Source organism: Lepidochelys kempii, chromosome 18 (assembly GCF_965140285.1).
Source record: "Lepidochelys kempii isolate rLepKem1 chromosome 18, rLepKem1.hap1, whole genome shotgun sequence".
Classification (NCBI taxonomy): Eukaryota; Metazoa; Chordata; order Testudines; family Cheloniidae; genus Lepidochelys; species Lepidochelys kempii.
In genome coordinates, this window is record NC_136397.1 from 11651137 (window position 1) to 11723225 (window position 72089).

Sequence of the window (72089 nt, forward strand, 5' to 3'; positions counted from 1 at the left end):
AGGGACAGAAAGTAGCAAAACCCATTCCTCCATCCTTGTAGCAGGCAAGGAAATCCTGGATGTAGGAAGGGAGGCAGAAAACTCCTTCTCCCTTCCAGCAGAGAGGTGAGTAGAGTTTCAAATTTAACTCCTGCTAGCCAGAGACTGATTCAGAAATGAAGTCCTGATCAATGTTCAGGGACAGCACCCTGTCGGAAATCCCAGGACCTTTCCCAGAAGTTGGGTGGCAGAGTAGCTCACCAAGGCATTTCCTTGCTCATCACTGATGCCCTTCCCCCCTTTAGATTTTGTAGTTACTTCAGGCTGGGTGTCTGGTAAATTCAAAGACTGTACAGAATATACACAGACAAGTATTTTCAAAATAAACATTCTTGATTATGAGCTATCCTTTTTATAAGCTCACGAAAGCTTATGCTCAAATAAATTGGTTAGTCTCTAAGGTGCCACAAGTACTCCTTTTCTTTTCGCAAATATAGACTAACACGGCTGTTACTCTGAAACCTTTTTATAAGTTAGACCCTATAAAGCTCTTGGGACAAGATAAGCTAAATTCGGATTTGTAATGGCAAGATTCTTCAGAACCAGACATTCAAATCCCAGCAGGGTCTTCAGCCCTTCTCTCAAGGCAGATAAACTCAGTTTCCTTGTAGTCCGCAAGGGACAGTCTTGATAACGAAGGCCCTTTCTCCCTCATGGACATTAAAGCTCCTTTGTTGAGATTTTAAAGTCAGTGCAAAGGATTTTTTTTTTCTATCGTGGAAGATATATGGCTAACTCCTTTGTACTGCTTTGAAAACCTCAGCCTCCATGACTCATTTTTGTAAGAGTAGGAGCATGCTCCAGTGTCCTGGCCAAAATTTTTCCTCCATTATTATGGTGATCCCTACCTCGCTTATACCCAGAGGTGGATGCATTTCTGTGGATTTATATGTTCATAGTGTGTTAAGCTTTCTTTCTTGTGGAAAGAAAGGGGCTCTGTTTAAATGTAAATGTATTACTATACTTGTTTCTCTCCTCTTTTTTTTTTAGAAGGTCGATCAGCCACTTTTCACACCTGGAATACTCAAGATTTGTCTGCATTAGAAAATGTGCACCAGTGTAACAAAACCAATTTAAAACTAATCTAGTTACACCAGCAGCAAACCATCAACATAGACATGCTTAAACTGTTCTAGCTTACTATAGTACACTAAATTGGTTTAAGCATAAATGAAAAATCTTAAAGTGCATCTATATTAAGGGTTTACACTGGTACTACTAATCAATTTAATTCCACCGATGCAAGTTTTCTAATAGAAACCAAGCCTCAATGCTAATGAGAAACTGGAGACTTGTTATGTTAGAAGGGATGAAGGCAAATGGGGAAGGGAGGGAACATGGCTGGCACACACAAATCCTCCCACCCACAAAAAAGTTAATTTAGAATTAAGGTTTCTTTAAGTAATTACTAATTATCCTCATGCAAAATACAACATATTACCTTTATATATTATACTTACCCATATGAAAGTAGATTTTCATTCATGTTTAAAAATATATGCTGCCCTAACAGCAGAATTCCTCACTCCATTTTCACTCCTCTCTCACTCCTTATATCCCAGATGCTGGCATTTTATGTTCTGGTCTAATTTAGATTATGAACTCCATGGGATAGGGGATCTTGACTATTTATTCACCTCTAAAGCACCATGCACAACTATAGCACTAAATGCAAAATAATATTTTTTCCATAAGACTTTAAACCCTGTTAGTTTTGTTACAATGCGTATTATCTATGGATCTGTGTTTACTCACCCATTTGTGAGAAGAGAAGGAGAAAACTTTTTTTCATATATTGGAATTGATTCAACCTTCCTTCCTTTTTAAGGGAGGAACCACCCCCATAGAAGCCTGATTTAAAGACCTAGCTTGTAGCTGATTGGAGGATACTTGACTAAAAGTCATCATGGGAAATGTAGTCCTAAACTGGAATCTAAAGCTTGGGATATTGGTATAAGGAAACAGGTGAGTGGGAATTCTGGGAAATTGTCTCCCTATAAAAAAGCAAGAGAGCCATACACACTTTTTAAAATAAAATGTAGGCTTAGTTTATGTATTGGAGAAGCAGCAGGTTTTGTTGGGTAGTTTGTTATATTATAGAACTGTTTGGGGTATTTTGTGCTTCTTTTTTTTTTTTCATTGAAATTAGCTTTATGCTTGCATCTAAAGCAATGACCTACAGTCATTTTTCTTTTTACCCATTTAGGTATTTAATATTAGACGTGCTATGAAACTCTGTTTAGATACATTCATGTGCACGAATATATATCTTAATTCCAAATCACTAGTAGCATTGCTTCTGAAGAAGAAAATACAGCTTTGTTTTAACACAAAGTCAACTTTATTAAAGTGTTCGTCTTTACAAAAATAAATATTTCTTATGCTATTTAAGAAACAAGAATAGAACACTGAAGTAGGCAGCAGAGATCACATGAATAGAAAAAACTCAAATACAATAATAGTTCCCTCCAAAGCTCTTAAGATGGTTTGTTGATAATAGATAGGATTTCATTAGCTGTCAGGGAAATAGACAGAGGTATGAGTTAGTGTTTTCAGGACCCAGGAACTGTCAAACTATAATTCTTTCTTTGGCTTGGGAAAATCATTTGACCTCTCTGCTAGTTTCCCTCTCTAAAATGAGAGGATGTTAGGTAGGCTACCTCCCAAGTTTGTTTTGAAGATTAATTAGTTCATGTTTGTAAAGTACTTTGAAGATATAAAGCACTAGATATCATTAGCCTTTGAATACATATGCAGAACTGCAATAATCATTAATTGGGGTTACATGCACATTTTCAAGGGGAAGAAAAAAAGGATCTTTCCGTATAAAACTTTCTTCATCAGAAGCTGTCACTACATCAGCACTTTAGATAATTAATACCTCTAGCATGTTAGCAATGGGATGACTGATATAGTCTTACTCTTCCAATTAAACATTACTAAGAGGTTGGTATCATTGTGTGGTCTGCTTCTTGACGGTAGATGCACCAATGTACTGGTAGGCTGTCTGCAGTCCATCTGTTCTCTTTCACAAGTGGGCATATATTCTCATCTAAGCCTAATGTTTTCAGTTGTTCATTTGAAAGGCTTCACAGTCCTTTCAAAAAGTGAGAGATAGAGTATTAGCCAAATTATTTCTAAACTAAAATCTTTATTTAAAGTGAGTTTGGGGATCACAATGAAATGTAATAAAACATAATCTGTGCAGTTTCTAAACTACAGCAAGGAAAACAACATGATTTTAAAATGACCAATGCTGTTTGTAGCCACATAACTTACTTTTTAAAACCAGAGATGGACTAAAGCTGCAGAATTTGGATCCAGATTTTAAAGAGTCCAAGGTTCTGTATTCAGCTCTAGGTTTTTGTTGACTGATCCATTCTATATACAGAAGTCATTTGCAAAACTTCGATCCGAGTTCAGATTTTGATCAAATCCAAAGATCAGTGGATTTGGATCCAGGCTTTTGGTTTTGCCCTTTTTTAGTATTATTTAAATTTTAATTACATTAAAATTAAAAAAAATTAATTGAGATATTTAATGCATTTTACAAAGAATGAGCCCTTAACAGAAGCAATGGTGAGCATTAGAAAAAGGTATTCATTTCTGTCACTCACAAATTGAAAGTTCATCTGTGACCATTGGTTTTTATTACAGTTTTTAGAAGATACTGTATGTTTTATTGCTGAAATCGTCATATTGCTGATTGGGTCATATGGATGGGCCAGTCTGAGCCTTTAGGCAGGGGCCATACGTAACTGCTTGGCTTAAGGACTGAATTATGTCACAGTTCCTTGATTACCTTCCCTCTTGCTCCAGGGTTGGTGGGGCAGAAAGTTCTTCTACCTGGCCAGCTACTGTAGCCAATGAGTAAGGTGAGGGAGGGGTAAAGCCAAGGTCCCGTCCTCTCACAGTCTATTTGCTCACATCAGGGAATATTAGGAGAGCAGGAATTGTGCTCTGAATGAGGTATTCAGGTCCAAGATCTTGGTGAACTGAATAGGGTGGGATCCCTTACTCTGTGCTCAGCCAAGTAAGAAAAGGAGACAGACTATCCCAGTACCAAAACCAAATGAACTGAACTCACCTCTTTTATCTGTGTAAATATTCACCTATTATTTTTTGAATTATTCAGCCAGTTGTATTCCTTAATGTATAGTGTCAGCACTTAGATATCCTAGTAACAGGCAATTTTAGAAATACCTGAGACAGATAAACGGTGCTTTGTCAATATTATGTGTGTCAGATCATAGGGATTCCACCACTTTCCTTGGGAAAAGGAAATCTTTAGTGACCTCACTGTTACACAACTTTTCAGCTTGTATTTACCTTTTCCTTGTTTTATCCCATTACTCCTACTTACAGCTCACTAGACCCAAAACAGTTCTACTCCTCCTTGGTGTTCATATCCTTAAAAGCTAATGAAAGACTACAAGAACTTTTTATTTGTATTTGATTTAATCAGGCTATAAATATTTAGGTCTGGGGACAGTAGAGAAATTTGCACGGGTATAAATACCTCACTGGTGCAAATTTTCAAAAACGTTCCTAACGTAAATTTAATCTTTCCTTGTAAATTAGATCAGCCCCTTCATGTTTTTGTTGCTGTTTTCTGACTTTCCTCCAGATTGCCTAAATCTTTCTAGTATTTCTTACCATTTGCTGCTTTAATTCAGTAAACTGTAAATATAGTAAATGTAGAAAATGAGGGATATATTCGCTTGTTACTGGCTGGCATTTAAAACAGTTTTTTATTTAAACAATTATGATGACCACATAAAATACATGGTAGGCTGCATGAAAACGTCCTGAAAACCAAAGGTCTGATGCGGTTGCAATAACTGGTGCTTTTCTCAGGTAGAATACTAGCTCTTGAGTCTGTGTTTACCTTGAAGGGGAAGAAATATCACCCAAGAAAAAACTTTGATGAGACTCAACTCCTCTTGCTGTCAAAGTCTTATTAGCATACGAAAGGGGGCTTCTGCAAACTCTGCAGTGGACAGTACATTTTCAAAGTTATAGACTCCAACACAAGAGAGAACCTTCATCAGAATTCAAAAGCCACATTTGTCTCTGGAAATAACGGGTTAATTTCATAACTGCAATAACAAAGGTATTGACACTGGGTAAATTGGAGTTCCTTCTGTGAACCAAGGCATTTGCAATCCAGAAGTGACATTACAGATTTACTTACAGAAGACAAAAAATAGTAGAGGCCATACTTTCATCTTTATGCACGACAATTTAATATCATCAGCCAGGTGCTTCTACTTACTTGAAACCTATGTTTACTATGAGCTACTAAAATATGTATAAGTGAAGTACAGTTCCATCGTGCATTATCAGGGCCCTCAAGCTGCAATCATTTAAATGAGCAATATGAGATAATAAATGTCTTGTCAAAACAAATCATAAAATCCTTTCTCACAAGAGTGAGGAACTTTAAAAAAAGTTTTAAAAAAAAAAAAGACTTCAGACTCAACCTGAACTGAGTGAGTCTCATGCTGAATGTGTGAAAGTTAGCAGGTCTGCAGCATTAAGGAAAAAACAACAACAAAAACAAACCGAAAACAGACAGTAAACATGACACCTTATTAACTCTGTTATTACAGCTTAAAACAGAAGAGTTTCCAGTAGCAACCTCACTGTCTCATGCAACACTTAACTCAGGATCTCTTCCCTCTGTGGTATTTTAATACAAGACTCAGTCTTTTGTATTTCATGGTCCATCAATGATTCAGCTCTCAGTGTTCTTTCTCCGTGGTTGATCATTCAGCCATTTTGAACCTAACTGGGCTGCTTAACTTTGGCATAGAATATGTCAGACTGGATGCCTTTAGGCTCTGTTGCCTGCCAGCCTGTTTGGCTTCATTGGTTGGTTTTCTTGGGATAGCCACATGTTTGCTTCTACTTGAAGTCATTTTCATGAATCTGGCCACTCACATATAAGAAATGCTTTCTTCTTTTTTCCTGCATTTACTGTTTATGAAAATAAGCACCATCTGGTGGCAATCATGCAGACATACAATTCAATTTCCATTTTATTTCAAACAGTAAAGTCCTCAGACCTTTACCTGATTACGGGCACAGACTAGGAGTGATGTCAAACATGCAAGCCATATTTATGTGTTTCATGATTTTAGGATTGTCAACCCCAAGCCTTCCAAAATCATGAGTCAGGCCACCAAAAATCATGGGATTGGCTTAAAAGTCATGGCATTTTACAAAATAATAAATGTCAGTTTCGTTTCATTTTCCTTCTGGTCTTGCCCTTAGAGTTCCTGTTCTCATTCTGCAACCATGAGGGCTAGAAACTTATTTTTTACTTTAAATGAAAGCTGAGCATCTCATGTAATCACCTGTGTCTCTCAGAGCTTGGGCTTTAAGAAAAATATCAAATATTGTAAGCCTTGTGATAAAATTGTGAGAGTTAGCAAATCTGTCATTTAATCCAACGAGCCACATAGATAGGCTCGTTTGTTTAAAGTATACTCTTAGTGGGTTTTTTTTCCACTTGAAAACCTTTGTGCATTTTGCTTGAGAAAGGAAAAATAAACATAATACGGCTCTGTTATCTCTACACTGAGCCGTCATGGCTGGCTGCTCGCAAAAGTGGGTCAGTAGGTATGCACGTCAAGGCGGGCAACCAGAAAAAGGCAATTCCAAAACATTCTGAGGATGTTAGAGGGGACAGACTCCCAGTATCTGTGACCCCTGGGTACTGGAGTTCAAAATTGTGATCAGAGCAGTCACTGTCGTGAGGACAGGGCATTGTGCGACTCTTGCTGGAGGCCTGTCAGAGGTGACACAGGTAAAGCAGTATCCACCCTGGCGTTTTGTCAGTGGAAGTATGTAAGCTTTGGACTTAAGTCTTTCGAGGAGATGATGTAATGAAGGGGCCTACATCTGTGGGAGACATATTTAGCTGTAGACGCATGCAAAACTGTCAACAAAAAGTTGAGTTATGTCAAAAAGCCTTGTGATATAGCTATAGAACAAACATTAGTCTCCTCTCCCAAAGAACAACTTGAATGAACCACACAGAGCACACACATTCTTGTTGCCTGTAGTTAAAATAACCCTATATTTAGCCCCAAGTTTCTGATTTCCGCACCTCTTTTTATCAGCTCAATGAAAACTAGCAATGCCTCCTGTCAGAATGAGCCTCTTGTCGCTTTCAAAATTTGTTTAACATGTGATTATATTGAAACAAGTGACTTAGATAGCATTGCAGGGTTCATTGTTTACTGGCTTACAAATAAAGAGGTTGTTTTGGTAAATGACCGCCCAGCACACTCATCCTGGGATTTGAAAGTCAAACTGGATCCTTTCTGTACGTCAGCACCGTACGAAAAATTCTGCATTCAGAACTTAGTTAACTATCATGTATATGTTGCACAAACAAGAACAGAATTCAACTTGCTCTCTCTTAAAGGGAGAAAATGTGGTTCCCTCTCTGTTTTATCCATGCATGCACACGTATATTATATTCAGTGCAAACAGGAATACATTTTTTTTTTCTCAGAAGAGTCAGCAGATCTGACTCTGAATAAATGCAGGGAGAAGATGTGATGACTGAAAAGGTGACTTGTTTACATAATCACTTTTCTAACCATAATCACACTTTAAGGATCCTTCTCTCCTACCCCATGTGTGTTACAGAACCTTAATATGAACAGTAACTAATAAAACTGCAGGCAAATGAAATATGGAACACTAGGAAGGAATCTATGAGCTATACAGTCTGAAGTAGCCTTGAAAATAACTTGACCTGTGGTACGTTGGTATGTGTTTTTCTTTTGCTAATTGGAACAAGGTCTGTATTATCAAACTTCTCTGTGCCACTCCAGCTTGTTTTGGTAAACATAGGAGACAGTGTGCTGGGTGTTGTTATTATGGCTAATGCTAGCAATTTCTCCTGGTAATAGCAATAAAGACACAAATTAACTGCTTGTTTGGCAAAAAGCATTGGGAAATTTATTTTTCAAACTAGGCCTGAATTCTAAATATTGTCTGCTTTTCAAATAGAATTTTTCTGAATGCCAGTGAGGTGAAAGAATTCTCTAAACAGTTTAGATTGCTAGCGTCCACTTCAAATGCTCTGAAGTGTACCCAATGGACTCTGTTAAGACTGCTGATGAAAACTGAGCTACATCAAGCATGAGAGAGCTGAAGAAGTACCCATCCTGCCTTTACCTGCTTCCGGGGAAGGTTCCACTTTTTAATTCAGCCAGCTTCAAAGGTCCTACGCACCAGCCAGGCTAGGAGTGTTGTCTGTCTCAAAAGAGCCTAAATATTAAACTTGATTGGGTCCATCAAAGGAAACACTCTCAGTTCTGAGCAGCAATCAGGAAGTTTGTTCAAACCGAAAGACATTGTCTAAACTTACAATCACCACAAGGTCTTACCCCTATGGGGAAAGATACCGTAACCAGCACAAGCTTTGAATAGAGGTTTCAACAAAGACTCTACTAAGTATAACATCCAGAAGGCAGAGGTGGGGTTCTGAGTTTTAACAGCAAAGTGGATATTGACTGAACCACATTTTATTATCAATTAAATGAGTCTTTCTATTCAGCCAGAAAGATCCAGGTAGAATGGGATTTAGGTGTTTTGTTACCTGGCAGTTCATACCTTTTCTTTACAGAAGGAAACGGAGACTATCAAAGTAAAGATTGAATTTACATAAATATAAATGTATGCATAGGAATAAGCAAATAACTCTTATGTGATTATTTTAAGCATTGTCCTTCCTTTTTTATTTTATTTATTTCCTGTCTTTTTATTCATCCATTTTAATAACCCTCCACATGGAGACACATCATAGCATTGTATGAATGAGTGGGAGGAAATGTGATGTAGGACTACAGCCTACTATGGGTGAGTTGAGTTTGTCTAGTGAGTTAAGTAGAGGTTGGAGAGTTTGGACACAGGATTCTATTCCTGGCTCTTCCACTGACTCATTTAGAGACTTTAATCAAGTCACTTCACCTCTCTGTACATCATTTATATCATCTGTGATATGGGGATAAAGATTAGGGCTAGGTGAAATCGGTGTAAATTGTTTTTTGGCAGAAATGTTCACCTATTTGTTTTGCTAAGATTTCAAGTCCCTCAAATTATTTTGCATGTTGGCTTGTAAAATCCACTCCCAGCTTGAACTGTCGAGCTTTCAAAACTTCTGATGACTGGCTGTGCCATGGCTGTTATCTCTGGCAGCTTTGAGTTGTGGAGAGAAGACTAGAGAAATAGGCATCAGGGGCACACACATTTGTAATATATTATATGAAGTTACATAGACAAACTTATCAGGCCAGGCTGGGACAGTAGCAGCTGAGGAGTATATTTAGATTGTAAATTCTTTTGGGCAGGGACTCTTACTATATGTACAGTAGTTAAAACAATGGGGCCCTAAACTCAGTTGTGGCCTCCAAGTGCTACCATAGTACAAATAACTTGACATTGAGATCTGCACTGGATCCTGACTCACTCTGTTGACCAGTCAGGGTGAAAGGCTAAGCTAAACCATCAGCAGCCAAAAGGTGTGGCAGCAGGTGCCAAGTCTTTCCACTGAGTGATATCAGGTGGTGACCCATATAAGAGCAATCTCCCAGGGCTTTGCGACTGCCTTCTCCTAAAACCGACTAGGCACTGTGGGAGTTGGAGCAGGCACCAGAGGACTGTGAGCTCATCACTAGTGAGGTGACTGAGTCTGAATCAACGCTCTACAATTAATTGCCTTACCCATTCCCAGCTTCACCTCTCAAAGGAAGGGAGAACGTTATAAAAATATTAAAGCAACCTCTCTAGGCCTTAAACTCTTGGTATGAGCTAATAATGTTGGGTAATGACAGGTCTGGATCTGAGCAGATTAAATAGCACAATGAATGGGAAAAAACACATGAGTTTCTTCCAGTGTTACCACATGTTGGGCTGCACCTATGCAGAATTATGATTCCAAAACAACTAGTATAGACAAGACCTTTGAGGCCACTTCATAGCCTTGGTTTTATTTAAAATATTCTATATGTTTAAAAGGATGGAAGATAGGAAGTTTTCTTGTGACAAACATATTCCCTACTTTTCTTGTAAATAATAATGTCTCCATTAATTCTTGCCACTAGCTGGTGCTAGGATACAATTTACTAAGCATGCAATTATAATGAAACATCTGCATTATTGGCCTGCAATAGGGAATTCTTCCCTCTTAATATTCTGCCTGTGTGTCACTGTTAGTCACTCTCCATAGTCTGATTTATTGGTGTTTAAGGCATTTTTGTGGTTTCTACCCTGTTCCTGTTGTGAAGCACACCTGGTCTGGTTGGTATTTCAGACAATTTACACACACTGGTGTTTTAACAAAGCATTCCCTCCTTTCCCCTTTCTCACACATACACTCTGTTATTGCTTTCTACAAGGCTGCTTCCAAGATATTCCCTGGGAAAGCAAGGTATTATGATGTTAATCGTTACATCATTAACAAGAAGAATCCCCCCTGAAAATCCGTTTTTAAAAGACTAAACTGCAATGGGTGGGTTAAATATTTCCCAGAGCCAACACATCTAGGTCCTAATGAACAGATGGTATTTTTAATCTCCTCATGCATCACGGTTAATAGCACTGAATGTTTTCGTGATCTCATTAACGTTTTAGGGCCTACGAACAGCCATGTCCTAGTGCCAAGGATAGTTTCAATTGGGTGAATCTAGCTCTGGACCAGCTAGACAGTCTTGTGCTGCTGCCTGAACTAAATGGTTTTCACTAGTAAACAAGTGCTATGGAATGGCAAAAAGCTGTATGGTAGAAGGGGTTTTTTGTTTCTTCATGTTTCTCAACCAAAATAACACAAATATCCCATCAAGTTCTAAGGGTTTGTTGAGGCTAGCAGAGGAGGCTGAGATTAGGTGTTAAACTAAATGAAGGTGACCTGCATCTACATACCTTAGAAAAACAGTTGTATTCTCTCACCTCAAACTAATATCAACCTCTTTTGCTCATCTAGATAAACCTAAAGAAGAGCTAAAATCTAGCAACCTGTAGCAGTAGAGCCTGAGACTCAAACCTAGTTTTCTCCCACAGTAGCACAGAACATATAGGCCATCTCTGATTCGGCAAATGATACTAATCCCACCTCCACGACACTGTAATTAAAGCAGCACTGCAGTTTCCATGACCAGGCTATTCCTACTGTTCAAGGGGTTATCAACTGATAATGGTGGTGTTGTTTTTTCAGCAGCAATCTTCATGCCCAAAGGTAGAGGCCCCCTTGTAAAGATTTTGTATTCCGATAAGAGCATCTGCAGAATCCTGTGGAAATGTGCATTACAACACACTGACTCTGACCCTGTCCTGAAGAACTTGCAAAAGCTTGTAAGCATTTTTAGTACACATTGTAAAATAGTTCTCGTGTCTTCTGTCCTCCACTCTTGTGCACCTGCCCAGGGTCAGTGGCAATCTCTGCACCGAGTGTGCATGTGTGCCTCTGCTGGATGAAATGTTTGGCCTATGCATGCAAGAGAGAGAGAGACTTCTTTTGTTTGATTGTCAGGGCTATTTGGTATTTTGGTGACAGCAGGTCTTGAGTTCTATTCCTGTTGTGTACTGTGAAGTCTTGTTCAGGTAATGCATTGCTGTTCCTTTGCCAAGCTGAAGAAGTAGATTTCAGGGCCTTGCGAGTCAGATTCCCATTTGGAGCAGGAATTGATGGCACAGAGTCAGGTATTTTCTTAGTATACGTTGTTTATTTACAAAATGTGCACAAGTCGTCTTGCTTCAAAGAAGACTAGCAACAAACTCCAAGCAAGTAACCTCAGGAAAGGCCACATTACCACTGCCCTGTCCCAAGAAGGAGCTGCCTTGAGCATCTGTTTGTCTCCGGGCTTCACAAAAAATATTGTGTGCCCCCTTTCCTCCCTCATTTCCTGAACTCTACACCTGGGAACCCCCAATCCAAAGTTCCACTTGGACCAGATGGTTTGGATACAGTGGCTCTGTTATTAACCGCCCCCCCCCTTCCCTTTTGTGCTACTGCTTTGCAGACTCACAAAAAAGCTTAGAAAGGTCCAACAGCCCAGATGTAGGAGAGTGCCTTAATTCGCACAATACCGTTAACACCTTGCTGAAGGCAGTGTCTGCCTGGTGTCTTTAATCCTTTCTATGAAGAGTTTCATCCTGGGTGCTTATGAATCAGTGGCCCCAAATGGGCAACTCATTAGCACCTCTTGCCAGAGCATTGTATAGATTAGCCTAGGTGCCCACAGAATCAGTGCAGTGTGCATCCTGGCTGAGGAAAGACTGGAAATGAATCTTTGAGAAGATTCACATACTGCCTCTTGTGACTGTGATGATCAGGGTCCAGACACCCCAGAGGGAGGACAGGGGGCCTGAACCCCAAAGAATAAGCAATTGAATCAACTGATTGTATGCAGTATTACAAAAGTGTGCCAAGCAAGGTCTTTTACGAAAGCCAGTGACATGCTGGTGATTAATAGCCTGACTCTGGTGACAAAACAATGACTTTGGGAAAATATAAGTAGAAGCAAAATTCCATTTTGGCATCCCTCACTGATGGGACATAGGTACAGCTGCCTCCGAGCCTGTGAAAGTTAGATCCCGTATTCTGGAGGGTTAGGGATGCTGGTAACCTGATGTAAGAAACAATCTTTACCTAAGCAGTTTTCTAACTTGCTTATGTTAAGTTTTAGTCACTAGAAAGCGTGTTTTGTTTTGTTTTGTTTATAACCAAACCTCTCTCTCTTTCTCTTGCTTAGTATCACTTAAATCTCTGTTCTTTGTTAGTAGTTTTGTAATGAAACAAGAATAAATTTATCTGTGTGCTGTGTAGTAAAGTGAAGTGTGAGTTTTCAGTTAACCTGACAGGCTGGTGTGTGCTTTGTCTCTTTGAAGACAGTGAACTTAATAACTTCTGTGAGCGTCCAGTGAGATGGACTGCAGGGAGATATCCAACATCTCAGGAGATGGGGTTCATTGACTGTTACCTACAAGGCAAGGTTTTGACTGGCAGAGTCCTAAAGAATTTTCTGGCAGCGCAGAGAGGCTAGTGTGTCAGGAAGCAGACACACAGTTTAGCATCGGCAAAGCTCTCACACTTGCTAAGGCAGAGGGGTAACAGTGGGTCACAGTTCTGGGCATCGGGACCAGAGGATCACAGTGACCCCTTTGGTATTAATGAGAATTCTGATACAGGTGGGGGCAGCATATTCCTCCAAGAAGAAAGCTAGTGTTCATTTTTAGAATAAATTTTTAGTCTGCACGTGGAACCTCTTCACATTCCTGTCTCCTGATGTACTCAGTACAGAATGGCAGACAGGAAACAAGGAAGAGCTCGCAGTCCCATCTTTTTCTCCCAGGAGTGTACCTGGCAGGATTGCCAGTTCTTCCCGTTTCCTGCATGACATTATGTTTCGGGGCAGGAATGTGAAAAATATCCTCAGGCATTCAAAAAGAAAAAGTGTTATTTGAGAACAGCACAAGTGCTGATAGCAGGAAACTGAGTTGTTTCCTAGTTTGAGTGAGGCATAAGTCGCAAAAGGTTTCCCGGGAATAATATGTATGCATTAATACATTAGAAAATGTCTAGGGTAGGGACTGGATGATTCAGGGGACTGGCAATGGGGATTTGCAGTATGTCTGTGCTGCAGAGAAAAACCCGCAGAACTGAGTCTCAGAGCTCAGGTTAACTGACTCTGGTGTGGGGCTAAAAATAGCAGCGTAGATATTCCCTCTTGGACTGGAGCCAAGTTCTGAGAACCCACACCCTCTACTGGGTTTCAATTAACCACTGGTACAACTTATCAAGGATGTGATGGCTTATCCATACCTTGAAATCTTTACATCAAGACGGGAAGATTTTTTTAAAAGATATGTTCTAATTCAAGCAGAAATTATGATCTTGATGCAGGAATCCCTGTGTAAAAATCCCTGGAATGAGTTATGCTTGAGGTTAAACTTGACTTAGATGGTCATAATGGTCTCTTGGGCCTAAATATCTATGAATTTGTGTGTATGTGTACATGTACGAACGCCCAGATTTAACCTTCAAGGTCTCAGTGTAGAGATGAAGGTGATATGACAGTCAATATTTTAAGAATTTGTGATTTTCTTTTTCCAACTGATAGTCCTTTAACTAAAACTTCATAAGTGTCTTTTAATGTGTGAATCTGAGCAAGAGTTTCCAAGAGTTTTACCTGTCACAGTGTATCCTCCTTCCTCTTTTGAAGATGGTGCCCCTTCTAAAAGGTTTTAAGGGGAAAAAGGCAGTTCTCTCCACATGACTGAACTGCTGAGTGAAAATTAAGGCTCAATGTTTGATCATCTAAAGGCGCCTGATTCAATATAAAAATAAGCATGTCCATGGTCTGCACTGTGGAAGGCTGCAAAAGCCACTAAGGATGAAATGTCTGTGGCTTCCATGTCCTTGCATGGCCTTATGCAGTATGCAAGCCTGGAGGTATTTGTTGCTGACTCTTAATTAGCCTCTTACTCCACCTTTTCATGTTCTCTGTATGTGTGTGTGTATACTTACTATATGTTCCATTCTATGCATCCGATGAAGTGCTCAAATAAATTTGGTAGTCTCTAAGGTGCCACAAGTACTCCTGTTCTTTTTGCGGATACAGACTAATGTGGCTGCTACTCTGAAACCGGTCCTAATGCAAGTCATCCCTGACATGCAAAACCTTCTGTGGTTGCAGAACACTAGTCAGTGAGCACAAACCTTATGCTTGCATAAGGTGGTAGGTCTGTGATGTAGACACACAAAAACGCAGCTTCCCTGGTGACTGAAATGAGCTTTGAACATGGGTGAAAAGTCAGAATGCAAAGTTACGCCACGCCTTTGCCATGTAACCCCTATGCATTGAGTTACATTGCAGGAACTATGTCTGGGTTTTTAAGGTTCTCTTTTGGGGTATTAAAATCCTAATCCTGATCTGTTCTCATCAAACCATACACGTTTCTAAGATTTTTGCACTTTTCCCCCTAATGTTAACTTCAGCTGAGATACCATTTTGCTTTAATGCCTGAAACTGCCCAATCAGGTCAGATTGGCAGTGTACCTGAATTTTATACTGCTATCAGATGCAGCTGTACTTCAATTTAATAAACTGTGGGACTTTTTTTTAATTGTATCCTTCTTGGCATATAAGCACATGACAGTTCATTGTTCCCATGAGCTGATGATACTGTATATTTTGAACAGTAGCCATGCTTTTGGAGGAATGATCAAGCAGTGGTTTTTCTCATCTCCTAATGCTCGTTCTGGGCAAATAAACTTGACATACTGAGAAAACTGTTTGTGTTAAAGAAAATTAGCATCCATTACAAGTTGCTTCAAATCTGCTGGCTGGAACATGCTATTTTGGGGCAGTATTGACACAATCAAATATTTATTCTGCTCCATAATGGTGTGCCTACAACTGAAGGGATGTTTAGGCTTTATCCTAAAATTACCTCTTTGGAATGGAGACTGAATCGCAAGCCAGACTTCTCAGGCATCATCCCAGGCCACTACTTCGACTCAAACAAAATTGTCTATGTTTGTTTGTTGGAGTAGAAGTGTCCACTAGTTGGGTGTGTTTTTGCAGGACTGAAAACTTTTAGTGTGTGTATATATAGCTTGATATGTTTGAAGTAACAATATTTAAAAGTCTAGAAATGAGTTAGAAAAATAACTACTTTAATTAGGATATAAACTCTACTAGATGATGTAGGTGGGGCAGGAAAGTTCTGACTCCATCCAGCGTTCCTCTAACACAACTCCATGCCCCCAGTAGCCTACTGACTGAGAGAACACTCAACCATTGAAACACAAGAGAGTTATATCCATGGTTCTCAAACTGTTTCGTTGTGGACCCACCTCCCTTTCCAAAAGAGATGGCTGAATAATAGTTGTTGAAGAATGTATTCAGCTAATTTCAAGAATAAATTGTTCTCCCCAGAACACACACATACGCATTTATATTCTGAGCTGTACTGCTGGGTGAATAATTTGCAAATATGTTCATCAAAAATTAATTTGATGAATTTCACTACCAAAAGGTTGACTGGGCCAGCTGTGTGTTATATATTTTTACTGTCAATTAATGTCTGTGCTGCACCTGTTTCTGACAGTGAATTTAAAAAACAAACACCCCACAGTCGAAAGAACACAGGAACAGACCAGGGACAAAAAACCTCAGTGAATGAATTCAACATGTAGGTCAGATATTCAGATTACAAATATTTGCAAGTGTGTGTGAAACTTGAAAGAGAAACAAAACAAGTGTGCCAGCTACACCCCAAGCAAGCACTGAAAAGATTACTGGGCAGAACTGCCATTCATCAGTCTCTTACTCGAATCTTTTGGCATCACAATAACTGACAGCATACGTAGGAGACAAATAGCAATAATCTCGTTCCTTCTCCCTGGATGCCACTTCTGGATTCTTTTTAGCTAAAGCATTGCAAGCTGGCCATTTGGAAGCCACTGCAGAACTAATATAAGCAGCAGCACCTCTGGGGATGGAATGTGAATATTACAACGATAACGATGCAAAAGCCAGAGGTGGTGACATTCCCCTCTTCAGAATTACTCTGGTAGAGATTTATTAGCCCATTGGAGACTACAAAAATCATAAAGGCTCAGGACAAAGAGCAGGAAAGGAAGAAGAGCTGACATTCAACTAACCCATCTCTCATTCCAGATGGATACAGAGCAAACCTTGAGCATATTAGAAGGGACTCCTTTTGTCCGTAATCCAGCAAAGCATTTAAGCATGAGCTAAAATGAAGCATGTAAAGCATTTAAGCACGGGCTACTTCCTGAAGCAAAGCATGTGAGTGGTTCGGTTGAAATAACGGGACTACACACATGTTAAGCACCTGTGAAGGTGCTTTGCTGGATTGGGGCTCCATTCACTTGGTGTTCTCAAATAAATCTCAAACTTTTTCCTGAGAGTATTGAAAAGAGAGGCTGAAAAGGAACAAGAGCATGTGGGGTTTTTTCCTTATATGTATTATAAATCCATCATATTACACTAGTTCCTTCTTATTCTGCATCTACCAATATTGGTTGACAGATGCGGCTCAGCAACAGGAAAGTAGCCTAGTTATAACCAGAATTTGACTAATAAAGGAGTAAAAAAAAGGGACCGGGAAAACTATGTATCTTGCATATAAAATGCTGTTACTCTTACCTATCAGCTCATTTTGGGGGAGGCTTTAAGAAAGCATCCCTGTAGCTTTTGTTTGGTCTTGGGAAGTTTCTATTTTAGCTTTTAGGAATGCAGTTTATAAATGTGTGCAGTGTACACACATCAAGAGCCGTGGATGGAAATCCAGCAGAGACACAAAGTCTACCCTAAAGGTCATTTGGCCTACAAGTGAATGAGTACATGTTTGAAACTTGGCTCTTTGATAGAAACATGTAGTTTGGCTGTGGGCTGAAAAGAGGTTTCTTGTCGATCTACACAGGCTATAAAACGATTAGGAGTTATGGGACATTAAATAGATCTGTTGGGGGTGGGGGTCAAGGGTGTGTCTTTCTTAAATAACCCACTATCTTGATAAAATTGTTAAACTCCTGCCCACTATTAAACTGATCTGAACGGTCTAATTTTGCTTAGAGAAGGAATCAGAAGGAAAAGCGTAACGGTCAGACAAGTCAAAATGTTGCTCTCCAAAACCAGTTGATGATTAATGTTCACACAAAATGGGCCTGATTCACTCGGCTGTTGCAGCCCAGGGTTTGGGCTCCAGCAGTAGTAAATTCCAAGCTGCTCAGTGTCCGTGACACTAGGGAATCTGCAGCCAGGGGTCCAGCCTCAAAAGGGAGGGAGTCAGGTTAAGAGGGAGCCAGTTCACATGGAAAATGAACAGATTTAGCTACCCTTCCGCAGGGGTGACACAGGTCCCCCAGGCAGGGAAGGGAAATTGCACCCTTTTTGTGCCCATTGGGGCGAATTTGACCCAGTGTTTTTTCTGTAAATAGTAAAAGTCTGAATTTAAAATAGGGTGAAAACTGACTTACAGTCTGTGGGATGGACCAAACTTGCATTCTTTGTACATCCAAAATTCCCCTTGTCATCCTTGACAGCTTTTGCTGCCCAAGAGATGCCTGATGGGTCCAGCTGACCCTAGGGCACCAGTGTCACATATAAAGTACATGCTCAGCAAGGGAGCTCTGATTGGGTGGAAATTAGTACGTCTCTTTAATATTGTTGGCCCTGTATTATAGAATATCTATAAGCTGTGCTGGCAGGTTGCTTTGCACCTAAGGCGATGAGAAGAAACGCTCCAATCGAGAAGAAAAGCAATATGCAAAGTATCCATTTCTGTAGCACATCTCCAAAAACTATTGAATTGTAACTTATACCTTTAAAACCAAGTGCTGCAGGTACTACAGGGGAGACGTATTGTGTGTGTATGAGACTCTTGTCCAATTACCTTTTGCCCACCTGAATTCCTCCTGTGGTTCCAAATGGAGGAGTTAGTCCTCACTTCCTGTTCGCAAGCAGTGGCATAGTTGTTGCTGGCTCTAACTGTTCATTATGTTCTACTGTGCAGTGACTGTTTTGCATTTTGGGTGCTAAAATCATGCTCTGGATGTGACTTTCCAAGGTGCTGAGCTTCCCACAGCTCCAGCTGATGTCCATAGGAACTGCAGGAGCTCAGCACCTTTGCTGTCTAACTGCTGATGTGAGCGCTCAGCTGTGGAAATGAGAGCTCCAACTTCGATGCCTATGTCTGAGAATTGAGCCTGTAGTCCACAAAGAGCTTTGGAATCTTTTAGGATGAAAAAATGTTGCATAAATGCAAAAGACTATATTATTATTATTATTTATTAAAAGAGCATAGAGCATGGCCCATTGTGGCTCCTTTAGAGCAGTTTGGAAGTGTTCAATTTTTATGATTCTCCCCCACCTCCCGCCTCTTTTTTTGAACGTCTCCAGTTCTTACATTGCAGGAGGGTAAATTGTTCTTGCTCATTTGTTGTTTTTGAAATCTCCTGTTTCTGTTGACACTCTCTGTAATTAATCAATCATTCTTTCCAACTGCTTTCTGGAAACAGAATACATACCCTTGAAAATGTATGGAATCTGCAGGGCTCCTTGCCTGTTAAGACACTTGCCAATTGAGCATTTACAGGAGTCTGAAAATCTACCCTCTCCAGCCTAGAGAAGTCTAACAAGCTACTAGACTGAATGGGGACCTTTGTGTCCTAATCCAACTGTTCGTTGGTGAGCAGGGGGCTGTGGATTTGGTCTGACGCCTAAATCCACAAGGCCCAGACAAAGAGACACATGGCTAGTGTGATGCCGGGTTTATTTATACATAAATGGCTCCATGCTACAGCTGCAAGAAATGTACAAAGCAGTAATTCAAATTACTTATTACGGCCCCTAGGGTCAAGTTACACACCCACTACCACTTTCTAGATCCTGTTAATAACTATGGGTGACCACTAACAACACTAGATGCTATAGACTTCAGTGTGATTAAGAAGCTATTAGTGATGAGGTGCTGATGTTGATGGAGATTCTAATATCTAATCTCATTAACTGGAAGAGACTATGAATAGTTATGCCACTCTATTCAGGAATGATACTGAGGGCCAGCTGTGATAGTTACCGGGTTAGTCATAGTGGTTTGCTGTTATTTTCAGTGCGACCTTTTGGATGGTCTAAGAGGGGTTAGTTTAGATATTGAGGGGGTTTCCACTGTATTAAATTAATCTGGGTTTCCACAGAGCAGACATTTCTCACTTCAGGATTTTTGGCATATTAGTCAAGTTACCCTGTTTCCTGTGCCATTAGTTGCTGTCTATATGCACCATATGAAAGGGCACAAAAGTGCCATGTTATACATAAAAATGTGTAATGGAAAGTCATTACTTCATCTGTGAAGTAATGTGGCCTAGTTGTTACTGGACTGAATCTTACGGACTCCTGGAGGTCTAGTTGTAGCTCTGTCACTGACTTACTGTGTGACCCTGGGCAGTCATTTAACCTCCCTGCCTCACTTTCTCCATCTGTAAAATGGGGGTAATACTTATCTCACAGGGCTGATGTACAATTAAGATTTTTGAAAACCTATTGATGTGTAAAATACTACCTAGCCATTTCAACATACATCTAAGATAATACTCACATTTTAATGGTAAACGCGGAATTCTTGTTTTGATTTTAATCGTTAGTGTAAAAGATTTGCACACTTTCAAAAATCAGAGTGAGAGTGCCTCATGAGGTTTTTATGATGGCTACAGTTAAGTTTTTTTTTTGTTTGTTTGTTTTTTTGGTGTTAACTTGTTCTGATGACTCCGCATATCCCCAGCAACTTGTTTTAATAGGTTTCAGAGTAACAGCCGTGTTAGTCTGTATTCACAAAAAGAAAAGGAGTACTTGTGGCACCTTAGAGACTAACCAATGCTCAAATGAACTTGTTTTAAGTTATTACAGTGAAAATATCTGCAGCGTATACGCGGTAACAATTGCCTTTATTGTCCATTGCACTGTCTTCCTCCCAGACACCCAAAAACCGAGATAACAATGTTTTATGAAGGTCCAGTGACATCCGGTTTTCTCACAGGAAACTTGGTCTCTGCCTGTCCATTGTTTGTGAGAGTCACACTCATGACCCAGAGCCAAGCTGCAAAGGGAGCATTACCGCTGTGAACTTGACGAGGAATTGGAGGTGTTTGCCTGACAATAGCAAGTGTTGAAATGGTAAATGTTCTTTGTGAATGAAATCCTGATGTGGCCAACAAGTCATGGTGTGGGAGCAGTCATTCCCTGGTGCACTCTTGATTACAGGAATCCAGCTGACCTGGGGTCCGATCCTGTAAACAGTTTTGCACATGTTTAACTAATCCAGTTTGCTGGATTATGGACCAGGTCAGGATTTCACAGACCAGCTCAAGATAATGTGCTGCTCCCCTGAACAAGAAGCAATGTGCGTCCCCATCTGCTGGCTACTGTTTGCTGCTGGTGGCAGAATGATCCCAGTCCAACACCCCCTGGGTTAAACCTTGTTAAGAGTTGAGTTAAAACCTCATTGAAACTGATGTTTGATTGCACCCTTCACTTAGGATTTCTATGTATATGGCCAGATTCAAGGGCTCACTGCACTGTAATGTGACCATATAAAGGGGCCATAACAGCCTTCAGGGGAACTTCTCTAGTGCACGAACAGCATAGGCCCAGATAACACCTGCTGCTAATTTATGTTGTAACTTATGTTGGGGGAATGACCTCTAGAGCAGCTCAGAATCCAGGAAACTAAAAGCATAAAGCAGAACTCAACCCTCAACAAAAGACAGAAGCCTCTCTCCAGCACAGATCTAACGCACAGACCCATGCAGCCTGGAATCTTAAAACTTCTCTCGTTCTAAAGGCCATTATTTCGGGCACACTGAAAACCAATGAGTTCTTGTGAAAAAAACCATCCCCTTCCTGCAGGACTGGTGGGATTTTAAGTCTTCAGCACTGTACTCACTGGAATGAGATTCTGAACTAGGAACAGGCTGTGTTTGATTGCTAGAGCCTTTGCATCCATATATGTATGAATATTTACCTGTGATTCTCAATATATTTCTATTACACCTGTGGGAGCAATGGGGTTTCCCTCCAGAAATCTCTAACTAGGGATGGAACGGACTCACACTCCTGGCAACACCTCTTGGGAACTGACCCTTCTGCACTCTGTACAGTGTGCTCTTGTTCTGGTGCTCCTCCCTTGTTCTTCATAGCTAGAAAACTAAACCCAAATCAAAAATCATATGCTCAGAAGATCAAATCCATTCTGCAAAGCTGCCCATCACTTCATTGCCTATCTGGCTCGCTCAGATGTCTCTGCAACTGACAGTTCTGAACAATGCAGGGATGATGCCCTCAGGTTGGGAAAATAAAGGATTATTTGTGTCACATGTGGGGTGCAGTTCTGTCAATAACTGAATAAACAATCAGAACAAATGCTGTATGTTACTGTATTATGATCAGTTCACAACCACCACTTGGTCTAAACACAAATTGGTGCCATGAACCAGGAACTCACTAGCAACTGCATATGAAACAATTTAAAAGTAGACTGGTTATTTTACTAAGTTTGCCCTGGCAGGAGGATGAATTAGAGAGCCTAATAAGTATGTTCCATATCTAATTTACTATTCTATCATTACCATGCACATGTAGCACATATATGAGATTGGGATAGATACACATTTTCAAAATAAGACCTGTTTGTTTGTCTGGCTTAGAATTTAACACAAGAAACAAAGAATAGGTGAGACAGAGAAATGGAAATACGTTGTACGTGAAGCACAGTCCTATATGGAAGGAATTTATGTGATTCATTTGGAGCTATTCTCATGCTATAGGCAGTACAGTGAGGTCGCTGGATGGCAGTAAAAAAGTTGGAAATCACTTTGTTCCAACTTTACTTTTTTCTTTTTCTTTTCAGTTGTGCTAAATGCATTCCCTGCATGGACTACAAATGCAGAAAAAGATGAATCCACAAAATTAGCGTTTCTCTCTCTGTGTGTGCGTGTGTGGTGGTTTTTTGTTTGTTTTTTATGTAGCTGGTTATAATCCCAAAGCATTTAGGACTTGATCATGTAAGATGCTGAGACCACTTCCTGGCAGATAACAAGCTCCTGCATTTCAATCTGGGTCAGATCCTAACACAACAAAACCTTTAGAGTGACATCATGTTTTCCTCTCACAATAACTTATTTTCTCTAAACTGAGGTTCACTGTAGTAGGAGGGGTTGGGTTTTGTTTTGCACACTGCAGTGTATGGAAACAATGAAAGAAGCCATCTAGTTGGCTACTGTGAGCAAGATTATTGTCTCCTTTAATTGACGTATGGTGCTTAGTTACCAAGGTGCTCATCCCTTAGAAAAACCTCAGACAGACTATTGTATTACAGTAATTATTGTTGCAATGCCTTTACCCCACCCAGGGACTCTCCCAGGGGCGGGGGGGGAGGGGAATCTTTAGCTAAGTGGATAGGTCAGGTTCATGGCCCCTTTGCACCCCTGAAGCAGCACAAAGAGGCCTTAGTAAAAGCTAATGTCTGGCCCAGAATCTGTGAACTGAAGCCAGTGGTAGCTGTACTCACTTGCACGAGGAACAGATTTGCCCCCTGTCCTCTTTATTAAACACATGAAGATCAGAGCATGTACATGCTTAGCACAGGGTTAGTTTGAGAGGCAGCCACTTTAGATGATGTCACTGGAAACAATGGTACTCTCCATGACTCAGACCCTGCCCACATCCAGTGAAAAGGTGTTGCTCTTATTCAAGCACCGATCATGAATCGTTCCTTCCATTCACTGATTTTACCGAGGAAGTTAAAAAGGGGGTTTAAATAGGAAACTTTCAGTAAAGGAAAAATATGACTGCAGGTGTTCAAGCAAAAGAAGCTGTGTTTCGATGCTTATATGAAGTGGAGAACTGATGCAGGAGAAGGAACTTTCTTTTTGTGGAGGCAGAAAAAACTGATGAAGAGGAATGGAAATAGGTCCTTTTCTGAGCTCCTCCTGCCAAGTGCTGAGCATCCTCCACTCCAGCTGACACCAGATGGATTTTAGGGTGCTCAGAACTTTACCAGATCAGGCACAGAGCGTGAAATTTACCCTCCTCTCAGAGAGTCACTGCAAAGCTTATCCACCAAATCAGCCCTGAAGTGGTGTGTAGATGCTGCTCAGTACTTGGGTTGATTTCATCCTTTTCACCCTCATCTCAGCGTGTCTTCAGGGATGTGTGGGGCATGCGATGGAAGATAAGATCTGGAGTCTGGCAGCAGGAGTATATTTAATCTGATCATATCTGGCACTAGCCGTCTGTGTATTCTGTAATATACTTTTTATATACAAGCTCCTCTCTTTAGATTAGTTTCTTTATATAGGACCTGATCCAGCTCCCCTTAAGTCAATGAGAGGCTGTCTATTGACTTCAATAGGTTTTGGATAAGATCCCTAAATTGCAGTTAAAACCCGAAAAGTGACTTTGTATAGGGATCATCCTTTCTCTAAAACGTCCCTTCTAGAGCAAATCATAAATGGAAGGATGATTGTTCTCATAGCTGGTGTCAAAGGCATCCTGTAAATAATTATTAAGTAGAGCTATGCGAATAATGGATTTTTCAGTTTGCTCAAAAAAATGGAAAATAAATAGTTCCAGGTCAAACCGAAAATGTAATTTTTTTGAAAATTTCAGCACTTTGAAAAGTAAAACAAAAAATTATGTCAGGTTGCATGAAAAGTTTAGTTTTGACAAAATCATTTGGAATTTGGTAATTGTTAAAAGTTTACGATTTAAAAAAAAAAATTAAAGGAGCTTTTGAAAGGAAAAGTTGTTTCCAGCTGAAAAATCAAAATTTTTTGTTTAGAAAATGTTGAAATGAAATGTTTAGATTGTTGTTTATCAAAACAATTCAGAGAAACTGACATAAATTCATAAAACATTTCAATGTCACAGAATCTATATTTCATCCAACAAGTTTCACCCAACTCTACTACTAAGCCATGTCTTTCTGCTGCTCACTCCTATGCCATTGATAAAGATCCTTTAATTAAAGTGTAGCTGGATACTTGGGAGATAGTGCCTTAAACAAAAACAGAATCCAGCTTGCTGTACTCTTGGGTCTGAAGCATTACCAGGAGCTAAAGCCCATCAGTAAAGTAAGCGATATACCTTGACAAAGAGGGATTAGATGTTTTACATAGTAAACTTTCTGACTGGAAGCCCACCACAAAGCCTACACAATGCTTAAGCCTTCAAAACAGGATTTTGATGGTGCATAGGCCTTGAGCTGGCCATCTGCTTAGAGTGAATTTCACCCATTAAGATTTAGGGCTTTTTTTGTGTGAGTTAATGGTCAAAGTACAGAATTCACTGCTATGTTCAGAATACCTGTGTCAGTTCCATGCATGAAGTAAGGGTAGTTTATGGCCCTTAGTGAAAATCTCTGAATTATTGGCCAAAAAACCCCCAAAACGAAACACCTTATAAGGATGCTGATGCTTATCATTGAGCAGGCATGTTGTGAATGATTGAGGAGAACCCTGGGAGCAATCCATAAAGGTTGCCTAACCTCTACCATGCTATTTTTGGAGAGCATGTGCTCTTACTTCTGGCTTAACCACTATGAAATTCAGGTTGAGGGATAGACACAGGAAAGGATTTATTTTCTTTTTGTGCAAGTGAAAGTCAGCAGCAGCAAACTGAACTGGTACAGAGGAAACTGGTGAAATCTGTGATATTCCCTGTAATGGCTGAATAATTCATAATTCCAGATGGCATCCATTTGGTCAGTGATCAAGTGCACCACGCAGGGAAGTTTCTAGTACAGACATAAGACATTTTTCAGAGTCTAACGTAATTTACTCTTCATATAATCGTATCTTGCCACAGTAAGAAAAATCAATATCTTTGCTGCTTTCATATGGATTTACACACATTTCAGCAACTTCATACAGGTCACATATGAAGTTAAAATCAGATAGGAAAGTCATGGAAATGTGATTCACAAACAGGTACATAATAATCCTTTTAAAAATACCAATGATAAATATGGATTCCCCTCCTCCTCTGAGGATACTGTTGGTAAACTAGTTCCCTCAAAATTCCAACATATAACTATGCAGAGAAATAAACAAAACAAAGGATATTAGTGGGAAATGAAATGAAATACAAAAGTTATTTCTAAATTATTAAGAAACACAAATGTCTGTATCTGAGCTGAGCCACATGGAATAGGAGTTCTGTAGAGATGCTCACCTCAGGGCATATTTTCTTTTCAATGCACATGTGTGAGTTTCACTTATCCCACTGCATGTTACCAGATGTGTTTGCCCAGAAGAAGAATGTACAGCCCTTAATATTTAAAAGGCAATTAAAGGCTAAGTTGTCAGAACTGTTCAAAACCGTTGGGCAAAATCTCACGAGTACTCGTGCTGAAGGCAGTGAGACTATCTGTGTGAGACCTTATCTACATACCAGCTGAATTATAATTTAATTATTTTAGTTAAACCGATGTGGCCTGTGGGGGTGAAACCCTTGCCCCACTCAAGTCAATGGGAGTCTTGTCATTGACTTAGCGGGAGCCGGGATTTCACCCCTTGTGGTTTAAAAATACCGTATATCAATTCAGCTTAATTTGGGAAGGTATTGTTCTGTAGCTAAATTGATACACACCAGGTTTAAATTGGTTTGAGAATGTCCACATGTGTTTAGCACAATGGTCTATCATACTGATTTTAGTTAATCAGAGCAACTTTGTGTGTAGACAAAATATAAGACAAATTAGATTGAAGTGAAGTAGGAATGTATTTTTTCATGAATGTATTCCATAGCTATAGAAAAATATCCTTTTACATTACAACAGATTAATATTAGGGTGTCAACACTCTGATAGTTGAAATACATTGTATAGCAGTAGTCCTTAATTAACAACAAATGAACAGCAATAATTCAGTTTTATGCTTATCACCATCCTATGCAGGCAACTGTAAATTCCACCTTGTCCGTCACAGAAACAGCTCCCTTTAAATGTACAGCTCTTGATTATATTTTTATGAGAGCAGTCACCCAAAATGAAGCCAGGAAGGCATATTTCATTTTATTCTAAGTTAGGCTCCTCAAACATTAGATATTCTGGTACCATTAGTTGGAGGGAACTTGATCCATGTGTAGAGGGCCAGCATGAAGCCTATGCATCACTTAAATCCCATTTAAGTCTTTAAATTAGGCCTTAAGTGAGACTTGTGGTGCATAGGCTTGGAGCTGACGCCGTACGGGGTGAAGTTCATCCTTTATAATTAGTTGTTGATAAAGAAGAGAATGTTACATTCCACTTCTGACATTACAAATGTCCTCTCAGTGGCTGCGGAAGCAAATAGATTTAAAGATACAGGCCCAAACCAAAACCCGGTATCCAAACATGTCTGAATGCTGAGTTTTTATTTTTAAATCCCAAGTCTGTAAATTGGACTCTATAAATTGGCCAGAGCAAAAGCCTGTATCAAAACATCCCAACCCCCAGATCCAGTTTTGATTTATTTATTTTTTTCAGTTTGGGCCCTTCTCTAGATAGAAAAGTTTGCACAACTTCAGGTTGACAAAACACAGGGCTGAACGGGATGGAGGCCATAATAAAATGCCCTAAACTTGAAGTTTGCTAAATTAAAATGTTTGCTGATCACTAGAATTTCTCTTTCATCTCCTAGTCTCTCTATACTTTGTGAGCTCATCATAGTCACCAGAGACCAGGATTCACTGATGTACAAGTTCAAGTCTTGCACTGCAAACTGTTTCTAAATCATTTTTTCTTATGAGTGTATCTAGACTGGAACATAGACTTTTTAAATACACTTGATTTTTGAATGAAAGAAATGTGCCAAAGGTTGTAAAAGACAAAAAGAATCCAGGATAGAGAGACAGTAACAGAAGGAAGAAAGATTCAGGAAGGTAAGAATTTAAGTGGTTTTGTGTATAGTATAAAAGAAAATAAAGACTAACTGTTGCAAAATCTGATATAAGATACACCATAATTTTTTATTTCCAAAGCTCAGCTCTATATGATAGATCATGGCAGACAAAGGAAGTAGAAGAGCAAATCTGGAAAAGTTGGCATGTTTAGTCCACTCTGCAGAAGTGGATTCCAGAGTAGGCACTTACTAAACATGATATTTTGCAGCCATTTGGAACTTAAAGCCTTTTACTTTGAAATCTCAGTCACATCCTGTCCCATTGCATTATTTATGCCATGGTAAAAATTATGTTGTGTCCAGAGAAGTGTTACACCTCATCAATATGTGCAGTGATCTGATGTTGCACAGTGTGTGACTAAACTCAGCCTGCCATGCAGTTAAAAAGAAAAAGGGAAAAAAAAGTATAAAAAGAATGCCATTTACTGATTCAGACATTGTCTACACATCAAATCCAGCTCTTGTTGAGTAGTAGGTTACAATGACCCATCAAAAGTGGGTATTTTCTTAGCATTGCTTAAGTTAGGATGTGTATTCCAATCCCTGCACATCTCTGCAACAGAGAAGACAGAAGGTCTTGGCACAACAGTCAGAGAGATGAGTTGGTAGGTCAGTTCCAGCTGGGCCCACCATGTTTTTCTTTATAGACGTGCAGCATCCTGACCAGAATGATTGAAGTGCCAGGCCACGAATGCAATTTGCTTACATAATTTAAATACAGTTGTCTCCTTCTGAAGTCAACTCTGGATGGTTAGGATGAAGTTACTTTCTTACCTTGCTAAACAATACAGATTCAGTAGATCAACATCCTACAAGGACTGGTGGTTTTAAACATCTATAGCACTGAAGGATACAACAGACTTTCTGACTTCACAGTGGGCTTAGAACAGAAAAGAATCTGGATTTAACTTTTCAAAGGAACCAATAGGATGCAATGTGAGATGATGACTTTTTCCTGGCAAAGTTTAACACCTATCTACAATTGTATTTATACTACCTATAAAGCACCTTTCAGATGCATGTGGCTCTGCTTGTTGTTTTTCTTTTCTATAGCATTTTTTTTCATTCCTCTTAAATACTTTTGATCATCAAAGTCCTATGAATTGTTGCATTTCTGATAAGTCTGTAAAGCATCCCTTCAGAAAGCTGTGTGGGATCCCCATGGATTTGGAATTCTGCATTCACGATTTCCATGGATCATCTTCTCTCAGCGATACAGGAACAGAGTCTCTAGCAGTTGTAAAATAGGAAGCACGTTTATTTTCTGGCTTAAAACGACATGATTTCTTTCTTCACTTATTTTTAGGGCCTGTGAAAACAAATGGAAAAATGGGGTAACATTATACTATTTTGGCTCCCAGAGTCAGAAAAATATATTCATTGTCTGTCTTGTCATCTTCCTCCCTGCCTTTCCCGCTGCCTCTTTCCTCCCCTTCCCAGTTAATATTTTCCTCTCTCTCGTGCCTATTACCAGTGCAGCTTGCTTCTGCTGCCCGTTTACTAAAGCAGGGTGAAGTGCATTCCCCAAATACCGTATTCAATACATTTTTATTTCTTTCAGTTTTGCAAAGCATTCATGGACTGGTCTTGCTGCTCGTATATCTTGTCAGTACTAGAATATATTCCAAGAATGTCAGAAGTGAACAGAGGACAGCCTATGCAGTATCCAGTGTTATCTCTCAGTATTCCAACTTCAAAATCAGTTACCCTAAGGTGAAATTCACCCCTGTACAGTGGCCAGCAGAATGCCACTTAAGTCCTCCTTAAACCCTATTGTGAGAACATGTGCTGTTCCAGAGCACCGTATCTGGGTGGGATTTTCAAAAGTGCGTGAATGATAAGAGCGCAAGTGTCAGGCATTTTTGAAAATATCATCCTCTGTCTATCTCCTTAGAAGGCCTTGTCATCATAGGATCTGAGCTCTTTGCAAACATTGCCACAGGTGTGTTCAACCAAACCATGCAGACCAGTTTTGAAGCTATGCTAATTCATGAATGGTTTTTAACATAGTGTAAGGGCTCAAATCTGACAAAAAATTGAATGGAAGTCCTGATATTGATGACATATTTGCAATTTTATCCCCTCCTCACCATTTTACCAGCTCTATTATTGATTGTCCCATTGTAGAGGTGGTGTCTCCCTGTAGCACTAACTCTCCCAATGGTAAATTGGTAACATGAGGGAAGAAATTAAACAGAGAACAGTAGAAAGTTGAGAGGCACATCCAAGGGTAGGAAGGGATAGCATTTCCATTTGACTCCACCATATGTGGAAGATTGTCTTCCAAAAGCAGGAATGAGGCAGGTGACCACCAGAGCTGGAGATTTCAAAGGGACTCTGGAAACTCGGAATATCTACTCCAGACACAGTCACATATGGGTTAAATGATAAGTGACAAGAGAGCATTTAAAATACTTTAAAAGCAGTTTGGCAGTTCATTATGGTGACCTATGATATTCGCGATGGAAAGTATGCAGAGATTCCATTGACAATGTATAGATAAATATTGTTTCCTTGTTTCTGCTGGAGCAGAAATTGGAAATGAAAAGGATCTGTTTGCATTGGGAACACATCCATTTCACAGCAAACCTATTTGCTGGATAAATTAAACAGGAAATAATAACAACACTCAGTACTTGGAGCACGCTCTGTCAGAGAATTTCAACGTGCATTACAAACCATAAGCAGCAAATCCTCTTATAAAATCATAGAATCATAGAATTTCAGGGTTGGAAGGGACCTCAGGAGGTCATCTAGTCCAACCCCCTGCTCAAAGCAGGACCAATCCCCAACTAAATCATCCCAGCCAGGGCTTTGTCAAGCCTGACCTTAAAAACCTCAAAGGAAGGAGATTCCACCACCTCCCTAGGCAACGCATTCCAGTGTTTCACTACCCTCCTAGTGAAAAAGATTTTCCTAATATCCAACCTAAACCTCCCCCACTGCAACTTGAGACCATTACTCCTTGTTCTGTCATCAGCTACCACTGAGAACAGTCTAGATCCATCCTTTTTGGAACCCCCGTTCAGGTAGTTGAAAGCAGCTATCAAATCCCCCCTCATTCTTCTCTTCCGCAGACTAAACAATCCCAGTTCCCTCAGCCTCTCCTCATAAGTCATGTATTCCAGTCCCCTAATCATTTTTGTTGCCCTCCGCTGAACTCTTTCCAATTTTTTCACATCCTTCTTGTAGTGTGGGGCCCAAAACTGGACACAGTACTCCAGATGAGGCCTCACCAATGTCGAATAGAGGGGAACGATCACGTCCCTCTATCTGCTGGCAATGCCCCTACATATACATCCCAAAATGCTATTGGCCTTCTTGGCAACAAGAGCACACTGTTGACTCATATCCAGCTTCTCGTTCACTGTAACCCCTAGGTCCTTTTCTGCAGAACTGCTGCCGAGCCATTCGGTCCCAGTCTGTAGCGGTGCATGGGATTCTTCCGTCCTAAGTGCAGGACTCTGCACTTGTCCTTGTTGAACCTCATCAGATTTCTTTTGGCCCAATCCTCCAATTTGTCTAGGTCCCTCTGTATCCTATCCCTACCCTCCAGCATATCTACCTCTCCTCCCAGTTTAGTGTCATCTGCAAACTTGCTGAGGGTGCAATCCACACCATCCTCCAGATCATTTATGAAGATATTGAACAAAACCAGCCCGAGGACTGACCCTTGGGGCACTCCACTTGATACCGGCTGCCAACTAGACATGGAGCCATTGATCACTACCCATTGAGCCTGACAATCTAGCCAACTTTCTATCCACCTTATAGTCCATTCATCCAGCCCATACTTCTTTAACTTGCTGGCAAGAATACTGTGGGAGACCGTATCAAAAGCTTTGCTAAAGTCAAGGAACAACACATCCACTGCTTTCCCCTCATCCACAGAGCCAGTTATCTCGTCCTAGAAGGCAATTAGATTAGTCAGGCATGCCCTTGGTGAATCCATGCTGACTGTTCCTGAACACTTTCCTCTCCTCTAAGTGCTTCAGAATTGATTCCTTGAGGACCTGCTCCATGATTTTTCCAGGGACTGAGGTGAGGCTGACTGGCCTGTAGTTTCCAGGATCCTCCTTCTTCCCTTTTTTAAAGATGGGCACTACATTAGCCTTTTTCCAGTCGTCCGGGACTTCCCCCAATCGCCATGAGTTTTCAAAGATAATGGCCAATGGCTCTGCAGTCACATCCACCAACTCCTTTAGCACTCTTGGATGCAGCGCATCCGGCCCCATGGACTTGTGCTCATCCAGCTTTTCTAAATAGTCCCGAACCACTTCTTTCTCTCTCATTCTCCACAGCCTTACGGGGAGAGGAGGCACAGATTCCCAGATACAAAATTGCAATATAGAGCTGAACTCCATTAAAGCTCCACTTGAGCCATTACCTAGCAGAACTGGTGGGGGATGCAGGGGCACTTGGAGGCAGAGGGACCAGGCTTTTGTGGCTACATGTACCCACTAGCCATTCTTGCCAGCACATGGGCTGAATGGGCTGTAGAGTGACAAATCTCCTAACTCCACAGGGTCAGACAAAGCCAAGCCTGTTTTCTTAGGCTTAGCACAATGAGGAACGGGGTGATTTGCCTTTTAGTTGATTAAGTGGAATAGGTATGGTTAGTACCCCCTTTCTACAGAAGGAGAAACTGAGTCACAAAGAGGGTAAGTGGTGCACCCAAGGGCACACAGCTAATCAATTTCAGAGCCAGGATTACTTGGACTTTTGGGCTCACTTAAATCAAAAACTCAAGAAAATATGGGAAGGTTGGGGGAATGAACTCATTATTTTCCAGACTCAGAAGTCTGCCAGACATCAAACAGTGCAAATAAAATCAAAACAAAAAGATTATGTATTTACTATTTGGTTTTTATGAGGGCCAGGTTTTCAAAGAGTTTGTGTGCAACAGTGTGCTTAATTTGCACATGCCATTGCCTTATTCTGCACGTAAATCAGAGACTAGTACATGCGAATGTAGCTAAATAGGTGTTTCCACCTGCATCTTTCTGGTTGGTGTATGCAGCCAGGGTAATTTCATGCATAACCTCTCTGACTAAGAATCTGCTAGACTTAGCTCTAATTCTTTCAGTAGGGATACCTTTAAAATTAGTTTAAATTGGTTTAAAAAAATTAACTAAAATATTAAATTTAGATCATAGTTTAAGTAACTGAAAAAATAGACTAAAGGGAGACAGCCCGCTGAGTCCATCTCCTTTGATTTGTACTGATGTTCTTATAAACACTAAAGCTGAGAGACAGGACTAGATCCTCAGTTGGTGTGAACTGGAGCTATGCCAGTTAACCCCATCTTAGCATCTGGTCCCGTGTAGATACCAGCATGAGACAGATTACTCTGCCACAGGTTGATGCACTGAGTGAAACCTGCACAAAACAGATATTAAAGAGAAGTTAGAGGCATGTTCCAGAGAAAAATGCCTCAGTCTGATTTTAACTCTGGTAAGTCTGCTCCGACAGCTGTGACAGCATCAGTTTATCATTTCCTAAGGCTCCTTGGCCGGGGACTGACTGTCACAAGAAGCAGGTCAGCAAATGAGTACATTTTCTTGTCTCTGCTCACCCCTGCCTGACTAACTGTGTCTCTACTGTATAAATGATTAAGGATTGTAGATGACCCAGTTGGAGGAGTGAAGGAAAGAAACTGACACACCCTCCCTCAGCACCACCAATAAATAAGTAAATTATTCAAACTACAGCATAGCCGTTTTAGATTAAATTGCAGGAAAATCTTCCTAACTGTAAGAACAGTAGAAGAATGGAACAGATGCCTAGGGAAGTCATGGAAGCTCCTTCACTGGAGGTTTTCAAAAGGAGGCTGGAGAGCCATCTGCCTTGGATGGCTTAGACCCAACAAATCCTGCATCTTGGCAGGGGGTTAAAGTAGATGGCCCTTGCGGTCCCTTCTAACCCTATGGTTCTATGATTTAATATCTGGAAGTGGATGCTGATCAAACTTTTTTAAAGCTTGGGTATTTCTTTCCCCTCTTTCCCCCTTCGCTTCTGTTTTCCAGCCACAACTGAATGAGAAGAATGAGAATGAGAAGCACTGAATGCCACGATAAGGGGCAGTCCCAAACTGTGTTTCGCTATGTCCAATAGTAGATGTGTTAGAAATATTAGGGCCCATTCCTGCGAGTTTTCCGGTCTCTCATGGGGTTCAGATAAACTACTTGAATGTTTGGCTGCTTATCTGGAATGAATCCAATAGTCAAACTTGGGGCTTGATCCCACACCCTTTGAAATCAATGGAAAGACTGCATTGGATCTTGAATTTTTGAAGGGTGTCCATCACTGAGATTGGAGATATAGCAGCCTCCAGCCATAAAGCCTGCCTAGTAATCTACTTACGAGTACCTGCCCGACATTTTCCTCACGACGGCAATGATGATTCCAGTAACGATTCCCACTGCTATTATGATTCCAACGATTATTCCAACCAGTGCAACTGTTGCCAGGCCATCTGAGTGGGGAAATGTATAGGATGTTAGCATGTTTTCCACATAACTGTGGGGCCGGATAGTAAGAGGTACTAATACTTCATAATAAAATGGAATTATTTTTGTCACATTCGATTCCTGGGGTATCTTCCCTGAATCCTGTGAACTTTAAAATATGTCATTTCGGTTTAGAGAGACATGACAGGTCCTATTAAACCAAACTGTATTGGTGATAATGCTTAATTTGTGCCAGGGATGAGCCCCGGCACCTCTACGCTCGGCAGTTCAGAGCCCCGGCACTTCCAGGCTTGCCGCATCAGTTATGAAAGCAAAAAAAAAAAAAAAAATTGCTTGAGGCCTGCACCTCTTTCATTGCATATTAAGCACTGGTTGGTGAGACAAGCTTTTGAGCTTACACAGAGTTCTTCTTCAGCTCTGTACAACTCAAAAGCTTGTCTCTTTCACCATCAGATGTTAGTCCAATATAAGATTTTACCTCACCCACCTTGTCTATCTAGTACCTTGGGACTAACGCCTACAACAATATTGCAAACCATTTGAAAATATGTCATTTCGGTTTAGCAGTTTCCTTGCTCACTTTCTTTGGGCCTGTTGGAGTCAAAGAGAGTTTGTCCATTTACTTCAATGGGCTTTGAGACAAGCCCTTTAAAGCCTTTAAAAGTGCATAGCCGTATATCATCTGGGATTTAAATGCATCTACTCCTTTTACAGCCAATTTTGTTACTTACCTTTCTCCTTTGGAGTCTCTGGCTCGCCACCCATTTCGTCTGGAAAGAAAGAACCAAAATAACCTTTTAATATGGTGACTGTTATGTCTTCATGCCATGATGTCACACTGTAGGGGAGGTTATAAAAACGACAGCACAATGGGTCTGAGAATGAAACCACTACAGGTGTGCAGTTTAATAGGGTGTTAATTGGGGAGTGAGTGTAAACAGAGAGCACACAGAGAGTGTAGATTTCAGAGTAACAGCCGTGTTAGTCTGTATTCGCAAAAAGAAAAGGAGGACTTGTGGCACCTTAGAGACTAACCAATTTATTAGAGCATAAGCTTTCGTGAGCTACAGCTCACTTCTTCAGATGCATATCGTGGAAACTGCAGCAGGCTTTATATATACACAGAGAATATGAAACAATACCTATTCCCACCCCACTGTCCTGCTGGTAATAGCTTATCTAAAGTGATTTCCAGCACAAATCCAGGTTTTCTCACCCTCCACCCCCCCACACAAATTCACTCTCCTGCTGGTGATAGCCCATCCAAAGTGATAACTCTTTACACAATGTGCATGACAATTAAGCTGGGCTATTTCCTGCATAAATCCAGGTTCTCACATCCCCCCCACCCCCATACACACACAAACTCACTCTCCTGCTGGTAATAGCTCATCCAAACTGACCACTCTTCAAGTTAAAATCCAAGTTAAACCAGAACATCTGGGGGGGGGGGGGGGGTAGGAAAAAACAAGAGGAAACAGGCTACCTTGCATAATGACTTAGCCACTCCAAGTCTCTATTTAAGCCTAAATTAATAGTATCCAATTTGCAAATGAATTCCAATTCAGCAGTTTCTCGCTGGAGTCTGGATTTGAAGTTTTTTTGTTTTAAGATAGCGACCTTCATGTCTGTGATCGCGTGACCAGAGAGATTGAAGTGTTCTCCGACTGGTTTATGAATGTTATAATTCTTGACATCTGATTTGTGTCCATTTATTCTTTTACGTAGAGACTGTCCAGTTTGACCAATGTACATGGCAGAGGGGCATTGCTGGCACATGATGGCATATATCACATTGGTGGATGTGCAGGTGAACGAGCCTCTGATAGTGTGGCTGATGTTATTAGGCCCTGTGATGGTGTCCCCTGAATAGATATGTGGGCACAGTTGGCAACGGGCTTTGTTGCAAGGATAAGTTCCTGGGTTAGTGGTTCTGTTGTGTGGTATGTGGTTGTTGGTGAGTATTTGCTTCAGGTTGCGGGGCTGTCTGTAGGCAAGGACTGGCCTGTCTCCCAAGATTTGTGAGAGTGTTGGGTCATCCTTTAGGATAGGTTGTAGATCCTTAATAATGCGTTGGAGGGGTTTTAGTTGGGGGCTGAAGGTGACGGCTAGTGGCGTTCTGTTATTTTCTTTGTTAGGCCTGTCCTGTAGTAGGTAACTTCTGGGAACTCTTCTGGCTCTATCAATCTGTTTCTTTACTTCTGCAGGTGGGTATTGTAGTTGTAAGAAAGCTTGACAGAGATCTTGTAGGTGTTTGTCTCTGTCTGAGGGGTTGGAGCAAATGCAGTTGTATCGCAGAGCTTGGCTGTAGACGATGGATCGTGTGGTGTGGTCAGGGTGAAAGCTGGAGGCATGCAGGTAGGAATAGCGGTCAGTAGGTTTCCGGTATAGGGTGGTGTTTATGTGACCATTGTTTATTAGCACTGTAGTGTCCAGGAAGTGGATCTCTTGTGTGGACTGGACCAGGCTGAGGTTGGTGGTGGGATGGAAATTGTTGAAATCATGGTGGAATTCCTCAAGGGCTTCTTTTCCATGGGTCCAGATGATGAAGATGTCATCAATATAGCGCAAGTAGAGTAGGGGCTTTAGGGGACGAGAGCTGAGGAAGCGTTGTTCTAAATCAGCCATAAAAATGTTGGCATACTGTGGGGCCATGCGGGTACCCATAGCAGTGCCGCTGATCTGAAGGTATACATTGTCCCCAAATGTGAAGTAGTTATGGGTAAGGACAAAGTCACAAAGTTCAGCCACCAGGTTAGCCGTGACATTATCGGGGATAGTGTTCTTGACGGCTTGTAGTCCATCTTTGTGTGGAATGTTGGTGTAGAGGGCTTCTACATCCATAGTGGCCAGGATGGTGTTATCAGGAAGATCACCGATGGATTGTAGTTTCCTCAGGAAGTCAGTGGTGTCTCGAAGGTAGCTGGGAGTGCTGGTAGCGTAGGGCCTGAGGAGGGAGTCTACATAGCCAGACAATCCTGCTGTCAGGGTGCCAATGCCTGAGATGATGGGGCGCCCAGGATTTCCAGGTTTATGGATCTTGGGTAGTAGATAGAATATCCCAGGTCGGGGTTCCAGGGGTGTGTCTGTGCGGATTTGATCTTGTGCTTTTTCAGGAAGTTTCTTGAGCAAATGCTGTAGTTGCTTTTGGTAACTCTCAGTGGGAGAGTGTAGAGTAGAAGGAGTTGTGAAGGGATGGAGCATCACAGCTGAAATAAAGGCTCTGTCTACACGTAAAATGCTACAGCAGCACAGCGGCAGCTATAGCCCTTCAGTGTAGATACTCCCTACAGCTGTGGTTCTCAACCTGTTTATCACTGTGGGCCGCAGAGTGAGAACCACAGTGCCCCCCACCTAAACCGCTCCATGAACCCCTATGCTCAGCACCCTCCACCCAGAGACCCCTCCACAGGGTGGGGCCAGGAGCAGAGAGCTGTGTTTGCAGTGAGGGCCAGGGACCCGGACCCTGCTGCGCGGGGACCCCGACCCCCAATGTGCAGGGCCGCGGGGCAGCCAGGACCAGGACCCCGACCCCAGACCCCGCCACAGTGGGCTGAGCGACAGCCAGGACCCTGACCCCAGATCCTTCTGGGTGGAGCCGGGCAGCAGCCGGTTGCCCAGACCCCAGATCCCGCTGGGACCCTGTTGCATAGGGACAGGTGGCAGCCGGCTGCCTGGACCCTGAGCCCTGCCATGTGGGGCCATGTGGCAGTGAGGAGCTGGCAGCCCAGAGCCCGCCGCACAGCAGGGCAGCCGGGACCCCAGAGCCTGCAGCCTGTAGCACACAGCTGACCTGGGCCGTAGCTGTGTGCTAATTGGGCCGTGGATTGAGAACTGCTGCCCAACAGTGACAGGAGGGATTTCTCCTGTCACTATAGTTAATGCACCTCCCCAGGAGGTGGTAACTAGATTGACAGAAGAATTCTTCCAAGTCTACACTGGGGTTAGATCAATTTAACAATGTCGCTCAGGGGTGTGGATTTTTCACTTCTGGGTTGACCTAACTTGTCAGTGTAGGCCAGCCCAAAGACAAACTGAAATTTAAAGGGATCTTGGACTGGTGTGAATCAGGATCAACCCCGCTGAGATCAATAGAGCTACACTGGTGTAAAACCGCTATAAATTAGATTTCACAGATAACCTTAACTCTGGCTTTTCCTAACTTCTGAGTGCTTGACTTTGCAACCTTAATGTTCTTTTAACACAATTTTTTTGTATAATAAATAATAGCAATATCTTAGCTAACCTAACTGCAGAGTGACACCTGCCTGGTTAAAATCAGGACAACAAACAGGCAGGGAAGTGATCAGTGTTCCAGATATTAAAACTAGTGTAGTTCCTTGTGTATCATTTTGGTGTATCATTTTGATTCCTATATTGGATCCTTAAGTGGGCTAGTCAAACTTGGACTGATTTGTTTGAGGCTTGAGCCCAGAGACATTACTCTTTCATTATTTATTTTAGATTCTGCTTTAGATTTATGCCTAACCGGACAGGAAGGCACATTTGTTTTGGATGCCATGAGCTTGTCTGACCTGAACATATCTGTTACAGTATCTGCACTCCATGGAGCCAACCCCCCCACCCCCCGAGTTTGTACTGCACAGCTTGTTATTGGCTTGCAATCTGACAGTGCAGCAGTAGGATGCTTTGACACAATGCCAATGTTTTAAGGAAAATGTGTCATTTTTAGAATGGCTTTGTTTGTCTCTTGACAGAAAAAGTAAAACACTGGGAAGATATTTGTGCTCTTTGGCACAAACTGGGCACTGATGCCTAGGACAGCTCAGCACACCCATAATATTTTATGGCACTTGAAAATGCTTATAATAATGCATGAGCTTTTCCTTCTCACAATTTCTGAGCATGTAATCATTCCTCTTTAGTTTTAACATGAAAGGCACCAAAAAAAAAAAATAGGGTAGATCAGTGATAACCCATTTGTGACTGTTCAAAGCCCTGAATGCTATCTTCATGGAGCCCATAGGCCTTTAAGACATTGACTATAAGAACGCTTCCTGTGGAGGAATGCTGATCAAACTCACAGACAGTGTGATTGCTGCCAGGAGGTGCATTCCCCCTTGGGATGTACCTGCTCCCCCCCCCCCCAACAGTAACCAGGAAAGGGGTGGGGTGGGGAGGAAGAAGGAGAGGAGAAACAATCCCTGCCATCCACCATCCAGCAGCTTGGACAGAGAAACCCTCCCCATCCCCTCTCAGCTGCTACGAGACAGGAGATCTCCTTCCTCTGTGCCCAAAAGATTGAGGAAAGAGAGAGAAAGGGGAGACCTCTCTTCTCTCAATGGACACTAGGAAAAGCGGAGCCAGAGACGCAGCATTGTTGAATACTGATCCAGTGTCACTGTGCAGTTTCAGGGTATCATGCTGCAGTTAATTGGTGGGTCTCAGGCTGCACCTGATGAAAAAGTGATTCTTTGGGTATTAAATTCTGAACAGCACTAATTTAGGGAAGGGATCTCTCATTTAGGTGACTAGAGAGATTGCCTATAAAGGGCTTGCAGCTGTTATGAGGCAGAATGGTTTGTGGTTAAGGCACTGGCTGGGGACTCAGGAAATCTAGGTTCTATTCCTGGTTCTGACACTGATGTCCTGCATGACCTTGAGCAAGTCACTTTTCTTCTCTATGCCTGTTTCCCCATCTGTAAAATGAGGATAACAGTACCCACCTTGGAATGGGGTGTTGTATATTCATTAATGTTAAGCACTGTAAGATCCTTGAATAGAAGCATTTAGCGAGCATTACTGCGCACAGTACAAGCATTATGGTTGTTGGGAAAGAGCTTTTATTTTGGACTGGAAGATTTTTAGTACAAAAGGTGTTCTGACCTAAATGACAGACATTCTTTGTGTAGCAAACGGCGTAGACTTTTTTTTCATACTTGACTGATACCAATTTTTTTTCCTCTTTCGATAATTAAAAAGTGGATCTGTATATAAATAAAATGATAGGAACTTGATGTTGTATTGGCTTAACTAATGCATATGTCTTTGAACTCCAGAAACTTGGGGCCAGATAATTTGGTCACCACATATTAATTCCAAGGAGTCATTTGCCTGCATTCACCCCATAATCTGCTATAATTTGGCATGAGTAACAGTCTCTACTTAATAAAGAACCAAGCCTGAACTAACTAGTGTGTTGAAGATTGGAACTGCAATGCATTGCCAGAGTTTGTGTGTGGGAAGTTTGTACAGAGGCTGCACAATCTCTTTCTCTAGCCAGTGTTATTAACGCCTTACTTGACTAGCAATCAGAAGTAGATGAAACACAATTGCTGTTTTCTTTCCTAGAGGAAAGTGATCTCAAATCACCCACACGTACTTTAGAAAGTGAGTCTGAAACTCCCTCTGTAAAATTCAGAGTTGGTTACCATTGCTTCTGTTATTTAATAATGAACAAACTCAAGAGATGCCCAGGCTGGCAGCTGAGACAAAGAATCAGGTAAGGAGACAGAAGAACATACATTTTTAAACAAATGTGTTTGATCTTCTATCCAGGGATATGCAACTGCTGCAGCATAGAAAAGCAGAGAAAGAAACCAGGAAACCAGAAATTTTGTTTGAGGACTGTAGTTAACTTAATGTCTTCTTATTTATCAACAGATAGAGCCTATTCCAACATCCAGGTAGAACAGGGAGTGACCTGGGGCAGTGACATCTCCAGTAACTGCTTGTGTGAGCAACAGCAGTTCGGGAGGTGGGGGGTTACAGGTACTTAGGAAAGCAGAGCCCAAGGCCAGGCTGCTCTAGACAACTGTAGGAAATTTGCTTTGCAGGGATCTGTGGAACTATTTTATACCGAGGCTAGACGTGTGCCCTCCCAGTTCCGCTTTGACTTTCCATTTTGAAACAAACCTTATATGCCAAAGCAAAACTCAGTTGCAAGTTTCAGAGTAACAGCCGTGTGAGTCTGTATTCGCAAAAAGAAAAGGAGTACTTGTGGCACCTTAGAGACTAACCAATTTATTTGAGCATGAGCTTTCGTGAGCTACAGCTCACTTCATCGGATGCATACCGTGGAAACTGCAGCAGACTTTATATACACACAGAGAATATGAAACAATACCTCCTCCCAGCCCACTGTCCTGCTGGTAATAGCTTATCTAAAGTGATCATCAGGTTGGGCCATTTCCAGCACAAATCCAGGTTTTCTCACCCTCCACCCCCCCACACAAATTCACTCTCCTGCTGGTGATAGCCCATCCAAAGTGACAACTCTTTACACAATGACAGGTTTCAGAGTAACAGCAAGTGTTAGTCTGTATTCGCAAAAAGAAAAGGAGTACCTGTGGCACCCCAGAGACCAACCCATCCACTCGAGCATGAGCCCCCACGAGCCACAGCCCACCCCATCGGATGCATACCGTGGAAACCGCAGCAGACTTCTGCTGCAGTTTCCACGGCACGCATCCGACGAAGTGAGCTGCAGCCCACGAAAGCCCACGCCCAAACAAATTGGCTAGTCTCTAAGGTGCCACAAGTACTCCCCTTCTCCTTACACAATGTGCATGATAATCAAGTTGGGCCATTTCCTGCACAAATCCAGGTTCTCTCACCCCCCTCCCAAAAACCACACACACAAACTCACTATCCTGCTGGTAATAGCTCATCCAAAGTGACCACTCTCCCTACAATGTGCATGATAATCAAGGTGGGCCATTTCCAGCACAAATCCAGGTTTTCTCACACACACCCCCACCCCCATACACACACAAACTCACTCTCCTGCTGGTAATAGCTCATCCAAACTGACCACTCTCCAAGTTTAAATCCAAGTTAAACCAGAACATCTGGGGGGGGGGGTAGGAAAAAACAAGGGGAAATAGGCTACCTTGCATAATGACTTAGCCACTCCCAGTCTCTATTTAAGCCGAAATTAATAGTATCCAATTTGCAAATGAATTCCAATTCAGCAGTTTCTCGCTGGAGTCTGGATTTGAAGTTTTTTTGTTTTAAGATAGCGACCTTCATGTCTGTGATTGCGTGACCAGAGAGATTGAACATTCATAAACCAGTCGGAGAACACTTCAATCTCTCTGGTCACGCAATCACAGAAAACCTGGATTTGTGCTGGAAATGGCCCAACCTGATGATCACTTTAGATAAGCTATTACCAGCAGGACAGTGGGGTGGGAGGAGGTATTGTTTCATATTCTCTGTGTGTATATAAAGTCTGCTGCAGTTTCCACGGTATGCATCCGATGAAGTGAGCTGTAGCTCACGAAAGCTCATGCTCAAATAAATTGGTTCATCTCTAAGGTGCCACAAGTCCTCCTTTTCTTTCAGTTGCAAGTGGAATTCATGGGATTTCAGTGCAAAGCCATGAATGGGCCCAGCTTGGCTTTGACAGGTTCATGAACCTCAGTGAACATAATTTACAGTCTATTAAAACTAAAAATCACAAGTAAAGGCTTCTACCTTCAGAATTTTCAACAACATCTGGATCAGTAGAGTTCTCACTGTCTTCATTATCGGCGACCGCACTTTCTGTGGTCATTAGCTCTTCTAAGGGGAACAGGTCTGTTATGGTATGCAGTCTTGTAGGCAACTGGGAGGAGTGAATGTTAAAAGAGAAAGACGAAGTAAGACCCAATCTCTTTAACATTTATATATAAAGGCAGAACTTTAATTTCCTCTCCTGCATAAAGTCCAATGTGTGGATTCTGTGGTCAGCTTTGCTCTTTTTGTTTTAGAGTGAACTGCATAGAGGGAGTGAAAAGGTATCCTACTGCCCTAATTTGGGGGAGTCTCCTGTGGGCATATAGAAAGCATAGCAGTCTTCTGTGCAATTGCCTGCAGATCCTCCTGTGTATGGGTTGATGGGGATGGAGTGTGACCATGCTGCAGGCCAGCTATAGGCTGCTCTAATCTACCTCAGGATTGGGTCAGAAGCAGCCACATGATCAGGGAGCCACAACCAGGTACCTCTTATCCCCAGCCCAAGATCAGTTGAGAATCAAGCCCTAGGTTTCACAAAAAAGAAGTGTATGAAACAAAGACAGAAAAGAAACAGCCCTGTTTGGCTGTTGTATGTTCTACAAGTTTTAATACTAATAATATAAGCCTATATTTTTTACTGTCTGGATTTGCAGTGTGAATAACACATGCTGAATTACTGATCAGTTATAAGCTATGTCCACCTTAAAGCCCAGCTTTTAGGAACGCAGCTGTGGGGAAGTATTTCCAGTATAGAAGACAATATGCCAGTTCATCGATTTCTAAAGGGAAAAATTAAATCCTTGGGTTTTTGTTCATTGTCACTACTTCAACTTTACTGTAAAGGAACAACAGTCAATGCAACTGAAAGTTAGAACTGCTTGCCCCAGCAATCACTAGCAGCAAAACATTGCCAATGCAGAGGCAGGGAAAGGGGAGTGTTACCCAGTGTTGTAGAAATTTACAAATTTGTTTGTCCATTGTGTTACATCAGTGCAGTTCCACTGAAGCCAATGGAGGCACACCAGGGTAGAACTGGTATAAGACAGTGCATAGCAAGCCCTGAATATTCTGTGAAATTCAGCAAATGTTATAATTATTTTCAGCTTCAGCTTCCTCCACCCAAACTTTTGCAAAGCAAATAACTGGTATTTGGCCACCCTTTATTTTTGAAACAAATCATCACTTATTGCCATAAAGCCACAAGCTCAAAAGACAAAGCAAGAAGACAAGGAATACAGTGTCAGCTAGGTTTGAAGATCCTCAGTTTAAGAGACACCCACCAGAGTTGGCCTTTCTTCAACCTCTGAGTCATTTCTGTCTTTGAAATCGATTGATACTATTTCATCTTCCAGTGGAACTGTGCTTGCTAAGGAAAACACAGAAAATGAGTTAGGGATTCAGTTGATGATCACTTATTATGGCTAAATTGAACATTTTCCAAATTAAGTATATTCAACATGAGATAGATGGATATGGCAGTGGAGGTAAACTATCAGTATGTATATGTCTACACACATATATTTGCAATATACTTTGGTTTAACCTTGTGGCCTAGGTCCTTGGTTTGTATTAAGCATCCTGGCCAAGAAGTCAGCTGTCCTTTATTAACAATGTTTAAAGTTTGTCTAGAGTTTTGGCCAGAGGTGCTGAATCCACCAGGTACTGTGTAAACGGAACTCGTGATGCTTGCCTTAACATGGAAGAAGTACGATTTTGCTTTTTAGAGAGGTCCCTGGAGGCCGAAACAAAACTCACCTGTGATTGACTTAAAGTAATAATGAACAGCTGCTCTGTTGTGCCATTGGAATTAATCTGATAGAGCACTGAACTGTGAAGAGGACTCTCAAAGACGTGTTTGGGAAGGTTTTGCACTTCCCCACTAAGGACAATACAAACACAAGTCCCTAGAAGCAAGTTTAATCAGGTATAGTTTAATTCTAAATTAGATTGTGTTTGCCTGTTACCACTTGATGGAGGTGCTCAATGTGCATCTGGTTTCTGCACAAAATTTCTTCAAGTGCTGTGGAGTGATCTCTAAATTACTCACTGATTTCCATATCCAGTTCTTCTTTCCTTGAATACATACTGTACTATATATATATATTCCCCCAGTCTGAGCTGCAGTGCATTTATTAGAAATGTCTCTATCAAGAAATAATTTCATTAAGACAGTTGTCCTAACTATTTCACTAAACCCAGCCACACTGCCCGACTGGAGCCGCCTGAGCCGTGTGGGATCGGTTAACCATTTAAACAAAATATTTTTAATCGTTTAAACAGTTAACTTTTTAAACAGTATTTACATCCCTACTAGGCACTGTATTCACATAACAAAAAAGAGCTGCCCCAGTGATTTTATAATCTAATATCATTCTTGTGTCGGAAAATACTGTAAAAATCCTTTTTCTATCTAAATTATTTTTAAAAAATTGTGTTTGATGATTATTTTTCTCTTCTATTTTTGAAGAAGCTCCAAAAGAGCAAATACTGATACATATTAAATGTTTCCCCGGAGCAGATCTAAACCATAAAATATTTAATAAAGGCTTTTCTCCAGATCTGAAATGTCTACCAAACATCAAATATTTAAAAAGAAAAATCCAGTTACTGAACAGAGAAAGTCTAAATGCAGATACAGACTAAAATACTTTGTCTTTGGCCCTCTTTGGGTTTACAAAGTAGTGCCTTTAAAGTACAATATTTGGATTAGGATGCTGTATATACTGTATGTAAACCAAGAAACATCTGCTTGAGAGTTCAACAATGCAAATTGTGAGGATCAGTTAAAGTTATAATCCCAGTCCCAACTGAAAAAACATCCCTTATTCACTAGTCACAGAATAAGCACAGATGGAGAAAACCAATGAATGGAGGAAAACCCCACATGGGAAGTGAAAGAAGTTCACTACATGCTCAACAAGAACCCCATTCAGGGAAACTAATTACTCTGTTGGCAGTGCAACGGCTTTCAGCCCTTAAGAATTACTTGATACTATGGACGCCTAAAGGAAACAATGCAGCAGAACAAGTAGAGCATTAGTGAGCTTCACAAAGAGAGACATGAGGGGCTGTGAAATAATCCAATATTGTATGCCAGAGGTAGTATAGGAAATCTGTCTTTGTCTGTATGTTTGCATTAGTTATTTCTATAGTGCACAGCCTTAAAGAGCTCAATCTCTTTATCTTAGATTAGATTAGATAAAGAGGTGACTTGATCATGGTATATAAGTACCTTTATGGAGAGAAAATATCAAGTACTAAAAGGCTTTTTAATCTAGGAAAGAAAAAAAAAAGCATATGAACAAGAACCAATCCCTGAGAGCTGAAGACAGATTAATTCAAATTAGAAATAAAGCATAATTTTATAATAGTGAGTGTGATTTAACCATTGAAACAAACTACAAAGAAAGGGGAGTGGTGGATTCTCCATGTCTTGATGTCTTCAAATCAAGGCTGGATGCCTTTCTGGCAGATAATCAAACATTGGGCTCAATACATTGGAAGTTGGGTGAAATCCTCTGGCCTGTGTTATAAAGGAATCAGACTAGATGATCTAATGGTTTCTTTTGGCCTTAAAATCTATTATTTATTTTTGGGTTTCAATTACAGGCAAACAGGGTTTGTAAACTCTCATTAGTTCTCTGACCCCAAAAAACAGAGGTTTGGAAAACTTCATACTCTGTCAAGTTTGTCAACCCTAATTCTCAATACATAGTGACCAATGTAGTTAAATGGATTTCCCACTCGTATACTATTGTACACAAGGAATAAACTCCATCTGAGGCCTGGTCTATACTACAACTGGTAGCATAACTCAAGTCGACGTAGCTTAGATCTACTTACTGTTGGGTACACACTACACTATGTGGATGGGAGACGCTCTCCCGCTGACATTGCTTCTGCCTCTTGTTGAGGTGGAGTACAGAAATCGATGGGACAGCATTCTCCCATCAATTGAGTGTGTCTTCAGTAGACCCGCTAAATCGATGCCGCTGTATCGATTGCAGCAGTGCCGATTTAGCTCCGTAGTGAAGACAAACCCTGAGTCAGTGAAGAACGAGCCTGGAATCCCAGCCCCACTGAAGTTAATGAGAATTTTTTCATTGTCTACAATGGGGCCAGGATTTTATCACAAGAGTCATACTGGAGAAACGCACATAACTGGGGCAGTACAGTATTTATAAGCACCTCTACAGTAGTAAAAGCAGTGTAGAAGGCCCAGTGCTTGCAAATGCTCTTACAGTAATAAACCAGCATGTGTAGTCTGACTAACAAGTAATCTTTTGATTACAAACCAATGTGAGCACACAGGAGAGGAAAAAATGTTCTTGGAAAAGGAATCTGATTTCACCTTCAAGCATTCCAAAGTTTAAAATATTATTTGAACAAATTTGGGGGGAAACTATCTTCACAGGGAATGAAATTCACCCCATGCAAGTGTTCAGCACAAAGCCCATTCATCACTTAAGTCTTCAAAAGGGGGCTTAATTGGGACGTAAGTAGTGCATGGGCTTGGTTCATTACTGACCATGTGTACAGATACAATTTCACCCAAGCTGATCCAGGTTTTAGGGGGAACCACTGCAGAAAGCAGCAGTTCAGTTCAACATATATTTCCGTTATTATTTCCGAGCCATTTGTAAACATAAACATTCCCTTTGGAACCATGACTCCCTCCTACCACTGGCTCATCTCTGGTCATTGTTATTTCAGTTGTAGATTGGTGCAGATGTAGTTTAATCAGTGCATTTTGCATTGCCAAATTCCAACTGGATGCATTCCAGTTCACAGCTCCCAACTGCTATTGGGTTGCAACTTCTCACACCACAACAAGACACAGTGTCTTTGAAAGCTCAGTATTGCTTTGAAAATATTTCAAATGCTTAGACATCCCATGGCCCACATATGAAAAGATGAGCTCATGGCTCACTGTTTATCATGGTGTGACAACCTACTGGAAAAGCCTCTTTTGATTACTTTCAAAGTATGCCTGTTGTGTAGGTCAAGAGAATGGGCAGGAGTTGCATGACAGTTGTCAGTTAGCATGTCTCTCAGGTACCTCCAAGAAAAACAAAGAATCTTTAGAAGACAGAAGATACCAAAACCACCTTTTGACTTTCCCTGCGGCCTGAAGGAATGAGACCCCTGTGTGCAAAGCCAGCACACAGCCTGTGCCTCACCTCAGCCCTCAAAATAGGGTTTAAGTAGGATATAAATGGTGAGTAGACTTTGGTCTTCCCCTCTTCATGTGGTGAGTTTCACTCCCTGTGAGTCATGGGAATATTTAGGTAAAGGCAGTTAAAGAATCCACCTTAACAAAAATTGGAAGAGGCTTTTTCTTTGTTTTTTTCTCTGTCCAAGTTGAGAATATACAATCTGAAAAGCAGCACTCTGTAGTGTAAAGGCATAGGGGGTTTGTGGGTGTGCGTAGCAGACTAGGGACCGAATGGCTAGGCAGCAGTTCTGCGGAAAAGGACCTAGGGGTGACAGTGGACGAGAAGCTGGATATGAGTCAGCAGTGTGCCCTTGTTGCCAAGAAGGCCAATGGCATTTTGGGATGTATAAGTAGGGGCATAGCGAGCAGATCGAGGGACGTGATCGTCCCCCTCTATTCGACATTGGTGAGGCCTCATCTGGAGTACTGTGTCCAGTTTTGGGCCCCACACTACAAGAAGGATGTGGATAAATTGGAAAGAGTCCAGCGAAGGGCAACAAAAATGATTAGGGGTCTGGAACACATGACTTATGAGGAGAGGCTGAGGGAACTGGGATTGTTTAGTCTGCGGAAGAGAAGAATGAGGGGGGATTTGATAGCTGCTTTCAACTACCTGAGAGGTGGTTCCAGAGAGAATGGTTCTAGACTATTCTCAGTGGTGGAAGAGGACAGGACAAGGAGTAATGGTCTCAAGTTGCAGTGGGGGAGGTTTAGGTTGGATATTAGGAAAAACTTTTTCACTAGGAGGGTGGTGAAACACTGGAATGCGTTGCCTAGGGAGGTGGTGGAATCTCCTTCCTTAGAAGTTTTTAAGGTCAGGCTTGACAAAGCCCTGGCTGGGGTGATTTAATTGGGGATGGGTCCTGCTTTTGAGCAGGGGGTTGGACTAGATGACCTCCTGAGGTCCCTTCCAACCCTGATATTCTATGATTTATTCACATCATATGCTGACATCATAAAACACGAGACTGCATATGACCATGCATATATATGCGTATATATAAAGGAGAATACACTCCTTTCGAACAATTTACCTGGGTCACACAGAAAACAGTCAGTGGGGTCATTGCATCTTAGAATTCAAGTTACTTTATTCACATTCATTAATTGAAATCGGCAATCATTACCTAGTGATTAACTCTCAGGATTTAAAAGCATCGGAGCATTTGTCAGAGTCAAAGCAACTTGAATTTTAAATGTAATTGAACCAGTGAGTGTGCCTCAGATGCCCACACTGATTGATCCAGGTAAGGCGGGTTGTTTCAAGCCTGGGGGCCAAATTCAAACCTAACAAGAAATGGGTACAACTCCCTTGATTTCAATCCACGTTGCACCCACGTATATAGAGTCTGAATATGGACCTGTAGCTGTATTGCACACACAGCCCTGAGATTTCAGATTAAGTTCAATGCATGTGTTTATATGAATGTTCCTTTTCAGATCAGAAACCCACTGTCAGTTTTGGTGGGAGATACCAGCAGCAGATTTTAGTCTTATAATGGACATGGTATTCTCTTCACCCGAAGAAGTAATGGCTTGGTACCCACAAATAACTAGACAGGTATTTCACTGACTTCCCCACACAGTTTCTATTGATATTGCTATTTTGCCACAGCTGTACTCAGGTGCTGCCAAAGTACCATGATTAGATTAGAAGCTGATCATAACTGTACATTTCTTAGGGATATGTCATATACAACATGTCATGCCTTTCCCATTACAGAGGTAGTAGACTGGAAGTAGTTAACATATCAGCCTGGCAGTACTGCTATCTGCACCATCTTTAATGTAATTACTCCATTTTGAGTAATGTCCCAAATCTATATTTGTAAAGTTAAAGGGTTGATATAAGTTACTGAAGCCCTATGAAATAATGCTGTCTGTGGGAACCCTCCTCCTCATCTAGTATTCGGGAACTGATCCACCACATAAGAATATCTTCTATACCTATTCTATGTTGTAATGTAAAATAACATGCATTCACCATGTCAAGTCCTATCAAGCTACTGTAAGTCACATCAGGAAACCATGGGAGGTGCAGTCCACACTGCATCACACAGTGTATAGATTTTCATGAAAGCCAAGGGACAGCCATCTACACATGCTACCCTAAGCTTGGGGGAAACCTGGCTTCTTTCCATCCCCAAAGTATTTGGTACCTACTGGATACAAACTAGTACAAGATTGATTAGGAAAAAGTGTGTGTGGGGGAGAATAGGAGCTTTTGAAGAACATTATTTTCAACTAGAGTTGAGCAAAAATCACCAGTTTCTTTTATTTTGGTTTTTGTGGCACTTCACAACTTCTAGGTTTAGCTCTGGATGCAAACTGGTCACCTGCTTCACAACTTCCATGGTCTCAAACTTCACTCCACATATAAAGTTCTTGTTAATATTCAAAAGACTGTAACTTTTAGGTCCTGAAACTATTTACGAAACCAGTGGAAGTGGCAAAACTGGCAGATTATCCCATTAGTTGCTGAGACACATGTTGCTGGAGCTAAACTACCCTGGTTTTTGCTTCTGGAAGGAAAGACCTTATGGCCAATAAAAGTTTCTTTTGAAAAAATATTGCGGGATATAACTGTGGCATTCTTAGCCAAATATAGCAGCAAAGAAACCTGTACACGATTCCAAGATGGGAAGCAGTATATTCACCATGCCACTCTCCAAAATGTTGCTTGGATAGTTTTGCCAAAGGTCTGGGGCCAGCTTTTGCTCTTTGTTACGTGCATAGAACGAAAGCCAGAGTTAGGCCTTGCAACTCTATTTAGTGCTTTGTACATTTAATTTAAAGGAGCAGAGCTGGCATGTCACTTCTTGTACTAAAATGGTAATTGCAGGATATATTAAGTTTTATGAATGTGCATGTTAATTTTTAGCTTAGGCTGTGTCATTGTGTGGCATGAAAATTATGCTATTAAGGAAGAAGAAACACCTCTCCATTTAACAGAGCTGTTTAAGAACTGGATTGTACTAGAAAATCTAGAGCCGCATTTGTTCCACAATATGGTTAATGTCATCCTTCCTGCTTGTCATGCTTCCAGTAGGATCAAATTCTCTGCTGGCTTAATCATCTCCATTATGCCACCAGACAATTTTGGTGCTTAAGGTTTATTCTCAGATTTTAGGAGCAAAGTCACTTCTTATTTAAAATGTTCTTTACCAGAGGGCTAAGTCTGGGAGGCATCAAAGATGAAAGTTTGAGAGAAGCCACCACCAATGATGTGGGATCAGAAAGTTAGACCAAGGAAAATCTATTTGTGTCTAATAATACCCCCAGTGAAATCTTCATATAGGCCATTGAGATAGCTCAGGAAATATCATACCCACTATTATGGGCTAACTGAGTGCTTGTGTTTCAATCAGCGCCAAACCAACAGTTCCCCATCATGTCATGTTATAATTAAATATCATGTGGTAGCCTACTTTGCAGACACTGCAGTTTATGAATGCTACCACAGATTTAGTTCATGCTGAAAAAATGGAACTTTCAATTTGATTAACTGTATCCAAACCTCAAAAGAAGTTTTAGGTAAGTACTCGGATGGGAGACTTCTTAGGAGCAACAAGAAACTGTAGTAAGTGGAATTTGTGACACTGTAGGTGACACTCTTCCCTTTGATTAATGCACTGAAGCAATACCCCCAGCACATTATTGAGGGGTGCTGCAGGTGACTTTTACTGGATGAGATGTAAAAAAACCTATCACCTGAGCACCTATGGCTGTTAAAGACCCTACGGAATTGTTTGTAGGAATGGGTGTATTAACCCAAGTGTCCATACCAAATTCCACCTCAAGTAACTACATTCTCCATGCTGAAATTCCCCTTTGGAGGCAGCGTTCTTCACTTCTTGCCATAAACTATTGTGTTCATAGTGTTAATGTGTGTAATATGCAGCTCGTTCATTCTACTCCAGAGACGATTGCCATTTGGTAGTGGGCAAAGTGATCCCTATATATCCTTTACTTACCACAGGTCTAACCCCCATGAGTCTGAGATTCAAATCCCTGGGCATGGACCCACCTTTGCCCTTTATTGTTTGAGTTCTGAATCTGCAAGGAGCCTATCTTCTGGGACTTGCTCTGATATGGCCACTTCTGGAGAGACTTAAGTTCAAAGTGGTGGAAAACTCACAAAAACATCTGATCTCACAGGGTTTCTGACATTTGAGAACAAAATCACACAACAGCAGCTCTCTAGATTTCAAATACAATCTCTTTGTCTATGGTTTGGTTTCAGCCTCAGTTTAAACCTAATCCAGAACGAGGTCCAAACCCCACCACCTCTGCTCACCTTTCTCTACAAGTGCAGTGTGTTATTTTCTTCTATTATGGATGGATCACTTGATGATTACCTGTTCTGTTCATTCCTTCTGGGGCACCTGGCATTGGCCACTGTTGGAAGACAGGAGACTGGGCTAGATCAGTGGTTCCCAAACTGGGGTTCGTGAACCCCTGGGGGTTTGTGAAATGTTACAGGCGGTTCTTGGGAAAAAATTCCCTAATGGCGGCCAGAGCTGTCCCTAGGAACCCCAGGCAGCATGGGGCCAGCAGCCCAGAGTCTCTGGACTTCCAAGAGCTGAGCAGATCAAAGCAAGCATATTTATCACACTGAGGAGATTTAAACTTCAAGACTCCTTATAAGAAATGAAAAGGGAGGTGGATATTTTTTTGCTGTTTTTAAAATTAAATAGACAGCTAGTATTGTTTTTAAAATTATTATGAAGAACAAATTTAAGCTTCGTTGTAACGTGCGTTTTTTGCCTGGACTGCTCAAGACCTGAATGCTTGTATAGGAGGAACTCTGAGTTGGCTTCTTAAATACCTTCGTGCTGTTTCACATCTGATACTCCTTGATGAAACGTAGGAGCCTTTTCTTATAACAGGCTTATTCAAAGTGATACAAGCTACGGAAAGTGAGATCTTGGAAGAGTGTTGCCGTTTACATAAATGTAATAAAAATACCGTAATGATAAATAATTTATAATAAATAATGTGTAATAAGCATGTCATAAAAACAAATTTAATATTTCCACGATCACTGCTTTTATGAATTACACTCAGGTAAAGGAGAAAATCCCTGGAAATATTCATTTTTAGGAGGGGGTTTGCGAGACTTGACATCTTAGTGAAAGGGGTTCACAGGTTGTTAAAGTTTGGGAACCACTGGGCTAAATGGACCTTTGGTCTGACCCAGTATGATTGTTCTGATGTTCTTATATGAGTCAGTTGCTTAAGAGTTTAAGTACAAAGAATCTGTAACCCACTTGGTTGGTTCCACATTATTGCCAACCCTGGACACTGAAAAATCATGGGTCAGGCCCCCAGATAATCATATTAGCTTAAAAATCATGGCCTTTTGAAAAATAATACATTTGGGGTTCTTTTTATATACCTTCTGGATTTTGAGCTAGTAGGGGTCACATTTTCAAGTTTTTTCTCTGCAACTTAGGAAATGACTTTTTAAAAATGAAGCTGAAGTTCTCACTTACACACATGACTCCAGCAGCTCAGGCTTTAACAAAAATATGAAATATCATGAAACGCAGAATAAAATCCAGAGAGGGGCAACAGTGGACTATTTGGAACCATTGTGTGGCTGTTTTCAGAGTGACGTTGGCTCCTTTTTCTTATAATTCTTAATGGTAATTTGCAATTGAAAATCATGGCATGACACATGGCTGTGCAGTGACATTCTGAAAGGAGCTGCCCTGATTTTGTTTTTGTTATTTAGGAAGATGCAGTCTGTGTCGATTAAACCCTAGAGTGCCTGATGCTGGTTCCCAATACATGTACTGCCATATGGATTTGGTGGTTTTTTTGGCACTGAAGGCAGGTGAATGGGAGAACACTGTGAACCTAAGAAAGCATCTTCCTGTTGGAAGCAAGCTCCTGATGCACAGTATGGGATCCAGTTGGGGCCTGATTTATGTTGCAACGTGCTTTGTCGTCCTGCCGCTCCATGTGGTTCATGCTGCATGACAACATTTTGCTGAACTGTCAGAAACATTTCCTGTGGCTGGTGTATCTGGCCGCCACACCCCGCTGCAGATGGTTTCTGTTGCCTTGACTGGTCTAGCCAGAGGAACAAGGCCAGCACTTTCCCATCTCTGAGTCTGATCCTGTAGGGCCAGCCTAGCAAAGAAACAGCTGATTCTAAATAAATCCTCTCAGCTTTCCAATACTGCACTTAACTTTGCTCATATAAAGGATGCTTGCAAAATTAAGTAATATTCTAATTGGGGCAGATGCATGGGGAAATGACCAGAGTTCTGGAGAACTACTGTCATGTAAATGACTAGTAGCCATGAATATGAGGCAAAGCCAAGGTGGGAAAAGTGACTCTGTACTATTCAGAGATTACAACTTTTTTTATTTTGCAGCAGAAAACCAGCCATAGAACCAAAGATGTTAGGAGAAAGACCGATATTGTTGACTAGCAAACAATGTCCATTCTCTGCAATGAGGGCTGATATCCACTGGAAGACTATTTCTTAACTGATTTGGGAATTTTTTTCCCTGATACTAAGATATACACAAAGGCCAAAGGAAAAGTTTACGTAGCTCTTTGTTCACTAAGAGTATGTGTATACTTCAAGATGTAAACTCCAGCGCAAGGAGACATACTCATGAGAGCTCGCTGTAAGCAGAGTGTAGCTACACTGTGTGGGAGCGGTTAGCCATGCCTCGGACGTACCTGTTCAAGATGCTCGGTATGTATGCAGGGCAGCTAACTCATCCCATTACTTACACTGCCACAGCTTCCCTCTCTCAAGCTAGCACATGTATGTCTCTTCACGCTGGAATTTACACTTCCGTCTTGAAATGCCGACGTACCGTAGAGCATCCGGGGGCTGAGAATGTTTGTGTATTATTGGCCGTTCGCATAGGATTCACAGATTTTCCTCACAAAGCTATTTGTATCTTTGCTGATGTTGCCCATTGCTCGATCTGCACTGGCTGCTGTCTTTAAATCGTATGTTTTAAAGGCTTGCTGGCTCACAAGTGGCCCCAGATGCTTTGTGCACATCTGGCTTTGGCTAAGACTTAAAGATTTGGAAGTAGCTGATACTGCTAACCTGCTTCGATGGTAGAGTGAATCATGTGGACTACCAGTATAGGAGGGGAATATTGCCAGGAGCAGAACAGGTCTTGGGTTGGGTATATGCGGCACTAAGTAGCTTGAGGGAAGATCATATAAGAATCTTTCTAAAACTTTGTCCCAAACTCAGACTGAACCTGCCCTTCCAGATTCTGTCTAGGTCCAGAAATGGAAAGGCCAAAATGCCACTAAGAGACAATGCCAGGTTTATTTCTAGCCTAAGCGGACGCAAGAAGTACCAGAAATCTTACAAGGAATGTCCCTTTCCACAAAATCTCCAGCCAGTTTTGCAGGCCCAGAGGTTCAGATAATTTAGGTCAGAATAATTATGTTTAGACACAACTCTGCCTAACACAGTGTCCGTCCCGTCCCCCCCCAAAAAATCAGCTTAGTTTTTATTGGCCAAGGAAATTGTATTAGTCCTGTGGGATTTGTTTATCCATAATCACTAACGGGTACAAGTTAGATGACACCGTGGTACAAATGCCCATCTGAGTCTTGTTTGTACTACACTAGACACAGATTAAACCAACGGTGGTGCTGCACCCACTTGGAATCGTGTGTCTGAAAAATCTTAATCCAAAATAGACAGACAGATCAGACTATTAAAGAGCTCCCACATCGAGAGCACGGTTCTGTAAACCAACTTCTAACAGAGGTCACCAGAGTTCAGCTCTATCCATTCTGCCAAGGAAAACCATGTTAGCACTTTGCCAGCAAGAGCTGTGTTTAAACATGTTTCTGGCTAACATAGTTTGAACTGTAGCATTGTGACTCATTCAGTGGAGATGGGCACAACACCCACTCTGTCACAGCCACACGTCTTGCTTCAGCGCTCAGAGAAAGTAAGGTTTTTTTCTTTTCTTAAACAACTAAAAACGTCCTCTTTCAGCTACAGTTCTGACATCCCCCAAACTGGTTACGATAATTACAGATAGCTGTTACATATCTCCCTGCCTCGTTTTTCACAGTGGGATACTCTGGTGCATTTAAAATTGGACAGCAGCTCTGGGCGGATTCACCATTTCTCTGCAGCTTGTGTAGTCATTTATACCGGTGAAAAGTAAGTACAAAACCAATGTAAAAAGATGCTCAATCAGAAAAATACCATTTGACACTTTGCACTGATGTGAAGGACTATACGAGGAGGTGCAGGGTACTGAAGATTTGAGCCATATGTGCTTATCTTGGGGAACACAAAATGGAATAGGCAAACATTTTCAAAAGTGTCCACTGACTTTGAGTGGTTGTAAAGTTTGGGAGCCCAACTTGAGACACCTTGAGCCAGATTTTCCGAGGTGCTAAGCGCCGGCAGTTCCAGTGACAGTCAGTGGGCAAGGTCTTCAGGTGGTATAAATTGACATAGCTCCACAGATTCCAACAGAACTGAGCTGATTTAGCTGAGGATCTAGTCCAATATCTTAAGTAGCTTCCCAAAAGCAAAAGCTTGCAAAATAATTTTCCGCTTTTGAAAATTCTGGGCATGATTAACACATTTGATAAAAATATTATCCTGTCATGCAGAACTTTGTTGGCAAAACCCCGCTATCTTACACCACTGCAACCCCATTGATGTTAATTGCCTATTGGCCAGATACTGATATCTTGATTTATATTGAGTAGCACATTACTCAATGAATGGTTTTATCAGTTTCAATGTGACTCATTGTGGACTAACGGTACTATTCAGTGTAAGTGGATCAGATCTACCCCTACACATTTTAGCTGGATTAAAAAAATCCAAGAACTCTAAGAATGCAGAGTATTCCATGCTTCTAATACCTAAAATTCAAAAGACATAGTTTGCAAAATGTACTCCCCCTGAGCAGGCACAGAGCACATTTCAGAGTCGTTACATTTGCTTAGAACCTGTCTTAATCAATCATTTTTGCCATTTCATAAATTTCCCCAAGAACTGTCACAACACTTGTTTATACGGAAATACAGTCAAACATGTTTATAGTGAAGTCAGCATTAGCAACCCCCCTTTGAAAGTGAAGTAGTGCGAAAGTCCTCCATTGCTACAGTGCACTGAACTCTACAACGCAATCTGTTTACAAAGAATTTGTTCTTTGAATAAAAATCACTTTGGTATCAAAGGTTCCACTGTTTAATTTCAGTTACACTAAATCATTGCTGACAGTAACCTCTTGCACACAGTACATGGTAAAACTGGAGACATTTCCAAGGGCTGTTGATGTAATGCTTTCACTGAGTGCTTATAATAGTTCCCACTCCCTTGCATTCCTGTATAAAAGGCAACATGCATCAAAACTGTTTTTGAACACTCAGTAAACTTTACCAGTTTGAAAACTTTGACGTGTCTCTCTCACGTTAGACACTCACTCAACAGTGGCTTTTAAGAATTCAGAAGGGAGAGCTTAATAAACAACACAGACCAGTCCCGCTGCAAATGAATAAGAACAACACAATCTGTGTTAATTACAGCAAATCATTGGAAATAATTTCATCATAGGATTCTTCTTACCTTCTTCAGCAAATGCCCTGAAGGGCATGCTCCCTAGGAGGAAGATGAGGAGTTGAGTTTGAATAAACATCTTTGATAGTTCTGTTTCCAATCCTGGGATCAAACTATTCCAAATTCTGATTATTTTAGAGACAGGGTGGGGGAAAGTTGAACTCACAAGCAGAAATCACTGGAAAAGCTTTGGGGTTCCAAATATTCCTTTGACTGCAGTAGCTAGAGGGGTAGGTTTTCCCAACGTGATAACTGTATAGCTAAAGAAAAGTAACTGAGAATGGAGTCAGCATTTTTTTTTTAACTCGGGGTGGGAGGCTATCTAAGGTGGTCTTGGAAAAAAGAGGCAGGCCCGCCCTCTGCACTCTGTTTGGCCAGCACTAAAATTATGATCTCAGACCAGGTTTAAAGTTACAAGATCTGCATCAGATTTTTAGAAGATGCCTGAGACCATTATCTTTAGTGAAGGGGGAGGGGAATTCAGGCAGAGGGAGGTGAGCAGGGAGTTCCCTCCTTTCTATAAAGTCCCCTTTCAAAAATATTTAAGGATCAAGGGTAAAGTATAATTTTCCCTGTGTTTTTCCAGCAGTAAACTGATGTTTTCTTCACTTCTCAGTAAGCCCGTGTGTGTGTGTGTGTGTGTGTGTGTGTGTGTGTGTGTGTGTGCAGGGATAGAGAAATAATTGTGGAACAGAGGATTTAATGCTGCTAGTAAACACAGTGTCTGATTTTGGTATGTGTGTGTCTGTCTGTGTATCCTCAAGTGACATCCTAACGGTCATCTAGCATTTATATGTTGGCATGTCTATGCACTAGCAAGCACTAAGAGCAGTCTGCTCTCTGAGACCTTGGACAAGTAACTTAATTTTAGCCTCAGTTTACTCATCTGTACGTACTACGTTAGGTTGTTGTGAAGCTTAATTAAGTCAAATAGATAGAGTAACGGATTGACCATTCCTGGGACACCCCGATCCCCCAGAATAGGGAGTCCCTTGATCCGCCCTATTCAAAGGCCATTTGCGCTTCCCCTCACCCCCTTTAGGAGCAATGTGCCGTGCATTCCTACCAACTGGGGCCTCCACCTAGTGCTGGGTGTACAAAGGCCTAACACCTTATGACCAGTAGGATATTCCTTAACTAGGCCAGTAAAGCAAACACCACATAACAATAAATGACAGTTCATTCCTTGGACAGGAAAGGGGTCAACTGAAAGGAGGAGATGGGAACGGGCAAGAGTCTCAGGGATGAGAACTAAAGAAGGCCCCAGCCAGTCTTGTAACAACAACTGAAAGCTCAACCTGGAATCAGTAGGCCAGATGGGGGCAGTGGGCTTGGAGCTCAGGATATATATCTGTGTCTGGGCAGCTGACAGCTCTCATGCCAGTAGGACAGCATCCAAAGCGGGACTGAGTCCTGGCTCCCAGTGCCTGGAGGGCCTCTGGCCTCTGCTGGTCTGCAGCCCCTATAACTACAGTGTTACCAGCTCTTGTGATTTTTCCATGCGCCATGGGATTTTGGAGCCCATCTGGCAATGACGTGAGACGTTTCAGCCCTCTAGGGAATTTCAGGCCTGCTTGGGGGAAGCCTCTCTGATTGCTGCCCGCCTCTCTCGCCTGCCTCCTGGAGAAGAGCAGGACGGAGGCAGAGCTCTCTTCCCCCCCCTTCAGCAACCCAATGCCATTCTCACAGTACGGGAGCAGAAAGACCCCAGTCCCTAAGGGTTTCTGTGCTCCTCCCTACCGTCCCGTGAGCAACAGGATGGCTCCTCTGCCTCTCCCCCACCCTTGCTGGAACACCCAGCCTGGGAAGGGATCAAGGTGGGTGATGAGTCCCTGCAGCCTGGAAAGGGGAGAAGAGCACCCTGCTGAGCCCTCCCCGGTCTGGGGAGGAGGGTGAAGAACTCCAGGAGAAACAGAGGTGAGACTGGGGGAGGGGGAACAAAACTGATCTGGGGCCTGGGGGGGGTGGCAGTGAACAGATGGGGTGGGGGAATGGGCAGAACTGATGTGGGAGCAGAACTGGGAGCAGAGGGAGCAGGATTAATTGCTGGGCAGGGGATGTGCAGATATAGGGGGTGAGGGTCTCAGTGGCGGAGCCAAAATCCCCTTACCCGATAAATCCGGGGAAGTGGCAACACTAATTGTCACACACATCTACCCTGGGCCTGTGGAAGCAGCCTCTGTGAAGTCCTCAGACGGGCAGGAGCTACGTGCCTGAACACATGAATGAATGAAGGCTCACAGCCCCCGTAAGTAGTAGGTACAGATGAGTAAACTGAGGCTAAATTTGACCATGTATATAAAGAACTGTAAATGAAAGGTGCTATAAACAGAATTATTTTGGGTGTTTTTCCAAGCAAATACACAGCACTGGTGGGTTGCCAGTGAGCTGGTTGGCTGAGGGCAGTGTGCTTCACAGCAGTGTAAGTATATGGCCTTGGGAAGATGTTCCCCTTCCTAGGGGAACAAAAATCTCAGCTGGAAATTGGATTAAAAATGGAAGTTTGTTTAACCTCATGATATTTTAAAACACTCAGCACTTATTTACTTATTTATTTATTTTAGCCTCCTTTATTTAAAAGATTTTGATTATAGTCTTTTTGAAATTTCCCTATGTGCTATTTTACTGGTTAAAAACCTATGTATGTTCTCCCTCCCACCCATTACATACCAGGCCCCTTAATCAATGCTGTTGATTCCCATCTGCACAATGTAATGTTAATCATTTACTCCACAGAAAATTATATACAATATCTTCTGCTACCATCCATCAAAATTACAGATGTCTTGATTTCAGTGCCATTCGTTCCATCCACTAATTTGGCTTTGGAGAACATGATGGTCCTCTTGAACCAGAGGCAACAAATAGAAAAGTTTCCCTTTTTCCCCCCGCCCCATTGACTCATCATCTGTAACAGCCTCCCTAGCCTTTTCTTTTTGCAGATACAGACTAACACGGCTGCTACTCTGATTCCTGGGGCTTGTTTCCAAAGGATAGGACTTCTAGAAGTGAGGGGCTGGATGCGTTATTGGCATAAGTGTCTTCAATGGAGCAGATCCTCTTATTCCGGTGATGAATTTGGCTTGATGTCTCAGCACTGGTCATTCCGTTTTTCCAGCAATGACACATCCCATTTTCCAGCAATTCTGTATTCAGTGCCAAAGGCTTAGCTATACCAGTAAGTACCCATAGCCACATACTCCTTGTTGAAGCTCAGATTACTAGGAAATTAGAATTAAACACATACGGCTCAATGTTAATTTAAGAGTTAGCAGCTTTTCTTGACTATAGCCTGCCTGGATTATTGTCTTCATAGAACTAACTAAACAAATATTTCCATGTACTGTGTTTCAGCATGCCCTGAGTCACCTATAAAACCTGGGATGGATTATTCAGGGGTTGAGCTGGTTAAAAATTTCCCAACAGAATGTTTTCTGTTGGAAAATGCAATTTTATTGAAAATGAAACTTTTCACAGGAATGTGCCGATTTCAATGACACTTCATTTAAAAAAGATATTCAAAGTAGTTTGACCTTATCAGAACAGAATGGTTAGATTTTTTTTTTGTTTCAAAATCACTTGTAGTCTAGGGCTTTATTTTATATTATTGTATAAAATTTAATATATCCAATTTTAAAAGTCAAAATCGGAACAAGACATTTTGATTGACTTGAGACAAAAATATTTGAAAATGTTGTTACCTAGAAGAATTTGAAATGGTTTGGTTTTGTTCTGATTTGGAACAAAAACAAATGGAAAACTCAGGGTCTTTCCAGGACATTAGCCCTGTTTTCCCCCTTGATCAATGAACCTATTTACAGTACCCTGAGAACTTTGCATGTTTAGAGTCAAATTTGTCCTCAGATTCATGGATGTATCTCTTGTTGGCTTCAGAATGAGAATCTTTCTGAAGGAGGACATATGGTGTGCTGGATTAAAAAACTTTATTTTTTAAAGTTCATTTAATTCTATTTGATAGAACAGAAAGTGTCTCAAGTTGGGCTTTCAAGAAATAGAGGGTTCCAAAGATCTGTGGCTACTTCTGAACATTTTTGTCTAAGCCTATTATGATATATACCAATTTCTTCTGACCAGTAAGTCAGCCAGTTCCTCATCAGAAAAAGACTTTAGAGGATTCTACCTACCTGTCTATCAAGAATTTTATAAAGTCAGCTTCCAAGCACAACAAAAAAGGAAAGGAAGTTGCCTAAGGAAATATAGCAAATCAGTGGCACAGCTGGGAATAGAACCTAGATCTTTTAACTCCTAGTGCTGTGTGCTAATCAGTGGAGTATACTGCCTTTAGCTAGTACCACTTTCAGCTAGCACTAACTAGTGAGACCCATCCACTTGTTAGTTATGACAAATTATTTCTCTAGACTCTGTCTTTTCTTTGGTGCATGTGCATGGCTCCCTTGCATAATGTTTATGAAAATTGTTCATTCACATCCAAGGGAGAAAATGGAAGGAGAGGTCCCTAAGAAATATGTAAATGAAGGAATTTGGGATTTGGGGCCATTTTATGACCCTGGGGATGGAACAAAAACCCAAGCAAACAAATAAAAAAACAAAAACACAAACCCAAATCACAGTTTTAAAGAATCATCTTCAGAAGGGGAATCTCCTTATGTATGGGCATGCACCTAGGATAAGGGATAGGAAGTTTAAAAGCAGATAACAGGCTAAATTCCTCCCTAGTATAACTCCACTGAAATCAGAGCTCTTTGTGAAAAAATATTTCACCACATATCACAAAAAGAAAAGGAGTACTTGTGGCACCTTAGAGACTAACAAATTTATTTGCTTATGCTCAGATAAATTGGTTAGTCTCTAAGGTGCCACAAGTCCTCCTTTTCTTTTTGTGAATACAGACTAACACGGCTGCTACTCTGAAACCTGTCATTCACCACATATCGTTATTCTACTAATCTAGCCAATATATTTTGTAAAAATAAAGAGAAGTAATGTTTTGTTAGTGGAGCAAGAGACTTCAGTTCATCCCTAATTCTACAGTTCAACCCTATTCAGGAAAGCACTTCACCATGTGCTTAACTTAACTACTTGATTTCATGGGGGTTGGACTAGATGACCTTCTGGGGTCCCTTCCAACCCATATATTCTATGATTCTATGGGATGTAAGCACATTCTTAAATTTAAGCATGTGTGTAAGTGCTTTGCTGAATAGGGACGGACTTAGGCATGTGCGTAAATGTTTTACTGAACTGGCGCCTGGACCTCTACAGATGAGTGCCAGAGGTGTCCCATATCTATAAGCCTAAAATCTTACCAGTCAGATTCTTCAGTTTGGAATGTACCAGGCTGTGAGTGGGTGAGTCACTCTTTAAAACTGCCTGGTTTTGCACAGGGCCGCTCTGTGGGGTTTTAATGGCAATGCTTTAGGGGAGGAGGGAGACAGCGCCTTGAACACAAGCTGCTATTTTGTTTTCATTTCATAAGCTCTTCTCTCCTTCTGACCCTATCAGTCATTTACACAGCCTCCTGGGAGGCCAGGCTGTCTCTCTGACTTAGCGAGAGAGAGACGCTGGAGGTGGAGAGAGATCATCCAGCAAAGTTTAATGTCTCAGCAACAAAAGCATTATGAGTTCTGGGATCATTTGTTTTTCTTCTGAATCATGGGGTTTAGCAAGAAGGACCTAATCCAAAGACCACTGAAGTCAATGGAAAGATTCAGAGCTTAAAATTCAGATTTCAGATCATATTTTTCAATGAGGTGCTTCCAGCTCTGCAGATGGGGAAGGGCTTGACCCCAGATGAATCAGTGTGAATCTGCTGCACAGGAAGGGATGAGCCTGAAACAGGGGGCCAGTGCAGACAGCCAGAACCTGGCTGTCACCCATGGAGCACCTAAGTGTGTGGGCTTCCTGCACACAGTCACAGAGGGGTGTGGCCAGGGGGTCTATGGCTGTGTTAACTGGGCTTTTCACAGATGATTTGGCCCTGCTGCACCTTCTTTGTATGCAAATTCCCCTGTAAGTTTAATTGCCTGCTTTTTTCTTAACTCCCTGTTGTAAGCTCTTGTGTGGTGTTGATTTGTGGTGTTACAACTGGCATATAGAAAAGGAGTACTTGTGGCACCTTAGAGACTAAACAATTTATTTGAGCATAAGCTTTCGTGAGCTACAGCTCACTTCATCGGATGCATACTGTGGAAAGTGTAGAAGATCTTTTTATACACACAAAGCATGAAAAAATACCTCCCCCCACCCCCACTCTCCTGCTGGTAATAGCTTATCTAAAGTGATCACTCGCCTTACAATGTGTATGATAATCAAGTTGGGCCATTTCCAGCACAAATCCAGGTTTTCTCTCCCCCCCACCCCACCCCACCCCCCCCACACAAACCCACTCTCCTGTTGGTAATAGCTTATCTAAAGTGACCACTCTCCTTACAACTGGCATATGCCACCCCAGAGATGGCTGTATTGCTCTGGTGAATTAAATAATCCCTTGCTGTCTATTGATGGTGTGATTCACATCCATGGAATGAATCCAGACCCCAGTGACACAAAGTCCATCTGAAGGACAGGGGACCTTGCTGCACAAGGCAGCCATAATCCCTACTCTGTTGGGGGCCCAATGCTGCCCAGGAATCAAGCAGGACCAGTCATGGAGAAGGCTTGGCAATGACATCTGGGAAACATGCTCCTTGGGTAGCTTCCAGGGGAGGCTCCTATGGAGCTCCAGGTGTAGCTTCAATTTGCCTGTGCAGAAATCTCAGGGAATGATAGCCGCAGAACCACACTCCTGCTTCCTCTCCGGGATGATTTCCCTCTGCTTCTGCTAGCAAAAGGAGATGCAAGTTGTGAGTCAAGCCCTAAACTTTTATGTCTATGTTATCTGAAGTGGCCCCATGCCTCTGTTTTGGGGGTTCCCATCCTGAGACCCTGATCTTTAGAGGAGCTGACCATGCATAGCTGCCATTGACTTTCTTTGCAGCTCTGGGTGATCAGCACCTCTGTAAATCAGAACCATGGTGCCTCAACCTGGACACCCAAAATCAGAGGCCATTTCTGAAGCATCTGGACTTCATGGTTCCATCCCAGCTGAAGGTGCTATATAAATAAATAAATAAATACAAGCCCAAATAATGGAACACATGTTTTATTTCCGTTTTCAAAAGGTTGCATTCAGTGTATGGGAAGAGACCTCCCTGTTCATGACTTTCTAAGGAGTTGGAGGTGACCAGATAGCAACTGTGAAAAATCAGGACTGGGGATGAGAGGTAATAGGGTCCCTATGTAAGACAAAGCCCTATAAAATCAGAACATCTGGTCACCCGAGTTGGAGGGGAGGTTCTGGATAGGAAATGATTCAAAGAGTCAGGCAGGGACCTTTGTGGAGTGGGTGTGATTTCCTGAAAGGTTTGTCCACACTAAAGCAAAATTGCCATTTTGAAGCAGAATAACGAAACCTGGTAGCTATCATTCCGGGTCGCTGCTTCTTTCAGCTATGAGGCCATTTACTCAATGGCTGCAGATCTGAATCAGGGGTTGTCATAGTTCAATACCTGCCAAAGGGGTGGTTTTGGCTGCAGTGGGAAAACAGGAAATGACTTGAAAATTAATAAAGCTTGAAGAAAACAGCTTTTATGTTTCTGACCCAATTTTGCAGGGCCCACAGCTGCCCCAGGATACAGAAACAGGAAATTTGGCAACGGGAAAAGACAAGTTCATTCTAGTTTGCAAAGGATAACAAATTGTAGGCTTCAGTCGCTCTTTACCAGTATACTTTCTAGTGCTGCGGAATGGCTGACGTGCATTCTATAAACTGGGTTTCTAGAGAAACTCTTCAAGGGGACAGGAAACAGAGTCCCAATTGCATTGGAGCTAATTCTGCAGAAACAAATTCTAGCAGCAGTTGGGTCTGCACTGTAAACAAAAAAGCATTAGAACAAATCTTGGGCCAGCCAGAAACTAACCCTAACCCTAACCCTAACCCTGCATGCTCTGGCAACTAGAAACTGCATGGGAGGAAAGCAAAGAGAAAACCCAAAGTCTCCCTTTTCAAGAGCCCAGGCCCCTACCACTTGAGCTATAGGAGAATCTTTATTTGATGCCACAGCGTATAGGGCAGTGACGCAGATATGCACTAGCCAGTTCATAAGGGTACTTTGATGGTTATTTCACTGCAGTGCAGGAAATGAAGTGAAAAGGACAAATCCTTTGTTGATTTACACTTCTTCAATTTCAGACCCTCACTGTGGAATTTTTCACATTCAGAGACTTCCAGCAATAATCCTTTACCTGTTCCTCAAACAGTCAAACACCTCATTTCTTACTGTAAAAGACAGAACACCCATTTGTTCATTTAAGTGGCCAGAAGGCAGAAGCCAAAGTTACAGGTGATGCTGCAAGGGAATAGACACTAATATGCACAGCAAAGCCAAACCAAAGCTTTTTATTTTGAACGGGGTCTGGAAGCTGTAGGAATCCATTTGGAGACTGACAAGAGAAAAAAAAACCTTGAAATTTACAAAGGTAAAAACCATTTATTAAAGAAATAATTTTATTTTTATGGTTTATATCCATTTTCGAATATACAGTGATCACCATTTAAGCCTTATTGATTACCTTGTGCTGGAAAAATTAATGTGACTGCAACATTCATGGTATTATATTTAGATTCAACTTGGAACATGTAATACTGCCAATATAGGTTCCTTGTCTGGATTACATCTTCCACGATGCACTGTGGCCACAGGACTCCCATGATGCACTGTGGCAGCTCACAAGAGGAGAGACCATGGTGCATCATGGGACATGCAGTCTGGCCCAGGAGCCTGACCCAAAGGGGAATACTGAGGTATGCTGCAGCCAAATTACAACTCAGGCATATTTTGTTTTGATTTTCCCATCAGAAACTTTGGATTTTCAGGCAGAGGTTTTCAGTTTTTCCATTAAGATTTTCCATGGAAATAAAAACAACCCATTTTCAAACCAGTTTGGTGTCAGACATTAAATAGTAGAGTTGACATAGCCCCATTTCACAGAGCTACCTAAGTAGAAGTTGCAAGATTCCAAGGGTTCTTTTCCTGAAAGAAAAATGGGGATCAACCCTCAGAGAAGGGTCTACATTCACCAATGATCTGATGGAAAGTCCATTGAAATCAGTGGGACTCTTTCCATTGACTTCAGTGAGCTGTGGGATAGGCCCCAGAAGAGGTTCTAAATAGCCACGGTCCTGTGCCAGTTTTTGCTGACTTTTCAGCTGGAGTCACTGCGTTAACTCATTTCTATGAAAGCATTTGGCCTACCCAGTGTTTTAGAATCTGCAAAGCCAGATCCCATTCTGTTATAAAACCCTTGACTCGCATTTGTTCCAGTGGATACAAAGGGGGTGAGTATTATGGGCCTTATCCAAAGCCCACTGAAGTCAATGGGAGTTTTTCCCTTGGCTTCAGAGGACACTGGATTGTTCCCTAAATGATTTTACCTACATTATTTGCCAGTTGTGTTTCTTTGCATATACTTTCCAAAACTTTGTGTATACTTCCAGCTCAGAATAAATGATCAACAGACCAATTTGCATGTATCACCACACATTAGCTGCTGTCCACTGCATAAGAAAGAGATCTTGGGGTCATTGTGGATAGTTCTCTGAAAACAGCTGCTTAATATGTAGCAGCAGAACGGTACCATTAGTAAAGGGGTAGATAGTAAGACAGAAAATATCATAATGCCACTGTATAAATCTATGGTATGCCCACACCTTGAGTATTGTGTGACGTTCTGGTCACCCCATCTCAAAAGAGATATAGTGGAAGTGGAAATGGTACAGAGAAGGGCAACAAAAATCATTAAGGGTATGGAAAAGCTTCCATATGATTAGAGATTTAAAAGACTGGGTAGTTTCAGCTTGGAAAAGAGACAACTAAGAGGGGATATGATAGAGGTCTACAAAATCATGCCTGATGTGGAGAAAGTGAATAAAAATTGTTATTTGCTCCTTCACATAAGAAGCAGTGGTCACCCAATGAAATTAATTGGCAGCAGGTTTAAAACAAACAAAAGGAAGTATAGTACTTCTTCACACAATGCACAGTCAACCTGTGGAACTCATTGCCAGGGGACATTGTGAGGGCCAAAAGTATAACTGAGTTAAAAAAAGAGTTAGAGAAGTTCTTAGAGGATAGGTCCATCAATGGCTGTTAGCCAAGATGGTCAGGGATGCAGCCCCAGGCTCCGGGTGTCCTTAGCCTCTGATAGCCAGAAGCTATCAGACAACAGGGGATGGATCACTCAGTGGCTGCCTGTTCTGTTCATTCCCTCTGAATCACCTGTCATTGGCCACCATCAGAAGACAGGATGTTGGGCTGGATGGACTTATGTAAGAATGGTTTCAGAGTAGCAGCCGTGTTAGAATGTATCCACAAAAAGAAAAGGAGTACTTGTGGCACCTTAGAGACTAACAAATTTATTTGAGCATAAGCTTTCTTGAGCTACAGCTCACATGCATCCGATGAAGTGAGCTGTAGCTCACAAAAGCGTATGCTCAAATAAATTTGTTAGTCTCTAAGGTGCCACAAGTACTCCTTTTCTTTTTATGTAAGAATGTCAGTCCAAAAAACTTTCCATCATGCAGGGATTAGGGAGTGGGAGACTGAGAAGGTGTCTGCTCTGAAAACTCTTGTGTTCTGTTCTTTCCGTTTGCTGTTTCACAGTAGTTTTATTGTATGGCCCCAAAGCAGATATCTGTTCATCACTGACGAGCATAATCATCTGGATGTGAAGTCAGATTTGGAGCAGATAAATGTAAAGTTAAAGAAAAAGAGGGAGGTGATGGAAGCTGACTACTTAGAAATGTGAAATGTGCCCGACAGGCTTGGACTGGTGACTCTTGATTCTTCATGAAAAGAAAAGGAATACTTGTGGGACCTTAGAGACTAACCAATTTATTTGAGCATAAGCTTTTGTGAGCTACAGCTCACTTCATTGGATGCATGCATCCGATGAAGTGAGCTGTAGCTCACGAAAGCTTATGCTCAAATAAATTGGTTAGTCTCTAAGGTGCCACAAGTACTCCTTTTCTTTTTGTGAATACAGACTAACACGGCTATTACTCTGAAATCTTCTACTTCACGGATGTCCATAAACCTGTATATTATGTAGACAATTGGTAAGGTAAACAATCAAATATCCTTCCTTGAACATTAATACTCCTGACCATAAAATAATATATTCAGGCCTGTCAGCCCAGCCATGACTGTTAGATGTAGAGTTCAGAGAGATTATTAAATCAGAACATTGAATCAGTGCTGGGCCTTAGAGATCTCAAATTAGAACAGTAAATCCTAGCTTACTTCTCTACTTTTCCTAATTTACTCCTCAGTTTTAGAGGTTAGGGGCCAGCTCCTCAGCAGATCTAAATCAGCACAGCCTGGTTGAAGTTGAGGCAGCTATACAAATCTGCACCAGCTGGCCCATGATGCATAGACAAAAACAGAAAGCAAGACTGTTTCATGCTGCTACTGTAAATGAGAAATTCATGGGTTCAGACAGAAGCAGAGTGCAGCCTATCACTTCCACAAAGGGACCACAGAATACAACAGCAAGCATGTACACTGATCTGAAGTCAAGGTGTGTAATACATTTTTTCCTTGTATCTCTTATGGGTTGAGAGGAAACTCAGCAGGGTAAACTGGAAGGAAAGTGACAGAGAAAATGTACATGAGACTATATTCTTGAGACTATATTCAAGCAAACATTTGAGGTTATGTTTTTACTTCAGAGTTAACCTGGGCCCTTACCCAGGACTTAGTCCGACCCCCTCTATGGTCCACACACAAAAACCTTTTACCTGGGTATGGAGATGCCTGGGCTAGCCTACCGAGCTGAAGTTGTAGGTTTATACCCATGCTTTGCTTTAACTCGGGCTGGAACCTACCCACTTTGCACTGAGGAAGTAGGCTATATCATTCAAGTTCAGATAGTCCTCCAATGCCTTCCCACAATTCTCCCTGAAAGACAGACAAGTTCTCCTTCAATTGACCCAACTGACTGGGAATGAAGCCTAGAGCCTCTCCGCGCACTCACACAAAATGCTACATTCCCCCAGACCCACATGTCTGAAAATGGTCACACTCAGTCTTGGCTCCACTGAACATTGTTTTATGGTCAAAGGCCTTTGACCAAAAATGTCCTACATCTGTCTTTCAAAAGCTTAAATTTGACCACTGCCAGCTGCATTGTCTTTGGAATAACAGCAGTCTTGGTGGGTTGTTAATGGAGAGGCAATTTCTGAAGTAGCCAGGGTTCAACCCAACGAGGACTTGGGGCCTTGAATTGACACTCAGAGTGAACTAGGATTCAGCGATGAGCGTCTGTATAGTTTCATACTAGGGAAGTCGTGGGGGGGCTACAGCCTGCATAATCTGGACTTTCCATGTTGTCCGCACAGTCAGCAGTAGCCCAGTCTGGAGGGGATGAACGCCGGCAGGTTTTTGACCTGTCAAAAGTTTCTGGTCTTGGATATTGAGTTTCAAAAGCAAATTACATTACAAATGACATTAATGTGACTTTATCTCCTACCTTTGGCATTTCAAAGCCTGGGTTTTCCTGTTTCTTACTATGGGGTCATTGCCAGAGACAGGGTTTAAATCTGGGCCCTTCTGTACCAAAGAATGGATCACTACCTCTTGAGCCTAAGAACCAACTACTGATAACTTGTCTGGTAGCAGGAGAACGGTGTTAACCTCCGTGAGGCCTAGCCTCTGTGGGGAGGGATATGATGCACACTTTTGAAGTATTCTACACTACTTTGATTAAGAAAACTTGTAGATCATCAAAAATACTTCTCAGATTCTACATTCAGATGTTACAATGATAAGCGCTGTATAAGAACCTGTATAGAAAAGGATCTCTTTGAATGAGCTTTTATACGACGATAGGGTTTCCTGTAGTTGATCAACCCATCAGTTCATCCAGTCCTATATCCTGCTCTGACAGTGGTCAATATCTGGTATTTTAGATTAAGGAAAAAAAATTTATTGTTATCAAACCAGTCATGAAATGTATTGAGGAAAAAGAAAGGATCAGTTGTGATAATCAGTTTATACCCTCAGACATGAGATGTGTTTATCTTTTGTTAAGAAAACCCAGTTCAAATTATTAACAAAAGGAGTCCCATTGAGTACAGTATGTAATGTAATGGTTCCCTTTTTACATTATCAGAGAAAATAAAATAGAGCTTATGAGAATGTTTATTCTACTTTCTTAGGTCTCATTCCTGCAAACATTAGTCACACTTCAGAGTAGCAGCCGTGTTAGTCTGTATCTGCAAAAAGAACAGGAGGACTTGTGGCACCTTAGAGATTAACAAATGTATTTGAGCATAAGCTTTCGTGAGCTACAGCTCACTTCATCGGAGGACATATGGTAACAACTGTTTGCAGGAGGGAGGGCTTGCTGCTTAGGCTGCACAATAATTGATGTTGCCACTTTATCTGGGGGGGAAGGAGGGGTAATCTTTCCAAAGTTTGCCAGTAGTTAGCTGTACATGACATACAATAGTGTGACAGAATTAAATATGGAAAGCTCACTCTTTACTTTACTTTGCTAATTTTAAATCTGTGGATGACCACCATGTATTTAACCAAAAATTACAATGTTGACATAGGTTCTCTTAGGGCACAGATGGTTATTTAACTAGGGCAGTTAAATATGGAAAGCAATATAGCCAGGGAACAAAAAAAGAAGAAGCTGGACACACATCCTGTGTATTCACTCTCATCAGATCTATAATGTATGGAATGGATCTGTCGGAGCTTGTTCTTGTTTTTATGCAGTTTCAGTGTTTTAAAGTGAGTAGAACGTATTAAAGCAAAGGTCTGTCATTAGGACTTCGGGCATTTTCATGCTTTCATTTCATATGCCCTGAATATGAATTTGTGTGTGCTGAGCGCTGACAGTATACCGACAGAGATTATAACTTACAGAGGCAAATAGGAAACCGTTCAGATATAAATCACTGGGGTTGAAATTCATCCCTGTGCAGAGTCAGCACAAGGCCTATGCACCATTTAAGTTCTACTATCTCCCCTGCACAGGTGCTTTCTGTTTCTTCTGCATGGGATAAAATTCACGCAGGGTCGCTAGGAGATGGTGCATAGTGATGCAGCTGCTTTCTTTTTGTAAATAAGCACTAGTGCCTCTTTGGGCAGAAGACGGATGTGTGTGAAATTCTGGCCGCACAGAAGGCAATGGTAAAACTCCCATTGGCTTCAGCCTGGTGTTTCTAACACAGGATATGATACAGAGATAGTGGATTCTTCTACTTCCAGGATACAGAAAATGTTCCAGGGATAAGGGATGGCATAGAAGAAGGTGCAACGATGAACGTGAAAAGTGGGTGAAAAGGGAGCAACTGGGTGTAAAAGGTGGCTGGAACAAATGTGAGAGGGAAGGATGACATAACAGCCAAGATGTACGCAGGACCAGAGAGCTGCAAAACTTTGAAAGTAAAGAAAGGGCGCCCACAGATTGGTAATTCCAGTGTCTTTCCTTGGTTCTGCAACACACTCCATACCAGTAGGATATGACTGACTCTGCTATATATTTCCAAATAGTTTTTCAAGAGTTCGAGCAACAAGGGATCCTATACATTTTATAAAAAGCAAAGGAGTACTTGTGGCACCTTAGAGACTAACCAATTTATTTGAGCATAAGCTTTCGTGAGCTACAGCTCACAAGTACTCCTTTTCTTTTTGCGAATTCAGACTAACACAGCTGTTACTCTGAAACCTACACATTTTATAGTCTTTCTGTGACCACTAGAGGGAGTTGTATGTTTACTGATATTGTACTTTTTAAAATTC

At 41.5% G+C, this 72089-nt stretch overlaps 1 protein-coding gene across 3 annotated transcripts; it reads right to left on the reverse strand.

Moving 5' to 3' along the window:
- Positions 1-24923: 24923 nt before the first annotated feature.
- PDPN (podoplanin) lies at positions 24924-57560 on the reverse strand. 3 transcript variants are annotated; one of them, XM_073316870.2, is made up of 6 exons: positions 57265-57558; positions 43737-43822; positions 42436-42565; positions 34728-34766; positions 33896-34001; positions 24924-28835 (listed from the first exon to the last, which is right to left on the reverse strand). In XM_073316870.2, the coding sequence occupies exons 1-6, from the start codon at positions 57332-57334 to the stop codon at positions 28829-28831; spliced, it is 438 nt and encodes a 145-aa protein (XP_073172971.1). In that variant the 5' UTR covers positions 57335-57558; the 3' UTR covers positions 24924-28828. The 3 variants fall into 3 exon arrangements, with proteins under 3 accessions (XP_073172971.1, XP_073172969.1, XP_073172970.1); XM_073316868.2 differs by having other exon boundaries at positions 33890-34001; XM_073316869.1 differs by lacking the exon at positions 24924-28835 and having other exon boundaries at positions 33886-34001; positions 57265-57560.
- Between the last annotated feature and the right edge of the window lie 14529 nt (positions 57561-72089).

What these genes read in the sequence shown, in the direction of transcription:
- PDPN (XM_073316868.2), bottom strand. Translation starts at nt 57,334, where the DNA reads ATGTTTATTCAAACTCAACTCCTCATCTTCCTCCTAGGGAGCATGCCC. An exon ending in CAGGGCATTTGCTGAAGAAG is followed by an intron (nt 43,823 to 57,264) that starts GTAAGAAGAATC and finishes TGTTTTCCTTAG; the next exon opens with CAAGCACAGTTCCACTGGAA. An exon ending in TGTTGTTGAAAATTCTGAAG is followed by an intron (nt 34,767 to 42,435) that starts GTAGAAGCCTTT and finishes CTTTCTTTCCAG; the next exon opens with ACGAAATGGGTGGCGAGCCA.